Genomic DNA, 60948 nt, shown 5'->3' on the forward strand with positions numbered 1-60948 from the left:
ACCCCACACCAAGCACACGAGGCATCATGCAGGACAAAGATTCCCCTGGGAGCAATGAACTTCCTCCAGCAATCCCTTAGCAAGAATCAGAGTGACGTTTGCAGCCCACAGCAGGTGTCTGGGGGTTTGTTCCCCCCATCTGTGACTATGAATCCCAGCAACCCGGGGCTAACTATGCTCCCAACTCAGCCTCTCTCATTAACTGCGCTCAGATCTACCTGTACTTGAGCCTTGTTCAGGATATTCAGCTTTGCAACACTCCCACAGGATTCCTGTCAAAAGGAAAGCCCTTCTCAGCTCCTTAGGATAGAGTGACATCTTGTGGTTTCTTCTTTTGTCCAGCAGTGACAAATAAAAATTAGCCAGAAGAGCCTTGACTAAGTTTGGGTTTGTTTGTCTCTGGTATAACACCAAGATCTTACTTCTTTGAGGAATCTCATGTCCTTGATTCCCAGACACTGATAGAAAAGTTTACTCTGCCACTATCAAGGCTTGTGGAAGGAGAGTGAAAATTCGTGTCTGGACCAGCAACAAACCCATTCTAATTGATACGTGACAAATTTTGGTTGAATACAGACTCTACAAAACCCCTCAGGTGCTCAAGGTCACGTCCAAGTGGGATCCTGGCAGTCAAATAAATCAATCTTCAGCAGCAGCACCACGACTGAAGGGATTCTTAGGGAAAACCTTTCCAACTGCAGCTCTGGAAAGCGTTCCCACCTGGCCTCCACGACGTGTGCAAGGAAGAGAAGATGATCCCATCAGGCAACTGCAGCTCAGGCTTCAACTCCAGCTGCATTTCAGCAGGACCTCAGCAGTGTCACACCATGGGTCACTTAATCAGCACAATTAGAGAAGTTTCAGTGATTTATTTTCTGATAGAGCCTCCAACACAAAACAGCTTGAAATTTAAGACTACACACCTAAGCTCATAGATGAGCTACAACTGACAAATTCCCCTTACCAAAAAAAAAAGATGCCTAAAAAAAGACAAAATTCTTTTGCTAGTTTTGTAGTGAAAAAGCAGTAGCATCTTTGAAAGGATCATTATACAAAATGTGGAGTAAAAACCATAATGGAACAGTATTCATATACCTATTAACTGGCAACAATACTTAAGATATTACTACTGAAAACTATGGAAATAAATCAATTCATGTTGCTGTAAACCAGGGCATTCTCAATTTTCAAGAAACAGAAAAAGGCTATTTTGCATTTGTGAGGCCTGGGAGAGCAGCAAGTGAAATCACAAGTGTTTGCATTTCTGTTCCTGCTGGTTCTCCTATGTGCCCACTCAGGCAATTCTGGGAATTTGGAATTTGAGATTTTGCATAATTCCATTGTACCTTTGCTCAACCCAGCTGCTGGGGAATTCTGTGCACTTGCCTGATATCCTCTATTAACACTTCTGCCTGCCAGCTGTCCTTCCAAAATTCAAAGCTTTAGCTCAAATCTGTCTCTTCACCCCTTCCCTTAGTAAGGAGCATCTACACTGCAAGAAACTGATGCAAAAGAAAAGACAAAGTTGGTCAGGAAGAACGTTTGATGGACCGAAAATAAGCACAGCTGAGGGTTTCTCATGTCCTTCCCAGTTAAGAGTGAACACCACAAAAATCAGCCTGAAAAGAAAATGTTAAAAATGTTTAAAAGCCTAAAAATCAGGCTCCCCTAAGATTAAACCCACAGGAGATCCTCAGCATGTGGTCACTTTTACAGTGATGAGGGGATGTCTATAGATTTTATTTATCTTAATGTGAAGAACCAGCCCTTGTGTAACCCACATCAAAGCTCATTTTACCTGCAGTGAGGCACTTCTTGTCTTGGTAAAATTAGCCCCTGTTCCTTTGGAGCAGTGCTCCCTTTTCCCCTCCCAAGCATAACATTTTTAGCTACATAGAGCTGAAATTACCATTTTCATCTAAATTTGAATACAAAAGCTGTGTTACCAAGTCCAGCCTATAATACAGAAAGGTAATAAGCACCAGCACCACACTTAGGGACCCCATTTGTGAAATAATTCAAGGAGGCAGGGCTAGAAATGTTCAAAAGCCCTTTCTCCAAGGGAGCATTCCCAGCCTCCACAGAGAGCATCCCTCACGTCCCAGTATGACCTGCAGGAGTTGCACCAGCAGTAGAAAAAGAGTGAACAATGTGTCAGATTTTGGAAGTTCTCCTTACATGAATAACTTTGGGAGCAGCATCTCTGCTGTTCTGAAGTGAGTGAATGCCAGGGAAGCCTGTAACTGTACTTCAGCCAAAATGCATCTGTTCCCATAGAATTCCACAGATAAAACTCCTATTGGCTGAGAAAAACCCATTTATTATCCAAAGGTTTGTATTTATGATCTGCTTCAAAGGAGCTTCTCCCTCCTTTTCTCCTATCCTCTCACCTTTTAATAACCTCTGTTCTTTTTGTATTTTGCACAATGGAGGAGGAAATAATTATATGTCTCTCTGCTGACAACAGGTGCTGCTCCTCCTCTTCCAAATGGAAGCAGCAACTAATTCCCCTGCTAATATTTACTTGTGCTCCATGCCATTTCTCCTCTCTGTAAGTCTATTCTCAAGAAGTTAGGAAATGGAAAGGATTATGTTGTTCCTTTAGACATTTATTTATGAATAGAACATTTTTAGACACTTAAAATTAAGCTGGGGTAGGTTTTTTTGAGAAAGAACATTCTAGAGCCCTGAAATGAGATACTGAAGAGTAGAATTGCTGTGGGGGAGAAAAAATATGTCCACACAAATGCCATTACTACTGAACTCTTTTACTTCAGTCACACACAGAGCTTTCTACACTGACAGGTCTCCAATATTCATGCGATCAGATTTTATTGGCATCAACACTTAGGGGAGGTCAGTGGCAGAGTCACATGCAGGAGCATCCAGAAAAGCAGCACTTGAGAATCACGTGGGAGAGTTCACACAAAGTCTACCACACTCAGAGAATCAAATCCACTCGGTTTGTTCCATTTTCTCTGACCAAGCAGTGCAGCACAGGCCGTGCCCTGCTCTGCCAGGGACAGGATGAGATCACAGTGTCCACATGTGCTTCCTCAGCTCTAGAAACGCCCACCAAGCTTTGCCATTTGCATTATTCAGAGCTGCACACATTCTGCTCCTGTCTCATTGATCAAGTCAGTCTTTGGACTGTAAAAAAATTACAAATAATGGATTTGCAGTTTTCTGCTTTACAACTCACTAGAACAAGAAACAGTTGTTGACATGTACACAACTTTATTTTAAGGACACAGCAATCACAATGACAGAAACAGAACCATTACTTTAATACCGTAAGCTTTCCTCTGGGAACTGACTTGCACACAGTTAGATCCGAAAGCATTTTGAAACAGTATCTTGGGGGAAAACACAGCAAACCTTAAATATATTAACTTCAAACTTTATGTGCTTATCTCCTTTTGGTAGCTGGTGGCAGTTAAAGCTTCTCAAAGTCATGGCCACTTGAATTCATTGCCTCAGGGTGCATTACCCTTCCCATGAATAACACGGTACCTGTGGAGAAAGTAGGAAAGGAGGAAGGCAGGGAAAGATGTCAGAACCAGGAGGAGAAGCTGAGGTTCTAAAATGATGAATACCAGCAATAACCTCTAGAGCAGTGCTGTATGATTTTTATAGGATCAAACATCCTGGAGCTTGGTACCAGGACATGGCTCAAGAGCCCTGTTGGAAGACAGCAACCAAACCTGAGCCCTTGGGCTTGTCTGGAGAAGAAGGACAACCAACAGGATTTTTTCAAAAGGTTTCCAGCCTCAGATTTCCAGATTAGTAACAAGCTGTGAGGTTTTAACTACAGTTGTTGGCAACTCCTCTTTCTACATGCAACAAGGCCTGTGCAATGTTAGGAAGTGCCCCAAAGTGACCAAGTTCTACTCTGTCCTGATTTGAACTTTTCTTTTTGGGGAGATTTTTGGATATTGAGTAGCAATAAAGGAGACATACTCTCCTCCAGATATATTTTCTGCCCAGTGTGTCTACAACAGTAAGAATACTCAATTTATCATGGTTAAAAACCCCCTAAGACTTGGTATCCTGCCTTGCTGGCCTAGTTCCAGCTGGGATGAAGTTTACTCTCTTCTCAGTAGCTTGTTCAGTGCTCTGCTTTGAGTGAAGTCCCACAAGTGACTCTACCTAACCAGATTAAGCATCACTGCCACTAAATGTTTTAGGAAACACTGATCCTGTGGTGGGATCACAAACACAGACCCATAAAAAGCTCTGTGGGTGCACAGCAATGCTTTATCACCCAGTCACATCCACATCATTACAGCAAATTACAAATATGAGACTAAGGAATTACTTAATCCTTGCTCCTTTTGCTGGTGAGTGCTGCTCTCATCCCTCACCTGCCACCGAGCACTTGGAGAGCACAACAGAGTTATTCACAACTGTAATGGCCCTCCATTATGCAAATCATTTGCTACTGGGAACATATTTCACTGGTCTGACTGCAGCCAAGCTCTCAGGGAATGCAATGATTATGGATGCTCAGGGCAGTAACACTGTTCTCACAACAAAAATGGGGAATTTTTCTTTTCTGTGAATGTTTTTCAGGGTTACGTCAGATTTTGGTGTTTTATTTGGAGAAAGATTCAGGGACATAGAAGAGGTGAGTCTTTCCAACACTGGGTACTTTAAAACAAACTAAGGAAAATTCATAATACAAGCCCAGTCCATTGGTCAAAACCTGCAATTTTCCTTTGACCACTTGAGGATGTGCTGTAAAACACTCAGAGAAGTCTGCAATATTCTCTCACCTGTTCTTCTGTTTCTGACCAAAAAGAAGAAGGGATGGTCCACTATAACTTGGGGATAGAGCACTGCCATTCTGCTGATGGCAATCATTCCTAGAGGAAAGAGAACACAGGCAACTCATTAAACAGCCCTGCCCATTCTCCTGCTCTCAGCAGAGACATTTGTGTGGCCACTGAAGTCCCACACTCAACCCCAAAAAATAGCAGGAAAATACTAATTGAAAAGGAAAGAGACCTGCAGAGTAATTACCTATTCTGGCTTTAAGAATTATTAACAATGCAGAGTGCTGCAATATGCCAGGCTGAGGGAGCAGCATATAAATTTTAAGGTCCAGAACCTTCAGAGGAGTTATGACTCCTGCTCACTCACACAGGGAGGGTGCACTGCATTAACCAGCACTGCTGGCCTGTTTTACACAGCTCCCAGCCTGCAGTGGAGAGGGAAAGGGAACCCTTAATAACTATGGAATATGCAAAAATTAAATGGGCTGATCCTGCAGCATTTGGCTGGAGTTTTTAAATAATGCAGAGGCTGAAGGTAAAATTAACTGTGAGTCAGGCAGAATTTGCCCCTTTGTTATTTTTATTTGGAGATGCATGGATTTCTCCAGGATATTATTACTAATTCCCAGTGTTTCATTTACTTCTAAATTTTCACTCCACTGTTCATGAAGACTGGAGCATGCCAGTAATCTCTGCCCATGTTAATGGAACAATTCAATCCAGACCTGGCAAGTAATTCCTCCTTTCCTCAAAGACTGGCAGAGGCAATTGGAAATCACCTGATGACATATATTGGCAACAAATGTAACTTATTTTCATGTGACAATCATGTAAACCAAGCACCTGCCCCCAGCAGTAACAGGGGACAGCTCTGGTTGTAAATTCAATACTTCCCATCTTGTGTCTCCAAATATGAGCTGATTAAAATGCAGCTGCAACAACCCTCATCTCTTTCTAACTCTCCTGGATCAAATGCCTCTGACCATCTCAATTAGCAGGTGAAAAATGATGAATGTTCAAGTTCCATAAAGGAAACATAAATTGCAGTCTGTACTCTCCTGACAGAAAGAAAATAAAGAACAGGTTTTTCAGAGGATGCTCAAAATTCTTTGTAAAACATGTTACAAAAATGCCAACACTTCTCATTTTCAGAATTCTCTTCTGCAAGCAGCACACTTGCTATGCTCTGTCTCCATGCTACTTGCTATTTAGCTTTCCTGGCTGTACAGCAAATCAGTTGTAAAAAATTAATTAGCACAGAATAACCAGACATTTGATTTAATTCTGCTTTTCAGTCAGGTACCTGAGGCAGCAGCAGCTTCTGATCCTTCCTCATTAACTTCTAGAAATGCCTTGTGAAATGCCTTTGCAAGGTAAAGCTCCTTGTTATCTGCAGAGGGAAAGGGAACATATTTCAAGTGGCTCAACAATAAGATTGAAGCATTTAAAAAACCCACCCCAAACACTGCCAAACCCAACACTATTATACAGCAGGTAGGGAAGGAGAAGGGCTTTCTTGCATTAAAACACCTTCTGCCAATACCTTTTAACAGCCCCATTTGCCTCACTCCAATTTGTAATGCTCTCCTGCACCATGACTATTAAAATAGCTCAGGACTGCCCAGAGCACCAGTATAGCAGAGAGGATAAAAGAGAGGGACACAAGATTTTTAAATACAATTAGTGGGGAAAAAAGATTATGACATTATAGGCAAATACTTAGACATAAAAAAAAAAATTTCATTTCTGCACTAGGTACAACACAGACTTCCTCCAGGAACATGAGGTCTTTTCTTTCTTCTTCTATTTTATTTACAAGAAGCTGAAGATAAATATTTATTGCAAAAACCACCACAGAGTTATTTTTTTTCAATCTTGTTTGTTTTCCATCCTTCTTTGTCAGTATTTTAATTTCAGTCCGAGCCTGCTCCTGCTGAAGTCAGTGCATGTTTCATTGCTTTTTGTCAGATGCTGAAGGATCAGCTCTACTCAAATACTCAGTAGTTGTAATGCCAAAGAAAGCAAAGCCACGAGGAGCAGCAGTTGAAAAAGTCTTTCCCCAGCAGATCTCATTTGCTGCTCTGTACACTCAGCACTGAATTAAACCTCCCAGTTCAGCTGCTGCACTTCAATCACACCAGCAAAAGCCCCAAATCATCCCCTCTGGGGCTGTGTGTAATAAAACATAGATGAAGCTGCTAAAACTTGTACCAGTTCTAGACTTCAGTCCCCAGCCTTCAGTAAAGCTGGCATCAAGTTTCCACCCTGTTCCTTTAAAACTTGGGACATGCAGCACGTACTTGTCTTTAACATTAAGCAAAAATCTTAAAGCCAAATACATTTTTATGTTCAATGACAAGGAAATGCCCACTTAGCCTAATCACGTATTTCAATAAATTCTTTATTACTCCAGCACTGAAGCCCAATCCTGTGCCCTGTAACATTCACAGAAATATTCCACATTTTTGCTCCCAATGCTTTATTTTGTACAGTTTGGTGGTGCTTATGGAACCCCATGGTATGTTTCTGATAAGAAATAGCACCTCAGAAGTTTGGTCTCCACCTGATGAGCCGAGAGCCCCTAATTCTGACAGCACAAACACTGCTAACATTTGCCATCAGCTGTAGAAGTTTGTCGATTTGTGAGTGCTTTCAGGATCTGAGTAATAAAACCAACTTTTAAAGTTGACAGGAACACAAAAAGTGCCACTGCAGATGAGACCAGTATACCCAGTCAATCCAGCCCACTGCACCAGCTTGGAATTGTTGCTTCAGAAGAAGATTCAAAAAGCCCTACAGATGAAAACTGCAGCACAACTGACAAGAGAAAAACATCCTCTCACCCAGCACATGCCTTTTACCCTAACCCAAGTCTCTATACACAGAGTGCCTTTATTCAACATAGCATGAGAGTCCTGATTGCTCTGGAGCAATTTCATTTTTCTCAGTCCTGCCAATCTCAAGGAACACACAGCAAAGATCCCTGTGGTTAAGTTTTTCATGAGAGAAGCACATTCTATTTGTTTTCCATTTGTTGCCTTTCACTTCATTGGATATCTTTGTCCTTGGATGATGAAAAGAGCAATTCCACATCCCAAATTACCTTCTCTAGATTCTTCTCTTTATACTGCTACTATCACATCCTTCTCATTCATCTCTCCCTGCAGTGAATGAATCTATTTTCAAATGAAAGCATAATGTTGTCCCTGAGAGTCCAGGCAGCCTTTTCCTTGATCCAGGGTTTGACTCTCACATCCCTGGCTGCAATGCTCCCATACCACACCCATCTCCTCAGGACAATCCAATTCCCTTATGGCTTTCACAGGGGACAAGGTGGGGCTCACCTGAGCTTCTCCCATCACATTATTTCTCTCTAGGAGCTTCTTTGAATGTGGATTTCCCTAAGAACCATCCAGATTAACATCTCAGGGAAGTTCCCTGGGGATTTGGTGCCAAAGTTCCAGCTTTGTGCAGGAGCCAGGGCTGACCCATGGGGGAGGGAGCTGGAGCTGCCCCCTAATGAACACGACTCCGCTGGCATCACACTCCATTTGTCACTACTCTCCATATGTCTGCAAACTCCCACTCAGCTGCCAACTGGCTGCTCTGCAAGTCTCATTTTTAAAAAAAAAGATATCATGTGGGTTTATTGGCTCTTCTTGCTTAGGTTGTCCCAGAAAAATTACATGGACGTCAGTCAAAACTTCCAAGAGCTATTTACTGAACTGATGCTCTTCTAACCACTCTGTATTGTGAAGGTAAGTCACTGAGATCACTTCATTGCTCACTGTCACGCAGGTCACCTTGCTGCTTTTAAGACTCTATAAACCAGCCAGAAATATTGTAATCATCTGAAGGAGAAAGGGGACTTTTAGTATTGAAATTAGTTCAGTGCTAAGTCTTGAGTGGTGGTAAAACACTCAAGCAGCAAATTTATGTGCTGTGTAAGTGATAAAATCCCAAGTAGCAGAAGTTGTTCCGAGATTATTTTGGACACCTGATGGAATCAGATGCAAGTGAATACTGTCAAAGTCCTTTCTGAAAGTGAGAGTCAGCTGACAGCCAAACAGGAATGTCCTCCTACTCACCTGTGGTAATTGTCAAAAAACTTAATTTCTGCAAGGGAGTAACATTTGAAAAGTGCACCTGGATTAACACTCTCTCTTTGGTTGCTCAGAATCTAGACAATCTAGAAGGTAAAGCTGGTCCTTCTGGTTCCATTTTTCAGATTGAAGGGAAAAAGCAAAAAATTCTGAATATTGAAAAATAATCCTGCAATTTGGTTTGCATCCACTAAAGCCACACAGAATTTTGCTGAGCTCACCAATCTGCCTGGATCTGATGACAGGATTAGGGCTGCTGTTGGAATTGCAGGCGACTTTCCCTGACAGCAATGCCAAAGCAACAGGACAGGAGGAGGAGAGGATTTTTAAATGCAACCAAATTTCTCAAAAATCTCTTCAGATTTAATTTGATTTATATTTACCTAAATTAAGTGTCCAGTTAAAGATTCTGTTGAAATGTCTGTATTTAAGGCTTCATGAAATGCCAGATTTTCCAGGGGGCTGACCCTGACGTGCACATAGACTTCCAACTTTCACTTCCTTGCCACCTGATACCCAATCCAGGTGTCTGTAAAAGTCAGCTTTAAACAATTTCTCTTCACGACTTATTTTTCCTTCCTCCATCTGGATTTTACATTATGAAAAATTAGAAACAGGAAACATATTTTGTATTTTAATTACTTAAAACTTCATTTCCACAGCATCAACAGTGGGGTTCTCATTAAGGATCTTACTTCAAAACCATTTTTTAATTCTTAATTTACAAATAACCTTTCCATGCCCAGGTGGAACAGCCTCTTTTCAGTAAAAAGCAGAGAGGTTACAGTAAAACTCATGAATTTTCTCCATACACTGCTCTATACTTAAATAACAAGTAAATCTTTAAATGGCAGAGGAGTTAATTCAGTCATGCAGAATGTGGTATTTTGATTTTGTACAGTACAGTTGTCAGAAATATAAAACTTTAAACAAATCAGTAGTCACAGGGATTAAGACACAAGCACGTGATTCTTCCTGCCTCTTGATAAATACATGTCCCTGAAACATAAATGAATTTTACATGCAACTAAATAAAAGCCAGGTGCTGCCTTTGTGGTTTCCTGTGCATTTCCCATTCTCCTTTGTGCTTTTTCTCAAGTAAATAATCTCCTATAAATAGACCAGATTTTAGTGGGAAGCTGACTTTTCTTTGAGGTGGCAGAGAAATTGAGGGTGCTTTTCTTCAGAAAAATGCTGTTTCTTTGAAAAAGGGTTTTTCATTTATTTCAACTCTTTTCATATTAGCTAAAGCTAGCTTTCCCCCAGTTTCACTGGAAAAGTGGAAGTGGAAAACCAGTGGAATAAGCTATGTGATACACTATAAAGAGTGTTTCAAACTTAGCAAAAATTAAAGGATCACCACAAACATTCCTCTGTAAATGTGGGAGGAAGGTTTGATTACCTTCTTTATTACCAGTGTTCTGACTAAGGCACACAGGTGTGCTTGTCCTGGGGACAGACAATGAAGAACAGGAATTTCCCACCAGCTAAGGACCTACCTGCATGGCTGGGGAGTCACACATGGACCTAAAATACCCCCAAAACCACACAGGTAGCAGTGTGCTACTTCAATACAGAGAAGCTGTGGCTGCCCCATCCCTGGAAGTGTCCAAGGCCAGGCTGGATGGTGCTTGGAGCAACCTGGGATAGTGGAAGTGTCCCTGCTCATGGTTGGGATGAGATGGTCTTTAAGGTCTCTTCTAATCCAAACTATTCTGTGACTCTGTGAACAGCTTTAGGAGGTATTAAAAGCATAAACATCTCATTTCCACCTCATTTTTTAAAGTTATTGGCTATTTTGACTTCTGAAAATTAAGTGTTGACAACATATTGCAACAGGCAGGGGGCATTTGTGACTAAACTGCCTTTATCTCCAACCTCTTCTTCCCTGTGCTGCTTCCAGGGATCTGGGGAGAGGAACTAATTGTGCAACAGCTTAATGCTCCTAGTGCTGGGAACAAGCAGCACTGGAGACACAGGATGAGCCCTTGGGGTGTGACTCCCATCTGGCAGCCAGGCACTGCAGCCATGCACTGCTCCAACGTGCAGCTGCCTCCTGCAGGGGATCACACTTTGTCTCCATTCCTAACGAGAGCCACTTCTGAAACACTCAGAGTGAACTTTCCCAGGTGAAAAATGTATTTCCTCATCTACCTGGAGAGACAAGAAGTTCTTACCAGACATGGCAGTGAGGTCAGCACTGCTGCTGAACAGCTCTGTAATTCCCAGACCTCTCCAGACATCCTTCAGATCAATTTCCTGTTCTACTGTGAACCTGGAGAATGGAAGAGAAAATTACAAAAAGCCAGATGTAAGCACTACTTACTGTTATTAGAAGATTAAATTTTCTAGGTAAAAACACCAAGATACATAATGCAAAGTAGGAGCTCCAGTGCTAGTGACACCTTCCAAAAAAATGCTTATAAACAAATGAGTTTACTCACAGCTGGATTTTTTCTAATACAGAAGCAATCAAAAATATGCTAATGGTGTGTGCAGCCCCTGCCCATAAAACTGCAGTGCAAAATTATGCAGCAGCTAATGGAAATGCTTACTTTTTACACAAGAGGTTTTCTCTAAAACCTGAATTTAATTGTACAGATACTAGAACAGAATATCAAATGAGGCAAACGACAGCAGAACTTCCCAGAGAGCTGCTGGCAAAGGAGGAGTAAGAAAGATACTCCATTTTTACTTTGATAGTATAAGCAAAGGCCAGCAGCTCTGAAGATGAAGCATTTCTGATTCAGCTTCTAATTAGTGTGGTGGCACAATTGTAATTGGGTTTTGATTGTGAGTAAAGGGCAGGGAAAACAAAGAGTTGTTAGTGTAAATGCATCAACAAGTATAACCTGGCAAAAGCCTTATTCTAGGCTGGGTCAGTGTGTTGGAAGGACAAACTGAGATCTACCCTGAGGGCAAAATTTTGGGCAAAAGCTTGTTCTGTTTACAGACTGATTTTCAAACATTGTAAAAGCTATGCCTGGTGTCAGTAAAACAAAAAAAGACCTTTATGTGTGGCCAGAAAGAGACTGGGCAGCTGGAGAAACACAGAAATATGGCAGAAAAGTAGTAGTAATGGCAGCCCCTAGCAGAAAATACCAGATGTCTACAGATAAACACATGAGAGTGACTATAAATGCTTGTTGGGGTGAGTTATGGGTGCTCTGGGGAATGACCAAATGAATTATTAGTGATTTACAATATGCTGACAGGGCTGGCTGTAACTGCCCAACACAAAACAGGGTCTGTAGGATGCTGTTGTGGTTTCTCCAGCCATTGAGTCAGACATAGACACACCTCAGTGCTTGGTGATGGGGCAAGTAAGTGCCAGAACCAAATAAAATGTGCTTCTGTGCAATCTCCTTTTTTAGGATTAAACTTCCCCAACTCCATGGAAGAACAATATGTTCTTTCCAGGTGAAAGTCCAGAGCTCTGGGCAGGGCACAGGTGATGAAGAGCTGAGATGTCCAACACCTTGGCAGGCAGCAGCCTTGGCAGCTCGAAAAAGAATCATCTGGACATCAAAAAGAATCATCTGGACATCAAAATAGAACTGGATAAGAGTCAAGTGGATCTTCCTCACTTACACAAACCTGAAAAAAATCCAGTACAAAATCTACTTTCATAATGAACTTATAAATGCCACTAGAAGCCAAAAATCTGTGGTGGAATGGATATTATCCAGAATTATCATTATCCAGAGAAGAATTTTAGGACTGAAAATAGGATCTGGAGATAGATCAGGACTGATAAATCACTGGTGGCATCAGCAGTGTTCATGCACCTGGTCCAGAACAATTCCAGGGCGTGCATGGAATAAAAACATGGGAACTGATTCTTGTGATTTTATTGCCTTGGAAGTTGTCAAAAGAATCAGAAGAGACCAACAAGGATTTAAGTACCAGAGGAAGCTTCTGATGATATTTGGCATATTCTGCATCAGTTACTGTGGTAACAAGTCTGCAAGTTGCTCATTCAATCAAATTTCCCTGACCTTTAGGCTCCAAAACTAAAACCAGTTTTACTCTCACAACACCCTTGTAAAATACGTTCAGATCTGTTGTAGAGACTTTGGTAAAAACCCTAAAAAGGATGACTCGAGACTCGATTCCCAGTGCTAGAGTTCCTACAGTCCAGGACAGAGGTCCTGCCTGTGCACATTGAGTGAGTTTAGAGAAAATAAACTCAGAAATATGTCTATGTTATATTTACATTAAAACGTTTTGAAAACCACTTCCAACTGTACCTACTTTACAGAGAAGACACATGAATGTTAAAATGCATTTTATAAAAATTTCAGTGCTGTCTGCTTCCCTTTTTGGCTTTTATTCCACCCCAATATTAAATGCATCAAGCTTTCAACACAATTTAGGTGGGAGCTAGCACTGTCACATTAGTAAGGAATATCAGGATAAGAAAGTAGCAAGTAAAGTCTGCATGGAAAGCTAACTTTGAGCTAAAAATAAGAAAAATAACTGCAAAGAAGCATCTCTTTCCAACTGCAGAGTATAAGCCACAATGGAAATCAGGTGGGTTTAAGTTTCAGGACCATTAGACAGCAAACACACATCTGCTCGTTGATGCAAAGTGACCCAGAAAGCAACTGTGGCACAGGATGCTCCTGCATACTGATCAAGGGGGAGGCTTGGGAGAGGTTTAGGGAAAAAATAAACTTGGAAAGCCTCACTGAACATGGCTTTGAGGAAAGGGAAAGCAAACTGCTTGGTTATAATGCCAAAGAATGCCTGTGGGAAGGACTGGAGATAGAGGCTCCATCCCTGCCTGGAACCTCTGGAAAGGCAAATCCTGAGCAGGTGGATGAGTGAAAGGCTGTCCAGTATCTGCTTTTTATGACCAACAAAAGAGACCAAAAATAGTATAAATATCAAACAATCCCTTTATGAAAATAAAACTCATTACTTCCCTTCTCTCCTCCTTGAGTTCTGTCCTGTGGTAAAACCCCACTCCCAACAGCATCTCCCTCCTTTCCCACATGCTCTGAAAAGCAGTGAGAGTTACAGATCAATTATTAATGAGATTGCCAATATTTTAGCTGACATCAGAACCAGCCTTTTCTCAAAAGTAACAGGGCAGCTTCACACTTGGAAATTTAATTTCAGGCTCTGCAGTTTGACATAAACATTCAGCAGGAGTTACCCCTCAGCCAGATTTGGATTTCTGTGCACTCCTTACAGACAGTGATGATGGTATTCAAAATCAAAGCTGACAACCTAGAACACAGAGCTGACATTCCATCTCATTTCCCAGACATCTGCTGCACCTCCAGACTTTGGGAATGTTGAGCTACACCACACTACCCCTGACACTTGGTTATTTGCACTGCTTGTTGCATATAATGAACCAGATGGTTGTATTTGATTTCCCCCACAATCTTTTAGGTGCTCCTGATGCTAAAAATACTCTGAAAAACTGATTTAAATACTTCAGTATCAAAAATCCTGGAATAGTAAAGCTTTCAACTGAGAACTTTAAAAACCACAAAGGGAAGTCTGAGAAACAGACACTGAAGAGAAGATTAGATTGAGAAACCAGCAGTTCTCTGGGGATTTTAGTAGAGAACCAGGACATTTTAATGAAATTTAAAACTTGCACAAGCATTAGAATAAAGTGATGCATTTATGTCACTGACATTCTGTAGTTAAGCATTAACATTCCACATCAGGCCATCCTTCTTCTATTTTAGAGCCTTCTAAGACAGGAAAAAAAAGATGTGTTCATCTTGTATGGTGTCATGCAACTCTTAAAACACTGAATTTTCTGTGACTTTTCGATGCTCAGGATCTGCAGAGCCAAGGAGGATGAGGGTACAGGGTCTACTCATCCAGGAGAAGGGAACTAGAGCCTGGAGTGATTCATCCCAAACACCATCATTTCAAAAATTCCTCAGGGTTCTGAGTGAACCAAAGCAAGAAAATTCCAGGTTTTCAGAGTGGTTCTAATAGATGAAATCCCGCAGAAAGAAAGGCAAAGAGAGGAATGGCTGCATTGCTTGGCATCAATATTCCTGCCTGGACAACAGGCCCTGGGGACTGAAGCACTGTTTGTACCCAGCCTCCAGTGCCAAGCTGCCAGCTGCTATCAATTCCAGCATTCTGGTTGGAATTTCAGCCAGGTTGTCCCGAAGTGCTAGAACCAGCCCACAGGATTTCATACTCAAAACAAACAAGCGAGAGAGCAAAAAAAAAAAACCCCACTAACAGCAAAAACTAACCAAAACCCCCAGTCAGCTGCTGTGGGCAGGGTAAGTAAAGCAGGTTGTGGGTCTTTCTCTGGCAAGATCCTTCTTTCCAGGGCTAAACCTGCAGGAGTTGGGTAGGAATGTATTCCAGTGGGACAGTTTTGTGCCTCTTTTGTGGTTGTATCTCAAGGACAATCAGCACTGGCCCATTCCTCATCAAAAAGGGAGTTAAGACAGCAGGTTAAAAAGTAAAACCAGAATGCTCAAGGGTTTTCTTTCATTTGGGTTTGGATTTCTGTTGGGTTTTATGGGGTGTTTTTGAGCGTTTTTGGTATTTTTTGTTTTTTCTTTTAAAGAAAACAATCTTCAGCTAACACCACTTACCATTTCAGCACCGTCTAAAGATTTTTAAGGTATTTTAAATGCACAAAAAAGCAAGAAGGTTGTTATAGAGATCTGGGCACACTGGAACAATCCTTAAGAGGAGATCTGCAAACTGTAGCACCACTGTTAGGTACCAGTTCCTCCCATGCTCTTCAAGTAATTTATGTTGGAGAGACAGCTTTGTAAATTAGATTCATGGTCTGTTTCACTCCTATGCAAAAAGTGGATTAAAATGTTGATCATTTTAGTCTGGGTTAAGCTGAAAACAATGATTTGGAAATGAAAACGAGGAAGTATAATTTAACAATTCTGTACAAATCTCTCCTTTGCTATTAAGAGGAATAATACACAATTTCATTTGCACACAGATAATGCAGACAGAAATTGCAAAGTTGTGATTAACTCTGCTTCGGCAAGTCATTCAGTCCCATTACAAATGTATAAGTTTAAAAAATGTTCACTTTATAATTGGATAGCATCTTTCAAGATATAAAAATTTAATTTTATTCCACTGCTGCTTTCAATTTCTCAGTGGACAGAGCCTGGAGGCCACATTTCATAACATGCTCTTCTGAGTCACAGCATCAAATATTTATAAAGTGTTTATTTAGAGCATTGACAAAATCCTGTAGATCACTTCTGAATCCCTAATGGAAACCCAACACCTTGGGAGCATGCAATTCATCTCTGGATTTTTTTGCCAGGAGACTGCAGTATTCCTATACAGAATTCCAAGCTCAGGATAGTTATCTTTTATAATCTGAAAATACTGAAGGTGATTGGCACCTGTTTCTACCTGGTTTGCCTCAGTATTGCCTTAATTTGCAGGTGTTTATCACGTTCTTTGAGGTTCCAGATAAGAACCAAGCAGCCTGAGGGCAGAATAAATAAGGACATTTTATGATCACACAAACCCCAGGCTTCAAATTCTCATCTGAGAACCTGGCTCCAGAGAACCCTGGAGTCTCTGCAAACAAAACCTCAAATCACCACTATAAACTGAATCCAAGTCAGAAACATAATTAATGCATTTTCAATGCCATTCATGTGTTCGGATACCCAAGACACAAATATGGAAGCTGGTTTTCACAGATTCTCTCCATAATCAATGGAGAGAGACTTCTGTTGTGGATCTCCCACTCTAGAAATTCTTGGAGAGAAGATGCCCAGCTTCAGCACCTGGAGTTCAGGCTGCTGCAGCAGGTATAAAAGGAAAGCTTAAGGATGGAAGAATGCCCATCTTTCACTTCTCATTAACGTCTAGGTAAGGTTTTCCCAAGCCTGCAGGAAAAGCAGCCTCAGAGAAAACTCCCCTCCCATGTGTCTTAGTGGACTCACTGAGGCCCCTGGGACCTGAAGCTCCAGGAGAAAAACAAGAAACAAATCCCAGGAACAGTGTACAGTAGGTTCAGTTTGTATGAAACCTGCAATGCAGCTCTTTGCTGCTCTTCCTGCTCCTTCAAAGGAACTGGGACTTAAAGTAAGAGAGAAACTATCTATGGGGGGTGAAAAACAGTGCCAAAATGCTGCTGGTCCTTCACCACTCTGCCTTTAAGCTCTACAGAGAAGTGGATTCCATTTCAATTTGGGATCAGGGCACACTGACAGCACCAGTCCATCTCAGCCTAATTTATCCTGGCTAGCCTTGTTTGCTCAGGTGCAGTCAGCTGCTGGTCTTTGCTTTGGAACAGGAGCTGATGGACTGCAGGGAGTCTTAACCTGTGAAATGGAACAAGCTCAGATCTCCAAGTCACCTGAAAACAAAGAACTGTTTTGATGATTAAAGGATTCACTTGAATTTATTTTTTCTGCAGCCATGTATCCGCTGCACCGTGCTACAAAAACAGAACAAGTAGAAGTGATCCCTTTCAGAGATGGGCCCTATTGTTACATAAACACTTCCATGAAATCATCATGAATCACTTGAAGGACAGTGTGATCCAGCTGTACATTATTAGTGACATTTAGTAGTAAATAACTCTGCTGCCAAGCCAGGCAGAGCACAGGCATGACAAACATCTGAACGTGGATGAAGCAGGATTCCAGGAAAGATCCTAAGTGCTGTATGTGGGCAAATCTGCACTGAGTGCACAACCTGTGTCTGCAAATGGACTGACAGCAGTTGCAGCCCTTCTGGTAGTGATGTCTTGTTATTCTATTGCTGCTCTCAGGAGAAAAAGCAGCACTTACTACAGCTGGGAAAAAAAAACCAACCCAAAATTGACTGGAATTACCCCTCACCACTCAACCATTTGTATCTACACAGACATACACCACTAGAACTTCTTAAAATAGCGGCACATAGAAACCTAATTAGCACCTAAATGAAACATTTGGTAGTTCAGACTTCCAATATTTCTGTGGCTCCTGTCTGAACGGAACTTATCCATAATGAGTTCTGCAATACCCTGAGCACCATTCCGAGTGGATGTGTACTCCTGACGAGGAAACTTTCCTTTCCAGAGCGCTCTCCTCTGAAAGGGATGCAAAAGCAGTGCTGGTGGGATGCTGAAATAACCATCACTCTGCACTGCATCCCCCCAGGCCTTGCTGTCAAAGCCACCCTCCTGTGGGAGCTGCGTCACTCCAGGCTTGAGCAGGTTGTTCAAGCTTTCCCCACTCTGCTCCTCCATCAATTCAGATGCAATTCACCCTTCCAGAGACACGGGAACACGCTCTCACCTTGGCAAATACACTTCCACTTTTTGCTTCTTCACTGAATTAGCCCATTCATTAATCAAGGAGGCCTTGACCAGTGGTTCCAGTGTGGCCAGTGGAACTTCCTGCCTGGACAGGACGATCATCATGCTGATCTCATCCCCCTCATAGGGTATTTCCAGGACCTGGTAGATCCCTCCTGCTTCGTTGGAGCCATCACTGAACTCTCCTAGAGGAGGAAAACAACAAAAACCCTGCTGGAAGTGTTTTCTTTTGTCTTTAGTGTAAATAGGCCTAATTCTAGGCAGCATTTACTACATACTGGAGTTTAAAATGACCCTCTTTATTCTATATAAAATTTATATTGGTTTCTTCATCACAGAATTTGAGGCTTACATTTGGTTTCTTAAAGAATACAAGCTCAAGCTACCACACAGTTTGTAGATAATCACAGTTCTGTGACATAACTTTCACTGGTAGGACAGAGAAGAACATAAAATTTAAGGCTGCTGAGACTTTCAGGGAAATGGGGAGAAGTTTTTTATTCAGGAGAGAGAATTTTTCAGTGGTGAGACTGAGCAAAATGCTGCCAGTGCCAGACCCTTTAGAACCTACTTGGAGCTCAAACTCCAACTAAAAATGATCATTAGTTCTGCTGTTCAAAGAACCTCTATTTTACCAGTCCAACAGTAATGAGCAAACATTATTCATTTGAATGTTTAGCACAGCACAAGAAAATTATTTTTGTGATAAGCACAACTAGCTCAAGAATTGTGAAGAGCTTAAACGGATAAACATTCTGAAAGCCATCCTGTGGCACCAAGCAGGTCATTATAAATGCTGCTACCAGTTAGAATACACACATTAGGAAAAAACACGAAGCTCCGAGTCCCTTCTTTGGGCAAACAGCACATTAAAAATTCACAATTAAAACTAAAGGTGGAAGAAGAGACAACAGTACAAATGGATATTACTGCAACAAACCCATTAAGTGAAGATTTAGTAGCTTTAAATTGCTACAGGTGTAACTCACCGTAGTAGAACTCTCCCTGTTGGTACATCATTGGAATCTGCACTTCACTTTCATCATCTTTAGTGAAAGAAAAAGTTCTGGTATTTTCAGGTCTGAACTGTGACTTCCAGTTGCCTTTAAAGTAGATTGCATTGATGAGAGCCAAATGAGTTAGAGCACCAAAGTCTCTTGAAGACACAAAATCTTTGATCATACCTAAAAAGAAACCCAGCTGTCAGTCTGCATGTCAGTGTGAGCATTAAATCCAAACTTAAGGCAGCTAGAAAAATGCAAGAAAATAAAAAGCAGTGTTAACATGTAATTTCCAATTCAGATGTTTCATTAAATCTCCAATTAAAGTACCAGTGTTTTGTAAACCTAAATCACAGTGTAGGTGTGTAAACCCTTCCATCAAGTACATGTTAGGCAACTGTTTCTTGATCACTACTAAATATACCCTACAAGGAAGCCATGTGGAAAAAGGGTCACAAATGGAATGTTTACCCTGCTGCTATGAAACAGTTCAGCACTTTCATCTTAAGGTTAGAGTTTGTACAAACTTTGGCTCCAATCCAAAGAAGTGCTTAACTGGATGCTTGATTTAAAGGGTCTAAGTGCACCCATTGCAGCTTCACCTGGGACAGCTCTGAAGGAGCTTCAGTGATGTTCTGTTGAATTCAAAGCCAGGACTAAGCATCAAAAATCCACATAAATTCCCAGCATTTGTTGCAGTGACATTAGCTCTTGAAAAGCAAAAGAGGAAAACCATCTAGCATCTGCTCTATTCATGGGAGGTACGGCAGCTGAGCATGGCAGCTGCTTTGCTCCTGCTCCTAAAGAAGTCATTTACATCAGAATGCAGTCTGGTACCTGCTGTAGCTCATCTCAAATGCCTTGCATTTCACCAAAATCATTTCCAGTTTGGTAAACTGGGTGCACTGACCAGATCTGTCACTGTTCTTCAAGAACAGCCTCCTTCAGACAGCTTTCTAGCTCACTTCTACTTTTAGCTGACATTGCAATGCAAAGTGTTAAAATAAACACATTCCTTGGTCTGATTATTACTCCTGAATCCATGGTTTAAAAAACAAATTAATTCTGCTTTCTGGAGCATGTGATCCTGACTAACTGGTGTTAAATTTGTGTATCACAGGGCTGGATTTCTTCCGGGTTGCTGTTTGTATTTCATTTTATCTTGAATGTTCTAAGGAGGGAGGTGTGACCAATACTCACTTGGAGTTGGAAAAAAACAAAAGGGAAACATTAAGAAGGAAAACACTTCCAGATTTCTATTTGGTACTCATGTTTCTTTATGTTTTTTCAGCCACATCTTGTTAACACACTAATGAAATGTTAAGAATTTTCCTGCCCAGAGAAACCTTTGATGGTTCTGTTTTCTGCTCCAAGCCTCCCATCATGCTAAACTTGCTGGAACTGGAAACCTGCCTGTCCTGTGGCCCCTTTCCTAAGGGGGAAATCAGCCTTCTCCTCCAGCAGAGCTGGCAGGCAGAGAGAAGGAGATGGAGTGGGCAGGGACCAGCTCAGGGACTGGAACTATCCCAGCCTGACACTCAGAGCTGCCCAGCTGCCCTGGTGGGCCCTGCTTTTCCTTCTCTCCCAGAGAGACACCACGTCCATGGAAACACTCTGCAATCTGCAGCATCACTTACATCCAGTTATTTCTGCAGCCTGAGAGAAAGGGCAGTTTGTTAGGAACATAATGGCTGCTGTGTTCCCTGGGAAAAAACCAGACCATTTTCCAAATGGAATAAAAGCATGACAGGAGGTGCTTTTCCACTTTGGAGCCATACGTTTCCATAAAGCGCTATGGATTCTTAAGTGCTCAGACTACATGGGGATGTGTAAATTCCCCGCAGGTGATCCCAATCCCTTCAAATTCCCAACGGTACAACTGTGCCAGAGCCAGACCCCACTGAATTACTCTCAAAATATCAACCTTCAGAGTGGGCCAGATGAACAGGAACGAGATCATGCTTTGATCCCTACAACAGGAGACTCCCAGACATTGGGACTCTGCATGTATCCAGGAAGTGCCACCTCTCTGGGAGCTGCCAAGCCAAGCCAGCATCCTGCAGCTCTCAATGTGCATATTTACAGCAGTAATTTTGTGCTTAACTCCCCTGCTGCAAATTTGTGTTGTGAAACTGTTGACAGCGTTTCTAAAATCAACTACCCTCTCCACATGCTATCTCATTTCCTCACATTGCAAAATATTACATTACAAAGGCTGATTCTGTGGTTCAAAATTATCTTTTTATTCCCTACTATTCTGTTTTGCAGTACCTTGTGAGTAAGAGCTCCTCAGAGGAGGAGTGATACTCCACACACCCAAAGCATGAGCCAACAACCCCTCTGCAGACCACTTTTCTGCCATTACCAATAATACTTACCAATTTTAAAAATAATTTAAAATACCATTAAAACTGTCTCAATCAATAAATGCTACAGATGGTAAGACCAGAGGAAAAAATATTCAAATAGATGCCACATGATTAACAATGACTAATATTACTTATGACAGATGAGTCCTACACAGGAAAAAATAGAAATACTAGAATTCTTTTCCTGGGAGGAGAAACTTCAGTCTCAGACTGAACAGATAAAAGCCAAAGCACCAACCCAACTGCACTGCACAAGTTTGGAAACAGAAACACTTCCTGCAGGAAGTGTACAAAAGGATCACATGGACTTACTATTTGTGTGATTCTCCACCCATTTATTGATCTGAGTAGCAACAGCTGCACTTTGGCTGAAATCTACATTCTCTACTTCAGCTTTAAAGTATTTTTTCACCAGCTGCAGGAATTTGTCACTGACATGAAACCCATTCTGCACATAGAGGGAGTTGGCAATGTCCAGCACGTAGTGACTTTCTTCAGCAGTTGCCATGTCAGAAAGGTCCTTCAGGAAGGCAAACTCTTCACCTGAGGAAAGAAAAAAACAGCTTCAGCAGTTCAGAAAAGGAAGTTATTCCATGGCTTTTCTGCTGAAAATTCACAAAGATGTTTTATGCGAAGGAAAGTCATCTTATTAAAATAAGCTTGTTTCTAAACCTACACACACCTTCACATCTGAAGGAATAATCTCCAAGAACATATTACTTTGAGCCTGTTTTTTCTACTAGCTATAATTAGTCTAATTAATGAGACATTTGAGTCCCACCAGAGGCAAAGCTATCAATGGAAATCTTTTCTACAGTGAAAGAGCAATTAAAAAAAATTATTCTTACAGGTCCCATTTCTAAGTCTTGCAACCACAAATTCTGAACAGAACTTTTGTTCCATCCTAAAAGTCAGTTAAGGAAAAATGAACTTCAAATTTTGAAACTAAGGACTTCCTGCAGCCTTTTCTATGCCAAAAGTAGGTCTAGAATTTCCCAGGATCCTTCATGGGGCAGTACAGAATCCTTGGTGGGCAATGACAAATCCTGAACAGGATTAAAGCAGTCTGCTTTAAGATAGGAGCCTTGTACTGCTGCATCATTTGCCTGAAGCTGAAATTTTTAATTTAAAAACCAACAAAATAAACCTTAAAAACTGATTGCAATGATATATTCCAAGCAGAAATAATGGGAACACTTTCACTGAATGCCACTCTCATGCAAGAATAGCGAACAGCCGAGAACAAATCAACTGCACAACTCCCTCAATTTCAGCTAAGGGATAATTGATTAATGTTTTAGAGACAAAATGTAGAACTCAATTGGTGCTGCAGCCTCCACAGAGAGGCATCATCTCTGCAGTGGTTCTGATAAACACAGTTTGATGTCTGTGTTCAGAAATTCCTCCCCAGCATCCTTTCACTGAAGACTCCAAAGTCCAGCACACTGCATGAGTAAGAAATGTCATTCAGGTTTCAAACCAGTTACTTGGATATCAACAGAAGCAATTTTGCTGAAACTACTGCTTTCCTTTCCAGGTTTCACTATAATCACTAAAAAGCATGTTCCTAAAAAAATCTTCTATTTCTAGAGGCCAAGGCAACTTTATTTTGCAGCAGAAACCAGGATGAGCAGTGTGAGCTGCAACTGTTGAAGATTCAGGTAGCCCAGGCAGGGTTTTATGTCAGCATCTCTCAGCTCATGCAGAACCCACATGTTTGAGCCTGCCCAGGCCATCAAGGATACCAAGAAATCCAGTGATTAATAACCCATGGACATGAGCAGGCCACTCCCACTCTTGCTCCTGTTTCTCTAAGACAAAAAGCCCCACAATAAGACAAGATGAAAAGGCCTCACCATTTTTTAAGCTGTCAAACCCCAAGGAATGTCGGATTTCTTTCAAGGTGGTTCCATGGGCTCCCAGCTCCACCATTCCCATGGCTATGGCAATGCTCAGAGGAGAGAACAGGATGTTCTCATCCTCCCTCGTGGCTCGCAGCTGGTTGTAAATGTTCACAGAGAGCTCAGCAATGGTTTCATCAGGAAAATTGGTCTTGAAGGCTTCGCTTTGCAAAGCGAGGAAAGACAGCAGTCCAAGGAAATACATGTCTTGAGATTTTAAGATCTGCATGATAAATTTTAGACAAAATAAGATGGTTTGAATAATATAAAATTCAACTTGAGAGAAAGAAGAATAGTCAACTTTTTAATCTTAAATCTGTGGGGGAAGAAAATCCCTAGAGTTCAATGCACAATGCAGTTATGTGGAGGAGACAATTAAAACAGAAGTAATGATCTATTTTCACACAAAAATAACCTCCTCTATTATGTAACTATGTGTTTGTGAAATCTTCCAGCCCCAGACCATCAAAACACTCATGGCTTCTACAGAAAAAGACCCCAAAGACAGCAACCCCTTTCCTACTTCCCTTTGGAATTGTGGCTGTTTAGCAATGCTGACCTGGAATTGGTTTGTGTTTCTGCACCTCCCCACCAAGAAGACCCATAAATCTGCATTTTTCATTCATGTGACCTTCTAGTAAGATGCAACTTCTTTATCTAAGTCACTGTAAGCCCCCAACAGGTAAAACTCTTTCAAGCACTGTGTGAGAGCTGAGGACGCCTGTGACAAAGTTACTGTTCCATGATGTTGCTCAGTTGCAAAACACATGGCAAGCAGCCAAAAATTCTTTGAAAGGAGGGAAGGGGAAAAAAAAAAAAAAATCAATCATGGCTTAGTTACCAAGTAAACCCCTTTTTGTTAGTAAATAACAGTGAAAACTTGAGTAGATCTGCTAGCTGGGAGTCAACCCCCGCTCAGAGAGCCTCAGAGGACAAGGGTACTGTACAGGGAGAAAGATCCAACAGCGGGAACAAGAAAGGAAACTAAATTTAAAAAAAGGGCTAGCACTGATGCTTCTGACTAATCCATCCTCCAGGCTTTGCTAAAATGCTCTGGGGTAAGCAACAGTTCTCACTCTACCCCACTTTAGCTCATCACACAACTACTGATAGTAGAATTCCAGCTCCTGGAGCGGTGAATGTGTAACTTCATCCTTCCATTTTTAGTCTCCTTTAAACTCCGTGCTACCTTGGCATGCGACCCACTACTGCTGCATGTCTCGGGTGAGAAATAGCAACCACCAGAGCTCCCATTTCAATTCCTTCCCTCTGCCACACAACAGAGCAAATCCTCCTGAAGCAGGGGGTTGGACAGGACAAGGCTCAGAGCTTTATCCACAAGTGTTTACAACTTGTGCCAGGCTGCAGGGCTCGTCAGCACAGCACAGATTTGTGTGAATGCTGCTGCTCCACTGAATCAATTTGCATGCAGCCAGCCCAAGTGCCTCTCCTTATGCTTCCCTGCAATCCTGGGGCTGCATTACCAGAGGTTTTATAGACATGACACAAAGTAAGCTTTATACAGCATTTATATTCTGCATTTCATCTTCAAAGGCCTATGTAGCATTATCTAATTCACTCGCACAGCACTGAATGATCCATAATTTAAGTGTTATTACTCGCATTTTATAGCTCAGAACATGCAAAGAACAACAGGGTACACACACGTGCCTTGGCAGCCACTGGTGCCAGCACTAGTTAAGATTCCTCCTGTCCCTCAGCCTCCATCAGCCTTTTGTTTAGTCCTGAACTGAGAAAATTAAAGAGATGAACCAGTGCAGCAATCCCACATGGTTCAGGGGAAAAGGAGAGCCTTGCCTCTCCCCTGCCCCTCATCTCCTTTCCCGTGATTCTTTCCACACATGAAAGAAATATTCCCCTTTTCTAAATTTCCAATAAACTCTCATCTATGGTGGCATCACTTCACTTCTCTGGGCTACCTGATCAATCTTCCTCTGATTCTTAGTAGGAGAGCAAAAATGTCCACTGAAGGCTCTTATTCTATTTAGGAACAGCACAGATAAGCCATACAAGCCTAAAACAGCAGCTTTAATCCTTCTGCCTGCATGTTCCAGCCACTGACACAACCACCCAGCACTTCACTGCTGCCCAGTGCAAAACACCAGTCTGACCACCACTGTTTATTTCCGAAACACTGAGACATTTTTTATAACCCCAAACATTATCCACACACCACAAACTTCCCCAACAACTGCTTTTCTTAATAGCGGTTCATTTTTTTAATCTGTCCATTTATAAATTATTGACTTAAGGATATTAAGGTTTCTGTTACAGAAAATAACTGGATTTCTCTGTGATCATGGGCATTGTAGATTTCTTTATTCAAAAGCCCTGGAGCATGCCTCTGCCAATGTTACATAAGACTTCAGTCAGCACATCACCATGATAGACGGAGCCCAGGTATTATTCTCTTATCCTAAAAGCTGCACCAAGGCAAGAAAAGCTTAATAAACCTCCATCACACAGGTCTATAGTGGCACCAAAAACAGTACTCAGAAAATAGATAAGCAGGAGCTCATCCTTCTTTTGTTGAGGATGAGCCCAAATTTGGGAGCTCTCCCACCCTAATCTATACAAACAAGTTGTGCAGTGGATGCAATTATACAGAGAGCTAAAGCTTTCCACTCCTGGATCAAGAACAGCTTGAGCTCACTTTGAGACCCGATGTGGTTAAAACAGCTGTAAAATAATTTTCAGTTTTAAAAATGGGAACTTCCCCAGCTTACAGTTGCAGAGGCAGCTGTTCAACACTCCATCACTGATCTCTGTCCTGTGTACTACTGCCAGACAGGCTTAAATAACTGCAGAGGGGAAGGAGGGGGAAATTTATACATCTTAATTAAGTGCTTAACATGCAGGTCAGACTGTCTGAATGCTAATAAAATATTTGTTATTAGACAATGCTGGAACCCCAACATTATATACAAATCAAAATCATATTTCTTTGTGACGACTCACCAAAAACTCCTCATATGAAATAATTAAGTTGTATTACTTTTCATTATTTAGTTGGACAGAAAATAGAGTAAGCACATAGATGGAGACAAATAAAATTTATACTGAAATGCTCTTAACAAGACAAAGTACCAAACTTATGCTTTTAAATACGTGCCAAATCCCACTGATGGCAACACAAGAGGCTGAACTGTGTAGAATAGAAGTCCCCAGTAGATATGAATTAAAACCAAATGACTTAGGTTTCCTCCCCTGCCCTTCCACATTATTTTAGTCTAGAGAGGTTTTCTAATAAAGTTCACAGTGAAGTTCCCCATCACACGTCAAGGGAAAAGGAAAACAGACAGGGAGGTAGGAATGAACACAGGGATACAGGCAGAGGATTTACCAGCTCATTTGCTGGCAGTGCTCTCTAAAGATATTTGTGAAAATACAAAAATAAATGACTGAGTCCAATGCAAGGGAAAATGCTTCAAAGCAAACTAAAGATCTGTGGGTGCTGGTCAGTGGGGAGGGGCTGTAAAACACCACAGACACCTGATCAATCCTTGCCAGCCAGTGTGAAAATGGTCTCAATCTCATCCATCTAATGGGAAATGTCCATGGTAAATTCCTCAGTTCAATTCCTCTCACACTTCTGGTTCATGCACACACTGCTCTGCTGACAACTGGGAATCCAGCTCTTAATTATCATTCCAGCCAGAGCAGCTCCTGCTTCTCTGATCCTGCCTCACTTCAGGCTGGATTACTTTGGGTTTGTGCCTCCTCACGCAGGAGGGCTGGATCCGACCAAGAGCTGTGACTGATTTTGGTGCAGCATGTTCCCAGCATCTCTCTCCACTCAGAGCCCAGGGCACCCTGGTTTGTCACTGCAGCAGCACCGAGAGCATCTTTAATTGCCTGGACCCTACTCACAAACACACTTTAAGGGCGGGAAATGAAGCTGAACATTATGTAATGCACATTCAGAACTTAAAACAGTCCCTGGGAGTATCATCAAACTTTTTACTCAGTCTTTTCTGTCTTCCTCAGCCATCCCCAGTACAGTCTGTCACTGCTGCTTTGCGTCAATGCAATCTGGTTAAATAATACTGCAGAAGTGGAAAAGGAGTCAACGTCCCCACTGAACAATGCTTAAAAATCAAGAATCATCAGTTTCAAATGTTACTGTGTGCCTTTTGCTTTTGTTGGCTAAATATAAGAATAAAAAAAGCTGTCAAAAATACTTTCACTCCTCAGCCATACAGTTCTTAAGGCTAAAGGTATGAATTTCTCATTTGAGGGTATGTCCGATAGATTCTGAGCTTTGTTTGATTTCATCAATTGATGCATGAAGACCTCTCTCCTACCAGGCAATCAAGGAATCAGTGCAAACATAAAACTCTCCTTGCCACAGCCTCTTCTTGAAAAACAGTTGTGTATCACAAATCCTCACTTGCTAGGGAGGTCTGTCAGAGTATCAGTTTTGCTCTGGCTTGCAACTGTTCTCAGGGGAAAAAAGCGGCCATAGAACACTAAACCCAACAAGATTCCAGATACACGTCCTTCAGGGGGTACTGGCATTGAAGGCAGCATACCTGGTTCAATTCCCAGGAAACTTTTTTATTCAGCATTTCAGAAAACATCTGGAAAGATACAATCAGTCCTAAAATTCAGCCCAGCACATTTCCCCAAGTGGCCACAACCAGCTCAGTGTTCCTGCTTGCCTGCTGTGGGGCCAGCCCAGATGTGCTCCTGTGCATGGGCACAGGAACACCCATTCTTGTGATGTCTGAAGAAAAACATTCATCTGATAAATACAGGACTGCTTATCCAGCTCTTGCCTTTCCCCAGCAGAAGGCTGAGATGACTAAGAGGAAGCAGAACAAATTCGCCCCCTCACACCCACAAACTCTGAACTATTCGGTTCCAGTAAAATGCAAAAGGGGCAGGCGCTCTCTATAAGCCAAGATATTTTGAGATAGCCTATCAACAAACTCCAACTGAGTTCACAGACATGAGTTACCATGAATTTTGAAACAGCGAGACCTGGACTCAGCGTAGGAAGGTGCCAAAAATTCAATTAAGGGTTGAATTCTAGTACCTTGTACTTGTCAGACAGGTTGAAAAAATGGGTTATAATTTCCTTTTCTTTTACACCTTTACCGAGGGTTTTATAAAGAAACTAATTTATGGCTTTAAAAACCTACAAAATAAAGCTGTGAAACATTGCCTTAGGTCCTCAGCACACAGAGACTAAACTAAGATTAGTTACCTTCAAGATTACTCTTGGCTACCTGCAAGCTAAACACCAAAGGTGTGGGAAGCACAAATGAGAAAAACTGCTGATTCCTGAGCAGTGTGTTAAAAAAAAAAAAAAAAGCCCTGGGAGGAAAGCAAGTGTGGTAACAGGACTGATTACATTGTCTCCTGTAAAGAACAGCTGCAGGAACAGACAGAAGTCTGGCAGAACAATTTGATAAAGCAACAGACAAATTTGCTCAGGGAACAAGACCTGCTGGTCAGAGGAAAAATCCACTGTGGATCCAGGTAGGAACTGAGGGATTCTCTCTCCCCCAAACCCAACCAGAACTGTATCACGCCTGTGGCAGATGAATCATGGAAGGATGTAAATTTGGTGAAATTCAGCCACTACGGCTTTGTCAGTTGGTAAACATGACAATTGCTGCAGGCACTTTTACTCTCTGAATGATTTCTTGTTGGCAATCACATCAACCAATAAATATCAGAGTGAGAGGCACCACCTAACTGGTAATAACAGTTTAGAAAATGAATACAGCTTAGAAAATGATCCCAACTTCCCCTCCACAAAGAACCCCCTGAGCCCCAGCTGAGCACAAGGGACGCGGGAGCAGTCAGTGAGATCCTCAGCTGTTCCCCAGGACCAGGAATGGTTGTCATGGCTACCCTGAAGGATGTGCAGAGGAGGCTCCCAGTGATGTCCAGGATTTGCTCCTGGCTAGCTCAGGCTTGCCTCAGGCCCTACAACAACAGGGGAATGTGGCTGCTACCACAAACCTCAAGCTTCTTACAAACCCACTCTCTCCACTGCAGAGCAACACAAGAATCACCTTTTCAGTCCCTTCTGCTTTGTCCAACCTGGATAGATTTTTGCTTGAAGATTGGGCAAAAATTGCACCTCCAGCCAGTACTACTGGAGCAGAAGCATTCTCACCTCCAGAACGTTGTGGTTTTACCTCAGGAAAACCTCACAGAAGTAACATGACGCTTCCTCCCATCAGCTGCTCACTGTGTTCATCTCCCTTTTCCTCCCTGGCACTCAGCCCCTCTCTTCCTCCAGCACAAGGACTGCAAAACAAAGCTCAAACCTGAGCTGGCTTCACCTGAGAAACAATTGCTTTTCCACAGCCAGGGAAACAGGCAGGTGTCCAGGGGACAGCAGCACAAGGGTATCAAACACCCTGCTGGGAACCCACAGCCAGCAGTGCTCACCCAATGCACTGGGACACGCTCACGTGGGGCTGCCACACAGAGCCTGCCTGGAGGTGAGAGCAGGCAAATCAAATACCAATTCTCACAGCAACAGACACACAATTCAGGAGGTGTTATTGCTCATAACCAGTAGAATATAGCCAAGGAAATGCCAGAATAACTAGATGTCCATAACATGCTTTAAGCTACAGCTATCAAGGACAGCGCACGCAGCACATGAAGCATCTACAAAGCACTCTGGGTATAAGGAGTGCAGTCCCTGAAGTGGTGACAGTCCTGGGAAATTCCAGATTCCTCTTGATGGCAGGCAGGCACATCACTGCTGGCTAAGACGTGTTACATTTAGCCACCAAGGCAGCTCCTTCGTATTAGGGCATGTACTTACATTTTCTGTGCTGCAAAAAATGTTTATCCCTAAAAAATGTTTACCCTTACCTTGTCAAGCAGAGATTCTACAGACACATCTGGAACCACTGAGCTTGTTGGAAACTGTTTGTCTCGGTGCAACGACATCTATATCTCAATCTGCACAAACATTTATTAATAAGTTAAAGGATTTTATCACCATCTGTCAATTATGGTGTCATTGCCTTCTGGAGCAGGAAACCTCGAGGCTAATTTCATTAGAGAGCAGCCCAATAAGGATATAGGAAAGAGTGGGGCATTTAAACCTCCAGTACAGAGCGACTAAGACAAAGAAGAGTCATTCTACAGGAAGTGTTTGGACCACACTAAAACCTTGCTCTCCAACACACAGCCAAGTCATGCCCTTCAGGATTCTTTATATCTGTTTTTAAATGACTCCATGGCACCACGAGCTTTGAGAAAACCTGAAAAGTAAATGGTAAACTGAAAAATTTCATATTGACAATTTTTTTTCCACTGAATCCCAAATGTTTTTAAACTTTCATGGAGCTTGGCACTGAGTCACTAACCTGCTGAGGCAATTATGCAAGCCAAAGTTGTCTTAATTGCACTTCCTCAAGCATATTCCCTCAGCTCCAATTAAAAAATAAAAAGAGATGCTGAGAAGCCATGTCCAAAATACTTAAATTTGAATAGCCTAAAGTGAACATCTAAATACATGTCTAGACAATTTAAAAAGGTGGTCTTGTTTCCAAATCTACTGCTATAAGGCCTGCAACTGGGAGGACTCATATGCAATTCTCTGTTTCTTCTGTCTAGGAGAAACAAATTTTTAGAAATAGTTTGGCAGAATGCCTTATTTTTGACAGCTCCAGTGTGCCCCACAAAGTAAGAGCTATAAATAAGAAAACACAAAACCTACAAGCTCTGTGAAGGAGAAAATTCGAAGCATTATGGAACTTGGGGATTCTAAAGGTTCAGAACTGGGGGTGTGCCTGTGGCTCATCTGAAAAAGTCAACAAAGCCTGACTGGGGAGAGCTTCAAGGCTTGAGATTGAAATACTATATAGGATCTGCTGTCAGCACACCAAAAGCAGGGGGTCTACCTGTCAAGTTCCATAGAAGCATCTTACTAGGCACAGACTGGTTTTGGCGGGTTTTTAACATCCATTTCTGTTGCAGTGAAGGCTGTCAGTCCTGCAGAGCTCCCTGAACGAGGCCTCTCTCACATACATCGGTCTGGTGGTGAAGATGGTGACCTGATCTGCTGTGGAAGGAGGGACAATGCCCACACACAGGAGGGGAAGTTGGGTCTGAGAGGCTCTCAAGAACCAATTCTGACACGTTCTACCTCTGCAATGATTTTTCTTTGGAGTGAAAAGGCCAGTGCAGTACTCCACAGGGTGCAACCATCCAGGGAAGATGCCCCAAATGAGACAGCAGCATTCCTTTTCCTCCCTCAGACTTCCTTAGGGCTATCTGGGAAAGGCAGGGTGAGAGCTAATTCTGTAGTAGTCTCTTTCTATCAGAAGCAGCAGAGATAGAACACTGCAATCAGTTATTTTAGACACAAGAACAACTTCTTGCCTGCTCTTGCACGTACCACAAATTTCCTTACTTACAGTAAGTCCCATTTCTGTTATTTTCCTGTGAAATTCAGCTGATCATCAAGCTCCCAGTAGCAAGCTCCCACTATAATTTAATTAAAAGGGCAATATCTAAGTTTCACCATATGCAACTGCCAGATGCAATCACTGCAGTTGGAGTCTAAAGGCGAGACTCCTGCATGTACTGGAGCGTAGTTTTATAAGCGATGAAAGCTGTCACTTATGTCACAGATATTGCTGTAATGCATGATGATATTACAGTTTCAGCAGAACCAAAATATATTAATAATACATTCTGTGGAAGCATTTACAGCAAGTGAGTTTGGAACGCGGTGTTTCCAGCATTTTTCTTGCAACTCCCTATTTATACATAAAGTCACTTCAGATATATTACATTAGGCTATGTACTTTGCCTGGCATTATACAAGCTCTCACAGCCAATTTTAAACCTTCCAAAGTAGGAGGACTGAAAGACATAACTAATTAGGGCGAAACAAAAACAGAATAGGAACCCTTCACTACTTGGGGTCGTAGGAATAGGGAATGCTACATGAGAAGCACCTAGAAATTGTGCATCTCTGGAGGATGCTTTGCTGAATGCCTTTTAAAAGCCCATCAACCAACTCAGGAAAGTTTTCAAATGTCCTTTAAGAAACACAATGAAGAATGATAATCTTTAAATCATCCCAGAATAACTAAATAGAAAAAGTATATGGTGTGAAACACCATTTCAAAAGATGAAAGTAGAAGTTAATTCTTCCATACCTTGTTCAGCTCCCTTCACAAGGACTTCAGAAGAAAAGAGATCACGCTATGGTATAGCTGTGTCAAGATGATGAAGAAAGTTAATTAAAATGTATCAGGATTTCAGAAGAGGAGTCTGTCACTGCATGAACTGAAAGCAAGCGTGACGTACAAACCAGCTTGTTTTCCTACAAAATAATATTGGCTTCAGCCTTGCAATCAACACTGGGCTCCATTTACATTTAGGTAACGTCCCTCTTGCCAGGAGACTTATTATTCACTTCTGTTAACACTTCTGAGATCAGAATTACTTTCTTACAGTACAGTAATAAGACAGATTGCTTTAGAAGAAAAAAAACCCCAAAACAATTAACCCCAGCATTCCAAGTAGATGTTATACCCTGATTAATTACCAGGAGCAATTCGTCATTACCAGGACAGCTGTTTATAACGCACGGACACCGTTCCTCCAACGCTCCTCTGCTCCATGGTCTCCTTCTCCATGGAAGACTCGGGACTGCAGCAGCCACTGCTGAGCTTCCAGCCAGCCACAATCCCTCCTGGGAGCAGCTGTACACCTCAGAGAGCCTGTTCTGACAGCAGCAACAGCTCTGTGCTGAGCCCTCCTGGCAGCCCCGGCACCCGCGCCCAGGACACGGCCACCAGCTGACAGAGCTGTCCTGGCACAGCCAGGAGCCAGGCAGGGCCTAGGAAAGCCCGGGTTTAAAAACCAGCTGAAAGGGCTGTTTTGGCAAGTGCACCCAGCCCAACCAGCAGAGCCAAGGCTAAGGCACAAAATGACAGTGAGAAAAGGCTCTAAAGCTGGTCTAGCACGAAGTCTGCAGAGACAAAAGGGTGAGAAAGAAGAGTCACTCAGAGGGTTTCAGTTCTAAACCAGCAAAATGGAGTCACTGAGCAAGAACATTTCAGCAAAATCAGTAACTGAGAGAAAAATTTAGCATTAAGCCTCTCCACTTCAAATATTTCTCTAACATAGCAGAATAACATCTGTTACAAAGTACAGAGTTTTTTTCTAAAAACTACAGACTAATCTCAATGCCAAATTCAGCCACTAGCAGGATTTTTTCACTCTGTATTTTACAGAGTGCAAAACTCCCAACAAGGCATTCCATAAGAATTTCTTTTTGATCTGAAGGATGCTGATCACCGACCTTCCCAAAGGAGTGAGAAGCATGGGAATTCCATGCGGAGAAGAAAATTAAACTCCTCTTTCCTCCTACCCTAAGGCCAATTCCAATTCTTGCCTCTGAGCCCTCAGCATCACTGCTATTTGCTTTGCTGGTATTTTTCATATATTCTCAAATATTTTCGTTTGTCTCTCTTATCCCCATGACTTCTACAACTCCACAACTCTGGTTTTACGTTGCTTCCACTTGAGAGCAGCCCTGCAAATACCTAAAAAAAGCAAGCAACAAGGACATCTGCCTCATCACAGAGAAGACTCCAGACACCAATACAGACAAGTCAGATCTAGACAGGAAGAATAAACCACCTAGTATGGCACAATGGACAGAATAGCCACTAAAATCCTCATGCTTTTATCTCCACATCATCATTCATGTCCTTCCTCCCTCTTGTTTCTTCACAAGCATCCATGAACTTACCAACTTAAGGAAAAAACACAAAAAGCCAACAAATGGGACAGTAGCAGCCTCATGCTGTTCACACTGGGAGAGCTGGCAGGGCATGAAAACAAGAAGTAAGCTTGGTGCCCTGCATGTGTTTCTGAATTGTTCAGAGAGAATATCTGGAACAACAGCAGCTTCAAGGGATAAACGGGAAAGTTAGAAACAGAAAGGCAGGGAGGAAAAACTACTCCCTGCTGTGCAGGCATCTTATCCACAAAGGAAGATACACAATGACCAAAGAAATACAGTTTTTTCAGTCAGAGGCAAAAACCAAGCCTTATTTACCATAGGGAGGGGGGTAAAATATTTGCATTTTTGTTCCCCTAGTTTTGTTTATCCTGGCCTCGGAGGCTTGTGGCTATTGAAACATCACTCTTGGCTCACCACGGACAAAACAGCTTCATTCAGAGTCCAGCATTCAAGCTGTGCCTGGAAGGTGGAATCTGGCTTTGGAGCTCACTTCTGTGCTCACTGTTCAAGCCTCATTGGTTTGTGTTTATGGGAACTGACGTTGTTCCAAGTACCCACTCCAGGATGAGCCATTTAAACACCACATGGAGGGAGCTGAATTTGTCTTAATCTTGCTTATTCTCCCACACAGAGGAGTTTGCATCACGTTAGACTTGATTGTAAATGCTGCAACAATTCCCATGAACAAGAGCAATCACAAAGCACTGGAGGAACAGACCACTTGTGCTGTGCTCTGCTGGCTCACATCTACACAACCTCCCTGAGGCTCCAGGAATACACTCATGCTGTGTTGTACAGAGGATGTTTGGGGTTTTTTTTTTTTTGGTTGGGTGGTTTGGTTTTGGTTTTTGCTTTCTTGTAAGATACTTATCATTTGAAAACTCCAATAACTTAAAGAAAGGAACCAAATAATTTCCAACACCCAGAATGAAAATTGAAGGTTGAAACCTCCCTGTCTCCCTTCCCCAAACCAAACTGTCTGTTTTCCAGCAAGGTGTTTTGATAAGGATTTCTTATGGCAAGTTAATATTAATTCTGCCTTTTTTTAGAGAGACTGTGACAGTGCTCCCAGTTTTTGTTTGACAAGCTATGATTCATGTGCGTCCAATATTTTACATTGGTGGGTAACATACACACTTATTTAAAATTAGGTTAATCTTTTTAATTAGCGTGGCTTTCAAAACTAAGTAGGCCAACCTGAATTCTTGTGCCTGTATATAAGATCCCACTTTTCAAGCTTTCCACAGGTTATCTGATTTTTATGTCTAAATTAAGTTGTCAAAAAGGCAAGGTGGACAGCTGCACCTCAAAGCAATGAATTCAGGCCCAGTTTGTGCCAAGCAGTTCCATCAATATAGTCACAGAAGAAAAAATATTTTAATTTTCAGTCAATCTGTCTCAGCAGCAAACTCATTAGGCAACAAGCAGGCAGAACGCCTTGCCTCACACAGACCTCCTGGAGCTGGTGCAGCTGGATGAGAAGCAGTGCCCAAATCACACACATTTTTTTAGTTAGTCACCACAGGACAGTTCTGCCACTGGATCCAAATACACCCCCAGGTGTAAATGGGCAACAGCTTGTCTCTCACTGCATCAAGACTCTGCTAACCCTTGAGGCAGCACACAGGGATCAGCTGTGCATCTTGTGGACTGTGCAGCATGGCCACCTCTGTCTCGTGATCACAGAGTTTATCACTGGGCTCACAGAACACTAAAATTATTGCTGGCCCTCTTCAGAGTATGAAATCATCCACCTAAAGTTATTTTTATGTTTACTACTTCTTTGTTCAACTCATCCATGGCAGAATATACAGAATTATACTACCTTGAAGTGAAGAACAACACTGAGATTTGTTGTTTGAAGCAGTTAAGTGCCTGTGGAGAGGTGATAGCAGCTCCACTGCACCAAGTGTCCAATCCCATGGGACATTCAGTGGTGTGAATTTCTGCACTTAAAGAGCAAACAGCAACCAGCTGAGACATCAGTGCTTGTTTCCATAAAAATATAGGGAAGTCAATAGCAGAAAACATCCAGCCTTCACCAGAAGACATCTCTTTCCCAACTCTCAAAGCCCACAGTAACCATGGCTACTAATAATGGACTAAAAGTTCACTACACTTTTTCCCCAAAGCTACATTAAAAACCTTGACTTTAAACACTCCAGTCTTCACCACACAGAGTTGTAATATTTGTGTGCTTACCGTGGCTCCTAAATACAATATTAGTGATGTCAGACATGGCCATGCACTTGCCCAGGCAAGACTCTAGCCCATGTCTCTATATAGCCAGAAATTAATAGCACTTATTTTTCCATGATTCACAAGTTTTCAGGAATTGTTATGATGTACTAGGAGGGGCAATGAAAGGCCTAGTAAAATAATGGATTAAGAAAACTCTTAGTACAGCAAGACTTGAAAACACACTTATCACAGCTGTAATTACAAGCCTGAACGGATACAGCTGATCCCTAACCTCGAACGCTTTTACACTCCCATTCAGCGAGTTTGCATGAAGGAAAAAATCTTTACTGGGGCCTTATTAAACAAACATTTCCTTGTTCTCATTTTAAAGGTCCTATTCGCTTAACCTGTCTCATATAGAAAGACTCAAACCATGACATTACAAAATTAGAGCTTAACTACCTCAAAGTCTCCAGGTTGTTCAGATTTCCAGAGGTCTTTTTGCTGACTTGTTTCAGGGAGGGAACTGTGACCATACTTACCTCCTATTTGACATTGGCAACTCCCCACTCACTCCCTCTGGGAACTGCTGAGATTACTTTATCCAGGAATCCAGACTAGAAATTTTCCCCTGTACTGTCCTGACCCAACTGTGGATATTGCTGTGTATTTATTTGGTTTATGATACTGTCAAAGAGGTCAAGGTGGTCACTGTGGGAAAAAAAGCTTACATTTGGCAGGCATTCAAGCAGTGTCTTTCAAAAACCAGGAGTATTCCCTATGCCTAAGTAATTTTCCCCTAGGACCGAGTGTGACACAGCCTGGCTGTGAAATCTTTAGGGAGGGTGTTTTCTTTTTTAATTGGACTAACAATGATGCCAGTTGAGGTAGCCAAGTATGAAATTAATATGGATTTAAAAGCTCAAACTTAGCCAGTTTGGGGATGTTTGATAACAATCATGGAGAGAGAAGAAAAAAGGCATTACAATACTGTTCTGATTGTGTACACACAGTGGATGGGACAAGCTGAGTTTCAAACCGTAGTAAGAAAACATCAGGCTAGACTTAAACAATAGAATTTTGCTGGCAAACACAAGAAAGCTCTGGAAAAGGTTGCTTGGGGAGATCTGCACCCATATCCACTACATCCCATGGCTTTGGTTCAATGATTTTGAATTCTTTGCCAAAGCAGGCCAGTAAGGTTCAAACCTCTGTTCTGTGTCAGGCATGGAAACACAGAAGTCATCCCTGTTTTACGGCTGGCATAGAAACCTCCTCAGGACCCCAGTTCTGTTCACTGTGCAGCTCTGATTTTATTTAAAAACCTGAAAAATCAGAATTGTTTTCCCTTGGCTTAAGCTAACACGACAAAAATAATTCGAGCTACTCAGAAAATGTTGTGTGTTTAACTGCTTGATCTGTAAGTGGAAAAAAGCTAATTACACAACCCATTTAGGCATTTAATGTCCCAGGGCCAAGTCACTCTATGTCCACAGAAAACATTAATAAACATGGCTTATCTCACTTTATGAAAGTTGTGATTACTGTTTTTCAATAACTGCAGCTATCAGCAGCATTTCACCTCTCCTACCTTATGAAACTGAACCCAAACAGCAAAGCCTATTTGAATTCAGCTCAAATGCGAATTTACTGGGAACATGTTCTCTTTTTGCTCCTGTGTACAATGTCAAAATTCAGGGCTGGATTTCTCAAAGTGCAGCACATCAGGGCTCAGCTGGGAACAAACAGGAGCATCTGAGCACATGAGCTCAAATAAGCTTCTAGTTTGATGCCTAAATGGGAAATAAATATTTGAGGGTAAAAAAAAGAACACAAAATAAGCCTGCCTGCTCATTTTCAGAACTGTTACATCTTACAGCTATCTGTAGAAATGATCCACCTTGCATTTCAGCTACAGAACACACAAGAAATATTAAGGAAGTTTCCTCTATGGAATAAAAGCCATCATAGTACTATGTATTTATAGTGCAAATCCCATTAACATCAATCAAAAGGCCTTATAATATTTGGCATATATGACATTATTATATAATACATATATGCTTTAAGTCATATATGGGTTATTGATATCCCACTTCTGAAATGCCACCAAGCTGTTGGCTCCCATTCGATACCAACCAACCCCCTCTCCCTCGTTCTGAAGGCAGACAAAATAATTGTAAATTGGTAGCAAAGCCTCGTATTTTAATTATGAGTGAAAGTGAAGAGATTCCCAGAAAGGAAACAAAGTCAGTAACTTTTCATGCCACACAGACAGGATGGTTACAATACAATGTAACATATAGATGAGCTTTATGAATTGTGTAATAAATTATCTTCAAATCTACATATTCCAACAAAATATACATATTCCATTTTTATATATATATATATATTCCAACAATATAAAAGGCTCTCTCAGGTCCTTTTCCTAAAACTGCCAAAACTTAAAGTGGCTTATCCAGTGTATGCACACAAGATTATCTCAAGGTTAAGTCTTATGATTTTAATAGTTTTTCAGATGAAAAATATTCAGATTTTTACTCAAACCCAAGAAAGAATCCCATTTCCACAGAAACTGTTAAACTCAGGTGAATCCATTCCAGAATCCACACTACTCAGGCCTAGAAATATTCCAAAGCAAATAAAAGAAAAGGAACTAACAAGAAAAAAAATAAGTGATTTCCCTAAGCATTTCCATAGCTTGCATAAAGACAGCAATTACCATAGCTTGTCTTCTAAATTAATGATTCACAGTGATGGATTATTCATGCAAGTCGGCCAGCTGAACATTATACTTTGACTCTGGGGAGAAAGTATAGCATGTCTTAATTAACTAGATTTTATATATGCCAAAAGATACCCAGGAAAACTTTATTTCTCTAGTCAACCAGGTAAAATTTGAGCAAACAGAACTAATGGTAATTGAAATATGCAAAAACTTCCGTAGTCTCAGAATCCGTATTTAAAGTGAACTAGCAAGAGCACATTGCCTCAAGTGAGCTCTGTAAAATAGATCCAAATTGCCATTTTGTTGAATGAACTGACTTCAGATCCGCTCCATTTAAGCGTGAAAAAGATGGAAATTTCACATTAATATGCTGCTTCCTGCCTCTGCACAACCTTGCAAGGCTTCAGTGATGGCACAGTTTCTTGTTTCAAAAGGCTATCAAGTATTTTCTTGACTGAAACTCAACACTGAAATTTTCTGAGTGAATTATAGGTTATTATTGCAAATATTTTCCAAATGAATGCTGTGCTCTAATGGCCTCCTTGAAAATACATAATATTTATGTGTTGTGCAAGTCTATTGATGCTATTTGTTACTTTGATCAGGATGGTGCAAAATACAATTCCAACAATATCTAGGATTTGCACTTATTAGCTTTCAAAGTGTTTCTCAATCATTGCATTGAAGATTTACAAAATAAAAATGGGAAGGCCATGATAAATGTTGCAATTTATCCTTCAAGTAGGTAATAGGAACGATCTAGTGTCTCTAGAAATCTATACCAAGCTGCTCTGAGACAGCAAGGATCACCATGCCTGATGAATTACATGCCCAGCTAGTTGCTTACATGGCTTATAACCACTGAGGTTGTTAAAAGCATTAATCACAGTCATATAGACCTTTACCTTCAACAAACCAACCCCAGCTGCTTCACAGCCACTCAGATTTTAGGAGTAGGAAGAGTCTGATTTCATTTTACACTGGAGAAGCGTAGGTTAAGTAAAGATTAAGTGACTTGTCCACTACCAAAAGATCTAAAAACAAGGAAGTTTTTTACCTTCTTCCCTTAAAGCTAACCAATCCATTGGTGTTACCTTCTCTGAGCTCCTGGGATAATCCTAGAGCCTTTGAAAGCAAAAATTTAATTTTGTCCTTGCTCTCTCAGTGCTTCAGCAATATTTCCAGGCATTCTTCCAAAGCCCTACACTTCCTAAGGAATTAAGTAATAACTCCAAGATAGGATAGATACATAGATAAGGATTAGGAAAGGATGGTGAGAATCAATTTAATTAGCCTCTACCAATCCTGAAATGACAAATAGTGGGAACACATTATCATACCTCTATCTCCATAGGGCTTTCATTACAGGTAACGAAGATCCTTATGAGACCCAGCTCCTTGTAACAATTCTTAGATGCAGATTTGAATTTATGCTGCTTTTCTCCCATTCCAAATATAAGATGTCCTCGTGTTCTTCTTGGGAAATATACCTCCATCACTTCGAGACCTTTTTTTCATTGTGACTGAGCAAAAGCTTGTCCCCTTGCAGCTACAGGGTGTTTTCCTGTCACTTCATATATGGGGACCTGCTGTCCCTTATGTCAAATCCACAAGTGCACAGCGTTTTAATATTGTATGCACATTTTCCTCCCTCACATTTTTATATGATAAACTACTAATGGCATTTTTTGCTTCATGCATATCTTCCCTTCAAAATAGATCTACTTACAGTCAATTTGATTCTTACTCACTGTCATGGGTATTTTACATGCCCTGCTGCTCCATATCCCCTGTAATTAAATATTCCTGCTTGCTTTTTTTCTGATATTTGTTTTCCTTGGTATCTTCCCATACATCTAATATGCTGCTTTCTTTAGTATTTTAACAGAGGCATGGTAGGAAGAGCAGATGGAAGCTGTCAGCTACAGAGGATGCCAAGTAGCTTCTGAGCAAGTGGAGACTCCAAAAGCTCTAAAATCCCCATGGGGTTTGGTGACACCCGGACATTCCCTGTGCCTCAGAGACCTGGGGGAGACTAATCTAAGGCACTGTCCTGCAGCCAACTTAGAGCAAGCAGAGCTGGTGCCTGCAGTGACCACACAGGTGACAGCAACTTGGGGAGCTGCAGCCAGGCATGCACAGCACAGGGCACCAGGAAGAATGTGAATAATTGCAGCTACAAAGCACCACAAACACAGTTCTGCATCCTTGCAGCCGCATTTTCAGGTGGCAGAAGTCAGGAGCCTTGGAGGTTAAAAAGAAGCAGAGATTTGTGAGCACACACTGCAGGAGCACAGAGCACTGTGCGCACAGCAGAGGAAAGTAGAGCATGGAAAGGGAGACCCTTAAAGGGAGGTGGATAAAGCAGGCCAGCGGATCAAGAGGGAAGGCCAATTCAGATGCAGAGGAATGACCCGAGGCAAAGGCAAAACAGCCCTCCCAGACTTTCACTATTACCAGCTGGGGACAACACATAATCCCTATCTGTCACACTTAAGTCAACATTACTGCAGGATGGAAATGAGATCACAGCGACCACAGACCAGAGCAGCGCTGAGTTAAAGGGTTCAGCTCGGCATCTCCCAGGTTTACATTCCAGCTGCAGGATGGCTGCTCTTCCTAACACTTGGCTCACTTCTCCTCAGATTCTCAGACACTGCTGTCCTCTTCTTCCCAGCTCCTCAGACTGCAGATCTCCACCAACAGCTCCCTTGGATAGAGAGAGCCAGGAGAGCAGATGTGTTGATGAATCCCGTGACTGGACTAACCACAACCAGAGTCCCTCAGCACAGAAAAAAGAAGCTGCTCCATAGCACATGCAGTCATGAAACAAGATCTGGTTTGTCACACTAGACCAAGGAGGTGTAGCAGGCACATTAAGCATTAATCTAAAACTCTTCTGTCATCTTCAACTCAAACATCAGCTTTGTCAAGTGATATCTGAACCCTTAATTTAGAAGTGTGGAGTCAGTTTTGGTCTCACAATTTTTTTTCATCAAAACCCCACCTTCTGCCTGTAATGCTACTGTGAATAAACAATGTTACTTTAATAAAGAGGTTTTTATGCACCATGTGCAATTGCACATGCTTTTAAAGATAAAATAGAATTACTACAGTGTTTTAAAAGTCCATATCCAGTTTAATAAGAGACTAGTTTATTCCTCTTTAGTACTTGTAAGAGTCATTAGACATCTTTCAACTCCCACTAATTACTTTGTTTTTGGCAGACATTACTGTTTCCTCCTCCTGCTTTTTTGAATAAATCTGAAATTAACAAGTCAATAAACTGACATATTTACAGTAAAAATAACTTGGCTTCCCTGTCTTCTTCCTCCCACTTCTCATATCTCTTAGCAGATGAAAAGGTCATCATTCACCTACAGGCTTTACACACACTCGTGGGGACTTGGGCACCTTCCCTTTGCATCAGCCTCATCTCAAGTTGAAGACCTGATATTACAGTAAGCTGTTCTTGTCGTCTTAGGTTTTGATTAATTGCTTTAAATAGTTTAGAAACTGGAGCAAGTGCTTCTTTTGAGAAAAAGATATCTGGGAGAGAAAACATGAGTTGCTTCAGTGAACTCCAACTGCTGTGTGAAGTACACAGTCATTAATTGCTCCAGGAGCTGCTTTAATTTAAACGTGGAAAGAAAAGCATCCGAAAAGGGCAGTTTTGGAGCACCAATTAAAAAATGATGTCTTAAATCTTTAGACCTTTCCAACTCCAACTTACATAATTGAGATGTATGGGGAAAACTAGGGCAGCAAACATCACCTCAGACATGGAGGCAGTCCCCACACCCTGGCGCTTTGCTGCTCTGCCAGGGAAGGAGGCAATCTCCAGTGGCTGAGTGATGCTGAGGAGTTCCAACAGGCTGTCTTTGGCAAAGTACCCACGCTCTTAACACTACCTTGACATGCCAAGGGCAGTTAAAAAAATCACAGTGAAAAGTAGATGTCCAAGTCCTCCAGCTCACTCCAAACTTCCACAGGAGAATCAAGGCTGGAATGGCATTGCTGCTCAGACAGCACCAGATGCAAAATGCAACTGGCGAGCGGTGTTTGGGCATTTTGTCTTACTGCAAAGGTAGTTAAAGCACTTGCTTTCTGTGCTGAGCAAAATTCTCAGAACTGCAAAAGCAAAACAAAGCCTTTAGTGTGTTGTGCAGAAAGGTTAAAAAGGAAATGACAGTTCTCTTTTCTGAGATGAGGAAATCCCCCCAAATCTACTGCGCACACAGAAACATGCCCGACAAAAATAGAGGAAAACAGAAAAGCACGGGAACTGCAGCTCTTCCACAGTCTGGGGAGATCACTGCTGGCTAACGAGTGCTTGGTTTGTACATCTGAGACATCCCCCTGCACATATGGCACAGCTTCAGTTTTGATTCTGACAGAATAGATCTTTCTAGAAGCAGCAGATTGTCCATTAGGCCCATCGAGCCATCACAGGGTTAGAACTGTCGGACACACACACACAGCAGACTAGAAACAGAGAGCATTATTAAGCAATTATTTCTTTAGATATAATGATGAAAGACTTCGGGGCTGATGAAGTACATTAAAGTACATAAATTAGTGCAAAGACAGCCAGCCTATAAATTGGAAGTTAGTTGGTTAAAACTAAATACAACCACATTGTTTTAACTGTCTTCTTCTAGACAGTAAATTACTTGTCATTATTGATTCTTCCTGAAAGAAGAGTTTCAAGGTCTGCAAAAATACTTCTCAAGAATTATCATAATATTTAAACACTGAACTAAAGCAAAAATCCTTTGCAACACGCAAGGTCAAATCTCATTAACCCAAAAGCCATACACACATTTAACTCATTAGCTTGTATGAATAAGAAATTTCCTCTTTTCCCATCTCACAGCTACAGCTGCTCTGCAATGACTCCAAAAGCCCAAAAAGGACATGGATAACTCACGCAGCTTTTATCACATTAGCCACGGTCTGCAGTTCTCATAATCATTAGCTTTGAAGTGTATTAAACAAACCAGAACACGACCTTAGAGCTGATATTTTAATCACACCACATAAGAACTATTCTTTATCACAGATACTTCATTAAGGCCACCAAAAGAGATGCTGTTGAGAACTGCCCAAGCCACAACAGGCAAAGAACTATTCCCATATTGCTTTATTGCTACGGACCTTCTCCAAAATAACTCTTCTAGTGACTGCACTAAGGTATTTACACCATAAAAAAATACATTCTTAATGGGATCAATGCACCCTTACATCCCTGTCATTTTGTACTGCTTTAAATGCCAAGTACAGAGGGAAAATAAGTACCAAAAACTTCACCGTTATTACTGAACTATAGGATTAATTTTTCTCTCTTGAAGTGGCTACAGCTTTATGTCCAAGACTATTTAACAAAGAGCTTTACAGAAAATGTGTCCCTCTGTCAATTCAATAATTCAAGATTCAGAAAGTACTTCCTTTCCTCCTGCAGGAATACATGGAATGTTATTTCCCCCACCTCTAAGTTCTGCTAATGTTAGTCATCCAGTTCACAAGACCATGCTGGAGAGACACGAATTAAACCCAAAATTTTTTAAGAGACTTCCAAATTTAGCTACTCTGTTTTTTCATCCATACAAAGTATGTATATATTCCTAAAGACACATTTATCACTAATTACAGCGACTATACAGACATCTTTCCCTACCATCTGCCCATTATACTGTATCAGAGATATGCAAGTGTATATAAAATAGAGGAAACCAAACATTAACTTTAAAAAACATGCTTACATACCAATTTTTAATGTTATTTTGAACACACAGCTTAATTCAGATAAGGACAGCCTGAAGACTGAGTATAGGACAGATGTACCCTATATTAATTCAGCCTGTGCTTTACACAGACAGAATAATGTATTGCCCACACAGAACACAAATTGCTTGACATTATTTTAAAAGGTATTCAGGCATGCCAAAAATGTGTCTTCCCTGATGATGAGCAACCCAAAAAACAAATTTGAAATTTTGAGAAGTAAAACACTAGTTGAAAAAGCCTTTAAAGACCGGGGAGTAGCCAGACCCTGCTGTGAAGAATTCTACCAGCACTAACCCATTTTCACTGCTACATTTTATGATATGCAAGTTCACAAATTGAACTAAGTTACACATAAATACAACATTTACATCAACAGAATAAATTTCAAGAGAGTTATTACAACAATAGTGTTCCTAGAACTATTCATCCCTGAATATGAAAGCAGACAACTGACACGTTCATGAATAACTTTCATCTACATTTCATGTGAGCAAATTGCTGACAACAGTAGATGAGGAGACAAACTCAAAGCAAATTTTAAAATCCCAACTCAAACTAGACTAGAGGATGTGAAAATACAGGATAGACAGTCTCATGAGGTCAAATTTTGGAACTCATGACTGCATTTATCAGGAAACTTCACATTGCCACAAGCCTTCACATTGTATTACATCTTAGGCTGCCCTGTGTAATTCTGTAGACAACCCACACCTTAAAACAAAAGCCATCAACCATTCCTGCCCCCTCCCATCCCTCAACAATTATTCCTCGTCACACTCAACCAAACCAGAGTAATTCTACAAAAATACAATGGATGTAAAATAACAAAGCATGAATCTGGTCCAAGCTTCATGGCTTAAGAGAAAAAAACCCCAAAAAAACAACAAAAAAAATCCAACCAAGACCTGACAGAATCTGGAAAAGTATCACAAAATTGATGGAAGAAGATAACAATCTAAAGTTTTAGCAGCTCTATGACTGCAGCTTTGTAGCGTTATTTAAAACATACTAATTACACTGAAAGGACAAAATACCATTGAAGAGACATTTGGCTCAATCTATGATACAACGTTTTGGTAAACACCTCTCACCTACACAGAATGGCATCATTTTCCATTAGACAAAAATCACCAGATCACACCAAAAACGAGAGGAGAATTGAAGAATCTGAGCTTGAGAGTGATTAACAGCACAAAACTCATACACATTATGCAGGTTTTAAGTAGCCCTTTAATAGCAGGGTACGTGGAGTATTGATATATAGGAGATCATCCATCGAGCTGATTAAAACAAAACAGGGTGGTGTGGGAAGGAGAAAATTCACGTGGAAAAATGTGTAACAACCCAGGTGCCTTTTTCCCTATTTTTCCCCAGCCCGTGCCCTTGCTCACCTCTAAGGAGGAGACGGAGCTGGGTAACACACACGGACACCTGCACAGCGTCCGTCTGCTCCCACAGGCATCAAACTCTTCCCACCTTGCCACCAGCGCTGCAAGAAGTTACAGCCAATGCCTGACAAGTTTAATGCCTGACAAGTTTAATGCCTGACAAGTTTAATGCCTTAGCTGTTCACTGCCACGCTGACACTGGGGAATGCGTGTGCCTTACCATTAGGTAATAGCGACCAGCGTTTGAAAAAAGTGAGCGTTAACAGCGATACATCAGAAACGCAAATCCGAATCTAAAGCTGAGTTGATGCTTTAATATTAATATTAAATTGTAACCACCGAGCTCTTTCTGCAGCGTAATTTACAACTTCAAACCTTAAAGCTTGCTAGGAGCAGAATTACCTCGACAAATAATGCACAAGTTTCGTTCTTTTGACGGCCAGCACTCGGGGCGCACAGCCGGTCTGCAGCGCGCGGAGCGAGCCGCCAGGACGGGTCTGCCACAGGCGGGAGCCTCACAGGCGGGCTCTGGAACCCCAGCCGCGGGCTGGGAGCGGCCGGAACAGCTACGGGGACCCGCAGGACACCGCGGGCAGGTTCTGGGGCACGGCACCGCGACACTTTCGCCCGAGCACAACTCCGGCTGAAGCGCTCCCGCCGGGGCGCGGGCGCCTCAGCTCCGCGGAGCCGGAGAGAGCGCGTCCCTCCCCCGACCGCCCGCAGGAGCCGAGACAGCACCTGACAGGGTTCTGGGCTCGCCTGCCGCTCCCCGCCGGTGATCGCACGTCGGAGAAGCAGCTCTGATACCGAACGCCTCCTCTCCCGCCGCAGCGGGCACAGCCCGGCCCCCCCCTCCCTCTCACTCAGGCGCTGAGTGAACGCCGGCGACCCCCGCACGGGCAGCGGCTCCTCCGCACCGCCACTACTCCGGCACGGAGCCGCGGGGAGCTTCGCTCGGTGTAAGAAATAAGCCGGCGCCACCCGGTTTACTTGACCACACAGCCCCGTGAAGAGACGGGCGCACTCACCAGCACTGCCGCCGCCCCGCCCGCTGCCCGGCGGTGCTACCAGCGCTCCGCGATCCGCCGCGGCTGTGCCGTGCTGGGCTGTGCCCGGCTCTTCTGAGCCCCGCTCCGCCCGAGCACTGTCCCCGCCCCGCCGAGCGCTCCCGCCCCCGCCCCGCTCGGCATTGTGGGGCTTGTGGTCGCGGAGAGTGGACTACGAGCCCCAGGGCCCCGCGCGCGGTTCCGGACAACGCCTGGTGTGTGGTAACACCGCGGATCTTCTTCCTCCTCCTTCTCCTCCTCCTCCTCCTCCTCCTCCTGCTCCTCGCGGGCGCTTCCGGCGCGGCGGCGGCGGCGAAGCCCCTCGGGAGCAGCGGGGGCTCGGCGGGCCGGGGCAGGTGAGGTGCCGAGCTCTGCCCTGCCCGGCTCTCCGCGGGCTGGACGCGGGGCCCGCCGCGCCCTCCGGGGCTGCGAGAGGGGCGGACGAGCCGCCCCCGGCACCGCGGCCGGGCTGAGGAAGCGGCTGGGGGCGGCCTCGCCGTGCGGGGAAGGTGCGCGGGGTGTCCCTTCCCCTCCGGGCCGGGCGGTGACCTCTTTCCTCCGGCCCCGAGGCGCCGCCGAGGGCTTGTCCTTCTCCCCGCCCTTCCCGCGGCCGCGGGGGTTGGGGCCTGGCCCCGCTCCGGGGTTCCCGGCCTGGTGCTGGTTCCCTCGGCCCGGGCCCGGCAGGCGCAGGCCCGGATGTGTTTTATTTTTGTGTGTATTATTTTTAGCTCGTCCTCTCGGAGCGGAGCGCTGTCAGGTGGCTGCGGCGGGCAGGGAGAAAGGGCACCTCGGCTCCTTCCCCCTTCCTGCGCCAGGGGAGGTGTAGGGTGGACATTAGGGAGAAATTATTCACAGAAGGGATGATTAGACATCGGAATGGGCTGCCCTGGGAGGTGGTGGAGTCACCGTTCCTGGAGGTGTTTAAGGAAAGGCTGGACGTGGCATTCGGTGCCATGGTCTGGTTGACATGGTTGTGTTTGTCCAAAGATTGGACTCGCTGATCTTGGAAGTCTTTTCCAACCTAATTGATTCCTTCTCCGTAGGGTCCCCCGTGCTGTGCCCCCCTTAGGGACTGAGCAGTCAGGGGAGGTGTTCAGGGCTGGGGTGTCCCATTAAGTTGCTCACTGGACTGGTGAGTTGGGTTGGTTCCTTTCCTGTAGCTCACACATACTGGGTGGCTGAAACCTTGTGCTGTTCCTGTTACCAGAGGAACTAATTCTCCTCTGCTATTTGTTTACACGTTGGAACGTATTTTTGTACGTTTGGAGCTGTGTCATACCTGTTAGTGTTTGATAAAGTAATGGCTTCACTTTCAATTCCCAAAGAGGCGAAAAAGAAACGGGGACATGTTGTTGTGGTTATATATTCCACCATTCACAGCCTGTTTCATTTGTGCTGTATAACAGTTTTAGCATTGCTGACTGCTGGAACTGGAGCACAGGCTGTAGGGTCTCATGTGAGACACAAACTGGGTGTATTAGGACAGATTAAATCACTTCCATTTTGAAGTCCAGCAAAAGAACACAGACTAATTATAAGCCTGACTTCAGGCTAGGCTTGGTTTTTGTTTTTTAAGTTGATACGGTTCTAAAAATAGACATCTTGGATTTATCACAGGTCTGTGTCATTTCTGAATTAGTCATAGAACTGCTCTTACAGTAATCAAATGCATAAGCAGTTCTGCTTTGTCAGAGTGAATTTCACTGCAGATGACTGTTACACGTGTGTGCAGATGTTTGAAAACTGTATTTCTGTTCTAGTGAGAAGCATTTGAAGACACTGTGAAAACTTCAATGCTGTTTGCTGGTGACATTCCTTTTATTAACTCTTCAGTGAAACTATTTGGTGTAAGAATCAATAGGACATGGAATCAGTAGGCTGTCTTTTAAGTTTCTTGTTATCATCACTGATTTTAAAATACAGATTGTTATCTTAACATTTGATCTTTATGCTAGTCCCGGTAAATCCACCCATACTGTGTTCTCAGTTTTAAAAAGAAGGAAAGTAATTCTGTATCTGAAGCACAAAGCTTTGAAGCTTTGTATCATATAATCTAAGTTATACAATGGGAAATAATTGCAATTGATAATTGAAATACAGTGGCAGGTAAAGTAACATCTGACCAAAAAAAAAAAAAAAAGTGCGAGTTTGGGTTGTTTTTTTTTTTAATTCTAGGGACCATTAATGAGAGAAACAGAGTTACCAAGACATGTGTGGGGTGCGTATATAGTTAAAAGAGTATATTCTGCAATTTTTTTTAATTCCATAAACTTTGCAACAGCAATTAGTAAATTACCTAAACTCCTTCCTCCCATGCACATTGGTCTTAGATTTTAATTCAAGCTCTGCCTCTGAATTCAGACAGAATTTATGCTGTTATTTCCTATTCCCCCACTCTTTCTTCCTGGACTTGAATGAGGTTTTCTGGTAACTCAGGGATCTCAGATCAGGTTAAAGGTGAAACCTGAATCCTCACTGCAAAAAGTGGAGCAGAACCTCTTGGCAGTAAGGTAGTCTTCCCTAGCAGGAATGGAGCTCTGATTTTTGCTAGAAGCCAACCATTGAAATAATAATATTTGTAATCATTGCCTTGGGCCTTGTTCCTCTGTAGTACTTTTCTAAAAAAGAATATTAATGTCTAAGCACTTACCAGATCTAAGGTAGATGGAGCCTGGAGAGGGGAATAGAGACAACATCAGTGCAGAGGTAGATCTGCTGATGACAGAACTGAAACCGTGCCAATTGATACCAAATGTTTCTGTTGGTTTAGAACTTGAAAAGTTGAAATCATGAGAGTCTGCTCTCTTTGCTTTAAGCACTGCTTCAGAAGATTGTGTTACACAAACACCTTTCTTTGATGGAAACCTTGCTCATTTTCAGCCTGCCCTAGGAGCAGGTGTGGATTGGAGGAAGATTTTGCCTGCTGCAGTTACGTGGTGATGGTTGTGTTCCTATTAAACAGCTCTGCAGTTCTCCTGCTTGATTTAAGTGCATGACCAAAAGTCTGTCTGTCAGTAAATGACACACATCAGAGAAAGCTAAGTGTCACCTTCGACACTGATAACAGTGGTTATACATTGGGGAAGTGGAGTGGTTTGTGCTCTTCACCCTTTTTGGCTTACAGGAAGTTTATCTTATTGTAGGGGTTGGGTTTTTGGTTTTTTTTCTGCTAAAGTTCAGTTGAATGATTTAAAATGTCATTGAGTGGCTATGGGGGAATAGGTCTGTCAAAGAACCTTTCCAAATCTATTCCTCATCTAAAATTCACCAGTTCTCTCCCTGTTTGCTGAATGGCTGGGATCATATTTTAGTGCTGAGACTTAAAGGTTAGAAGGTAAGATTTATCCTGACAGTAAAAGCACATATTCCATGTTAGTGCATCTCTTGGAATACAGCCTGATGTGTTTGATGGGTCAAGACTGAATAGTCAGGGTTGTATTAACTTCTGGTGTTATTAACTGGTATTTTAGCACAGTTGAGAAATCTAGATTCTCTTTAAATTCCCTGTGTCATTCTGTACATTTCTTCCCAGGATTCTCGTTGCTCATAGATTTGGATCTGTGGGGTCACTGTGACAAAAAGGAAGATCAGGCTGACACTCAGTGTAATATTTGGCAGTGTCCTGCTGGCTTCTCCTCGTCTGCCCCCTCAGACCAATTAACAAGTTTGCCAGCAGAGTAACACCTTTTATACATCTTACAGCAGTTTTCCAGGATTTTCTCAACTGAACCACTCCACTGTGTCCTAATAAATCACCTTCTCATGGAATCTTATTCCACCTTTTTTGAGAATGTAAAAAGCCCAGATGACAGATGAAACTAGGGTAAATTCGTCTCAAAGAAAAGACTATTTTGAGATTGGAGGAACTGAAGTTAAGCTGTTACAAGACACTGTCATGAAGTCTGGCAGCTGTGCAGAGCTGCTTTTGATCACATCCTAAAAGAAATGCTGAAAGCTCCTCCTTGCTGCATGATAATGTGCATTAAACTTTGGCTTCAGTCAGGCCATTTTGAAGGTTAGTGGACTTGCTGATCACTGATCTAAATAGAACAGAAACTTCAGTTTTCATGAGGATTTGATCCCTAATCAGGATTGAGGCCTCCTTCAAGGATATTTGGATGTGCTTTAGTGCAGCCATGACAAACTGACTTTCAGTAACATAATGAACATGGAATTTTCGTGAAGATAATTATTCTTTCTGTTTACCACTAGCAAGGACTGAAGTGAATAAGTTACATCCAAAAGATGTGAAGTTGATTCCTAACTGTAAAGATAAATAGTTTGAGAATTTTAGCAGTCAGGTGCTTGCATGACACTGTGATGCTTCCTAGTGTATCTTCTGGAAAATAGGAGGATTTCTGAAATAATGAACAAGCAGTGTGGAATATGGAATATATTCCTTTTCATACCTTGGCAACAAAAGCATTTGCTGTTCTTAACTTATTTCTTGTGTGCATGTATATATAAATCCACCTCTTCAGTTGCAAAATCAGCATCCTTTGTGTTAATATAAATCCAAGTGTTGTATTTTTTTTTTTTTTTGAAGAGTGTCAGTGTCTGGAAAGGTAATAGATAATGTATAATTGTTTTTATATGAGGGTTTTAACTGTACCATGGATTAGTAACAATAGCTTATGGCTCTTCAGGAGAAAATGAGTTCTTCATGGTAGCCCACAGTGTAATAGGTTTTCATCATCATAAAAATCCATCATTTCACTTAGTATTTCCCTTTGTGTGTGTGTGTGGATACTGCTAACCCATAAAAACAAAGTAATTATATCTAATGGCAATTTTGTCCTTTTTTGCCCTTCTTGCTGTGATAAAAATCTTTTGGGTAGAGTAGAACAATGTTCAGTGACCTGATTTAACTATTTTAAAATCTTACTCTGAGAATACAGATTAAAAGCTGCAGTAAATTAATCTGTGAATGCAGGTGGTGCTTGTCAGATGTGTGAGTGGATATTTACTAAACTTCCAGAAACACGGAATTAAGCAGCAAAACAAACAGATCTCCATCCAGCAGGGAATACACATGGATAATAAGTGGGACAGCTTGTACCTGCAGTAGGGAGTGAAAACTTGTTCAGACAAATTCCCTCCCCCCATGAGAGCAGACCTTGCATGAATTTATGTAACTGAAACAAGTTCTTGGAAGAACACTCAACTTTTTGAGGAATGATGAATATTCACTTGTATTCTTCCGTGTTCTTGGCAGCTGTAAAATACCAGGGGTAGGTGATAAAGTTGTGAGACCCCTGATATTTGCAGTTCCATCTGTGTGGACGGATTTCATCCATCCAAACCCCTTTCTAAATTCTCAGGAGTGCTGTTCTGGGGCTGAAGGAATCAGCTCATCTGTGGCATGTTGGGGTTGGAACAGCAAGAGAAACAAAGTGAGGTTTTGCAATAAGCAGTCCATGTCACAAGACTTGTATAAAGTTCTTACTGTAGTCCTGTTTAATTTTTATTCAAATTTTACTGTTCACAAGCTCTGATGAGATGTGCACAGTATTTGTAGTCATCCCAGTTCTCCTCTGTGCTGACTGTAATCAATAACAAATTTCCCTTGCGTAATTATGGCTAAACAATTACGTATCTGCCCTGGACAAAAAATATCTGTTCTTCTGTTTAAACAGCCTGAAGATCTTTAGCCAGTGCAGAGCATAATGAGGAGTATGGCTTGAAGAAATGTCTTGTCATGTTTTTAACCTGTTCATACTCTCAGGAAGTGGTATTGATTGCTGTAGCAGTTTCTGCTGTTTCTTACCATTTCACTCTCTTCACTTCTTACTAAAATGTCAATAAATTACACAGACATGCAAATGCCTGGTGTCTGGAGCTTGCTAGGAGGGAAAAAAGCCCTCCTCTAGTGCGTTAAATACTCCAAGCAAATCTAAAAATTAAAACTGTTAATATATTTCTTTTTATCTTTATTCCTAACTCAGACTTCAGGTCTTTAAACTCAATTATGTCATATAAAATATTTTAAAAGAATCTGATGAACGGAAAATACAGCAGACTGGAGCAAGGGATTTTTATCAGCTGTAAGGTGACCTTTTTTCTTTTCCACATAATTTGTGGGTCCGAGCAGTGATCCTTCCATGTTGGGTATGATGAGCTGGACTGGGTGGATAACTTCCAAAACAGAGGTTCAGTTACTGGAACAATAATTTTCCATTGGGTTAACGTAGCTGGTGACACACCCTGAGTGGAAACATGACTTCAGCTTATATAAAAGCAAAGACATAGTGTTTAAATTCAGATGGGTGGAAAGTAGGCACTGATCTCCAGCAGAATCACAGCTTGATGCATGTGCAAAAATATGGAGTATTTATAGGTAGTTTTAATAGTCCCAATGCATCTGTATGAGGTTTGGGGTTGCAGCATGTAGTGCTTTCCAAGCTTTTTCTGGATGGGAGTTGTCAGGAACCTTATGCTGTTGCCTATGAGTGGTAGCAAGATTTTTGTAAATATCACATAAAATCCCTGCTTTCAGGAACATTGATTCCATAAGAACTTGAAGGAAAAAAACACTTTTGGCAGCACCTCTTCCTTAAAATACTCACTCAATAGATTGCAGTTAGGGTTTTGAAGTTACACCAGGTGGTCATTCCATGTTTACTTGACTCATGTCCTAAGAAATCCCAGGTTTTTAGGCAGTAAAACTCATGTTGATGTGTGCCTTGTCATTTTAGAACCTGTCACTCACAAGCTTTTGTAATTGTGTGTTTGTTCTCTCTTTTCCCACACTCCCTAAGGACAATATATTTTCCAAGTTCTTCAAGTATTCTTGCACAACGAGGAAAAAGAAGAAACATTTCAGTGAATGAGGAGTTTTTTGCTTCTATAGTGTTTTCCTTGAGAAGTGGCTCTTTGAATGAGGATGACAATGGAAGAGATGAAGAATGAAGCAGAGACCACTTCTATGGTTTCCATGCCTCTCTATGCTGTTATGTACCCTGTCTTTAACGAGGTGAGCTCCAGTTTACCTTGGAATGCAATATTCCTCTTTATTTTGGGAAGTGTGGCCCCAGTAACAGGTTGTTCATCTTGTGAATGAAAGCTTTCTCTAGCACATCTCTCTCTGCATTGTTTCACCCTTGTTGCCATGAATACTGTTTCATGCTCATCAAAGGTTGCTGGTTGTCTTGGTCCTGAGCTTTTTTCTTACCTTTAACAGAGGATTTTCACAAAAATGCCAGGTCTGGTATTCTGTGGCAGGAAATAACACGCTGTCGAACCTGTGAACAGCTTGATGCATTTTAATTTTACTGCTAATGGTTATAATTTAATAGGATATTTGTTTTTCTGTGAGTATCAGAGCTTGTCAAGGTGTTCTCGAAATCTTCTGTCAGACTTTTGCTGCAAAATACATCCAGTGATTTTTTTCTTTTCATTTGGGTGGGAGCTCTTCCCTTTGGGATTAACTTCATAGTATCTCTGAAGTGAGACCAGCAATTGGAAAGCTTCTGTCAATTCCCCTTTCCATTCTGCTTTATCGGGCAAGGTGTGATTACTTGACTTGTTTTGTTCTGATAACAACAGAATTGCTAATAATTAATTCTAAACTTTTATTGCAGCTAGAAAGAGTAAATCTGTCTGCAGCTCAGACACTGAGAGCAGCTTTTATTAAGGTGAGAAGTAACTTGCACTGAAAAATGGTTCTTTCAAAAGTAAGCTGTGTATGATGAAGCTAAAAGGTCAGCTCTCTTGTTTCCTTGTCTTTTTATCTAAGACTTCATCCTTGATCCAGTAGTCTAAAAATAAAGTGGACAAATGCATGAACTGGAAGTTTGAGATGTCTGCAGATGTCATGAGTAGAAATCTCAATGAGCAATTTTAAACAAAGAGACTCTTCTTTTGTCCATAAAGAAAAAAAGCTTAAATGAGGGAGAAGTCAGTGAATAAATAATAAACTTAGGTTAAAACCCACAAGATTTGTAGAATAGGTGCTCATGAGCAATAGGCACGTAGCAGACTTTGCAAATTGTTTACAAAGTGAGTGCTAATGGGATTTTTTGTGGATGAAGTTCAGTGTTTGTGTAGAAATCCAGCAGTAAATGGAAAAAAGATTCTTCTAACTTCTCCACTGTATTCCTAGAGTGAAAATACAAATACTCCTTTATGCTGCTTTATTGAAGTGGTGATCTGAAATACTGAAACAAAATAATTGCAGGCCTGACTTACTTTAACATCTGTGTAATTCTGTGATACTTCCCTGTTCTTGCACTTAAATGTAAGGGTACCTTGATGGTCTTAAACCTCAAATAGAGCTCCTACAAGTGTGGGTTGGTTTTGTGTGTTTTCACAATTGATGGTAAGGAGCTAAGCTGGATGCTAATAATGTTAAAGTGAGATGTTGGTAAAAATGGCAGTGCCAGCTAAAAAACCCACCCAGGCTCATTTTTATTCCACACAGAGCAGTTTTTTGGTAGCAGCACAGGTAGTATGAACAGCTCCAGTGTTAGTCCAGCTCTTTACTTAGATATGTCATCAATCAAAAGCTGAGTTTTTTCTGAAAGAGCAATTCCCAGCTGATGTCTGAGCATATGATGTGATTCATGAGAGGCACATTTATAAAATGTCATGGGGAAGGTGGGGGAGTAGCACCTGTGTTGGAGTGAATTAAATTCCAGGGGATACAATATCTTTGTCTCAAAGCTCAGTGTTTATGAAAATATAACAGGATAGAGACATTTATTAAAACCTTTCTTACTCAAATTAAAATGAGTGCAAGGGCTTATTGGAAAAGTTATACAAAATTAGTGATGTAGTCCAAGAAAAATGAATTTTGTAGTGGAAAAATGGTTTTTAATGTAATCTACTGGTCTAAAGCCATTAGACTTTGAAAGTTTCTAGCAAACTCCTGCAGTATCTGAAGCAACTTACATGAAAATCTGCCTTTGTGCTTGCAATGTCCGGGCCTTGCATATTGAAGAATATAAATTTTCTCTGCTATACAGGCTGAAAAAGAAAATCCAGGTCTTACACAAGACATCATCATGAAAATTCTGGAGAAAAAAAGTGTGGATGTGAATTTCACAGAGTCTCTTCTACGTATGGCAGCTGATGATGTAGAAGGTAATAAATCTTATCCTGAACAACTGTATTTTTAATTACACTGTTAACTGGGAACATGCAATTCTCTTTTTCTTTTTTTTTCTCAGAAGAGATTATTTGTTTCTTAGTCGAATTTTTTCAGCGGGGTAGAAGAATATTTGTATTTTTTGGAATACCTGTATTGGGGAAATTAAATCTCCTTGAAAACCATACTTGCCTAATAAGAGAAAGAAAGAAGGAAAATGAATGTTCAGAACTATGTTTTTATGAGTGCATAGTTCACCTTTTTCAATGCTAACAACCAGGAAGAGGCAAATATGGAGTATAACATCCTCTTTTTTTTCCCCTGCTTCAAATTAAAAGCAGTATTACGCTATCAGAGAAGGAGAATATACTGTAGGCTTTAAGTTATTTTAATACTGAATTTGATGACTTTAATGGCTCAAATAAAGGAAGATGGGCTCTTTTTCCACCAGGCAGTGATAAAGGTGATTGTTGCACTGTCCTGATTCACACAGGGTTCATTCACTGCAGGTCTCTGGTCATGGCTGTTCTCTGTGCTGTTCAAATACACCACGGCAATCCTGGTGCATCTTGTGTCTTGTTTTTAACTGTCACTACAGACTTGAGGACAAACTAATGGTTTTGAATATGTTCTTTCTGCCAGAGTATATGATTGAAAGACCTGAACCTGAATTCCAAGATCTTAATGAAAAGGCACGAGCACTTAAACAGATTCTTAGTAAGATTCCTGATGAGATCAATGACAGAGTGAGGTTTCTTCAGACAATCAAGTAAGTACAATATGATGGATTCTTCTGCAGATGGAGAGGTCAAACTTTTTTTGTGTTTAGGCCTGAATGTTGAAATGCTGCAGGAGTTGTAGCAGCATTGTTCTCACTGGAAGAGAGCCTGATCCCACTTAGAAATTACTTGAGTATTTTACTTGAATTTACTAGAAATTACTTGAATTACTAGTTACTTGACCAAACTTGCTGATTCCTAGGTTGAATTCCCAGAACACTGCTCTGGCTCTCTGCATTTGTTTTTGTGCACCATGTCTGACACTTTGTAGAGACTGTTTGAAGAAGTGCTTCACTGCTAGAAAGGGATTAAATTCCAGCATTTCATGGGATCTCCTAAGGATATTAAAATTATCTTTTTCTTGCCCAACAGAGACATTGCAAGTGCAATAAAGGAGCTTCTTGACACAGTAAATAATGTCTTCAAGAAATACCAGTATCAGAACCGACGGGTACGTGCACCAGCTCTTCATCCAGTATTTCTAGTAGAAAAGAGGAGGCATCCTTTGGATCAAAGGATGAACAGGAAAGCTTAGCTGGCCAGTGACACCATGCTTTGACAACAAATTTGTTGTATGATAGGTCTCAGGAGTTTTATAGAATTTTTATTCCCGACGTAACAATAATTAATTTTCTGATCAGTTTAACCTCAAGGTTCTCACTGTACCCAACAATATGTGAACTAAGACTCTGCTCCTGGTGTTTCTGTTTTCTTAGGCACTTGAACACCAAAAGAAAGAGTTTGTAAAATACTCCAAAAGTTTCAGTGATACTCTGAAAACCTATTTTAAAGATGGAAAGTAAGTATGCTTTTGTCCTGTTGGTTTTGTCTAGTTGTTCTGACAATTTACATAATGAAAGGCTTTGTTGACTAACAGAAAAATAGGACAAGCTTTGGGGTATAAGCTGCCTTTTTCAGGACTTGCCTAATTATTTCTTTACCTATGTCCTCTCATTACCATGGCTGCTTTAAAATGCTATTTCTTCTGTAATGCCTTTGAATAAAGGGAAATTTGTGAAATACACCACCATATAACACCCACGTGTGGTGTTAGTTTTGAATTTGAATATGAGAAGTTAAATTTCCTGGCCCTGTGGGGTTTTTCTCCGTGTATATACAAGGACAAGGAAATTATGGATTTTTTTTTATTGAGAAAAGTAATTTGCCTATTTGAAGTATCATTTGCAAGCACGAAACATCTGTGCAGTGTTCTCTTTGATTTACATTTTTATTGGCCGTTCTTTATAGACCCTCACAGTGCTCTGCAGTATCTGCAGTGATTCAGCTGAATCTTTTTCTAGTTGAACATTTTAGCCTTCAAACTGAGGCTTTTTCCAGGTCTTTGCCTTGGGTTTTGAAGTCACTATTCCTGTATAATTCACTGTAGTGATTCTTTTGGAAGGCAAATGTATCCCCCCCCTCGGATTCTGACAGTGCCAAAGTGTTCTGTTTGAAAGATGAGAACCAACTTCCACATCAGCTCTTGTTGAGCGTGGCAAAGACTGAGAGCACCCAGGAGATGGTGCATTACTAAAGGAGAGAGAAGTCTTGAGACCAGCTGGGAATGTGATCCTGCTCCCATCAAAGCATTCTTGTTCTTCTCTCCTCTTACTGAAATTGGGGCTAAGTTTGGTGATGATACCAAGATGAGAAGTTTAGGCCTTGGTAGCTTTGATTCCTGGACAGAAGTACTGTGTGTTGTGGGCTTAAGGTTCAAGTGTGTTAATTATTTGCAGCAGTGTAAGAAATTCCACAAGGCTGGTATTTCCCATCCTTGGGAAATCAGGAGGAATTTCCATCTGTCTGAGCTACACATTGAGCGAGATCCCTGCTCCCCCCCCAGAAAGTAACAGCACTAAACACAAGTCATGCTCAGACGTCATTACTGAGCTGAAAAATTCCGTGACCCCACACCTTTCTTTGCAAAAAGGTAACTAAAATAGTGTGTTGCTGTCACATGTGCACGTTTAGTATTCCTTGAGGAAGGAGTTGCCAATTCTGAAATTCCCAGGGATGAAGAGCTCAGCTTTGGAAAGGTGTTTAACAATCACAGAGTCAGGAAATGGCTGTGACCTTAAAGATCATCTGGTTCCAAGCCCCAGTCATCTGCTCCACGTTTTTCCCTTTGTTATCTGAATCCCACAAAGAAAGGATTTGAGATGTCAGTGACGATTGAGAGCCACATTCTTTAAGTTCCTGCCAAATCAACCCAGCCTTTCTGGGATTAGCTATGCAAATGAGGCTGGCTGGCTGCCAGCAGGGAGCTTCAGGTAGGTCAGCACAGGGTGGAACATCCCTGTGCTTCCAGTTTTCAAAGCCTAGGTGCCAATAATGCTGGGTTTCTCCAATGCCATGTCTCTCGAAGTGTCTGAAGCAATATTCTTCTCTTTCCACAGGGCAATAAATGTGTTCATAAGTGCCAACCGACTAATTCATCAAACCAACTTGATACTCCAGACCTTCAAAACTGTGGCCTGAAAACTGTATATGTTGAGAGTTGTACTTTTCAATGGTGGATAGGGTACCTTTATATGTAAATTTTAAAGTTTTGACTGTATAAATTATCAGCCCCTCTCGAGGGGCCTAATGCAGGATTTTGAATGGGATTATTGCCATCTTACACCATATTTTTGTAAAACATTGTAGCTTAATCATAATCTCACAAGAAAGATTTTGCATCACTTTTTGCTATTATCATTCTTTTCAGAATTATAAGCCAAAAGAATTTACGCCTTAATGTGTCATTATGTAACATTCCTTATAAGAATTGTAAATATTTGGTGTTCTGTTTCTGACATTTTAACTTGAAAGCGGAAAACGGCAAGATTATGTATTTAACAATATTGGTGGCAAATATTCAATAAATAGTTTACATCTGTTAGACTGTCTTTTTGTATGTGAACAAAAGTGCATAACTCATCTTTCTGGAACTGCAGAACATTCATTCAATAGAAAATAAAATTATTTGGGTGCTTAAAGCTACCAGGAGTTCAAAATAGTGTAAAATGAGGGGTTTTCCTTAAAACTGAGATTTTGGTTGTTATCTAGACCAGAATATCAGAATAATTATATTAAAATGTCTTTGAGAAAGTAATAAATTAACCCAGAAGTGAGATGTGCTTTTGTTTTTGATAGAAATTAGATCTCACTTCTTTCTTAGTATTCTGTTGGTGGTGAGTTAACAGGCTTTTTACTCCTAGGCTATTCGAAGGTTTGGAGCACAGGATTATTTGAAATACATGCAGCAAAGGTTGCATTGAAACTCTTCAGATAACTGGGTTTGAATTTGTCCCCTTTGGGAGGGAGGAGGATTGGAGCTAGAACTCTTCCAGGTAGCACTAGTGATATCTATACTATGCATGCCATAAGGCAACTTTGTTTTTTCAGGGAATTGAAATCATGTGAGACCTCGACTGACAAACCTTGGCTGTGTAGGTGGTTAAGAGCTGCTGCTGGACAGGTGGAAATTTTCTCTTTGTGATTTCCTGGTGGTGCTTCACAAGCTCTGACGCATCTCTCGCATGCCCCTTGGAAGTGCACCTCAAGCTGATTTGGAAATAGAGTAAACCTCTGGAAGTTTGCAAAATCTAACTAGGAAGTTTAGGGAAGAATGTGAAGCAGCTTCTAAAGCTCCACAAGCTGTTGCAGGGGGAGCACTCCAGGCTGAAAGAGCACAATTGCTACAGAACTATTCCTTGTTTGGCTCTAAAGGTGAAGAAAAGGTACCTCCAGACTGTCTGGCACACTG

General features: G+C 41.6%; 2 protein-coding genes across 3 annotated transcripts; one reads left to right on the forward strand and one right to left on the reverse strand.

The window, feature by feature from the left end:
* Positions 1 to 2752: 2752 nt before the first annotated feature.
* On the reverse strand, positions 2753 to 47421 carry SERPINI1 (serpin family I member 1). The gene is made up of 9 exons (XM_048313779.1): positions 47319 to 47421; positions 23394 to 23661; positions 21850 to 22080; positions 19157 to 19351; positions 18148 to 18352; positions 11056 to 11153; positions 6079 to 6165; positions 4776 to 4865; positions 2753 to 3513 (listed from the first exon to the last, which is right to left on the reverse strand). Exons 2-9 carry the CDS (start codon positions 23641 to 23643, stop codon positions 3437 to 3439), a joined length of 1233 nt encoding a protein of 410 aa, XP_048169736.1. The 5' UTR covers positions 23644 to 23661; positions 47319 to 47421; the 3' UTR covers positions 2753 to 3436.
* A 65-nt stretch (positions 47422 to 47486) lies between these two features.
* On the forward strand, positions 47487 to 60081 carry PDCD10 (programmed cell death 10). 2 transcript variants are annotated; one of them, XM_048313781.1, is made up of 8 exons: positions 47487 to 47551; positions 54095 to 54309; positions 54917 to 54970; positions 56300 to 56417; positions 57064 to 57190; positions 57573 to 57651; positions 57917 to 57999; positions 59597 to 60081. In XM_048313781.1, the coding sequence occupies exons 2-8, from the start codon at positions 54214 to 54216 to the stop codon at positions 59676 to 59678; spliced, it is 639 nt and encodes a 212-aa protein (XP_048169738.1). In that variant the 5' UTR covers positions 47487 to 47551; positions 54095 to 54213; the 3' UTR covers positions 59679 to 60081. The 2 variants fall into 2 exon arrangements, with proteins under 2 accessions (XP_048169738.1, XP_048169737.1); XM_048313780.1 differs by lacking the exon at positions 47487 to 47551 and adding an exon at positions 47609 to 47692.
* Positions 60082 to 60948: the final 867 nt, after the last annotated feature.

Source organism: Corvus hawaiiensis, chromosome 10 (genome assembly GCF_020740725.1).
Source record: "Corvus hawaiiensis isolate bCorHaw1 chromosome 10, bCorHaw1.pri.cur, whole genome shotgun sequence".
Lineage (NCBI taxonomy): Eukaryota > Metazoa > Chordata > Aves > Passeriformes > Corvidae > Corvus > Corvus hawaiiensis.

What these genes read in the sequence shown, in the direction of transcription:
- PDCD10 (XM_048313781.1), top strand. Translation starts at nt 54,214, where the DNA reads ATGAGGATGACAATGGAAGAGATGAAGAATGAAGCAGAGACCACTTCT. An exon ending in AGGTTTCTTCAGACAATCAA is followed by an intron (nt 57,191 to 57,572) that starts GTAAGTACAATA and finishes CTTGCCCAACAG; the next exon opens with AGACATTGCAAGTGCAATAA. An exon ending in ACCAGTATCAGAACCGACGG is followed by an intron (nt 57,652 to 57,916) that starts GTACGTGCACCA and finishes CTGTTTTCTTAG; the next exon opens with GCACTTGAACACCAAAAGAA.
- SERPINI1 (XM_048313779.1), bottom strand. Translation starts at nt 23,643, where the DNA reads ATGTATTTCCTTGGACTGCTGTCTTTCCTCGCTTTGCAAAGCGAAGCC. An exon ending in ACAGGGAGAGTTCTACTACG is followed by an intron (nt 18,353 to 19,156) that starts GTGAGTTACACC and finishes TTCCTCCTCTAG; the next exon opens with GAGAGTTCAGTGATGGCTCC. An exon ending in GGTCAGAAACAGAAGAACAG is followed by an intron (nt 3,514 to 4,775) that starts GTGAGAGAATAT and finishes CTTTCTCCACAG; the next exon opens with GTACCGTGTTATTCATGGGA.